We start from the raw sequence: 72,089 nt of genomic DNA, 5'->3' as shown, positions 1-72,089 counted from the left end.
GGAAAAGACTCTTCACCCAGAAGGTTGTTGGGCACTGGAACAGGCTCCTCAGGGAAATAGTCACAGCACCAAGCCTGGATGAGTTCAAGAAGCATCTGGACTACATTCTCAGGCACATGGTGTGACTCTTGGGGATGGTCCTATGCCAGTCTAGGGGTTGGAGTCAATGATCCTTGTGGATTCCTTCCAACTCAGCATATTCTGTGATTCTGCAATCAGCCAAAACTTCCTGACTTTGCACAGGGGCACAGTGGGTTTACACTGAAAGATCTCCAAATTAATGCTTTATATTTCCTGTGGCAGGAACTTGATGAACCTTTTGACATGGAAAACAGATCCTGGACCTCACTGAAAACAGTCATAGCATTTTAGGAACAAAACTGTAATCAAGGCAGTTCCTGCTACTTGGAAAGGACCTCATGGAAGTATCATACCTGTCCAAGCTCAGACAGGTCTATTGAACATTGAGCTCCCTGTTACGGCTCCTAAATTATGATGTTGAGGAAAAAAAAACCAAACCAAACCAACAAAGAAAACCCCAAGCAACCAAGCAAACAAAACATCCCTTCACTCCAAATAATTGGTAAGTCGGTCAGAAGTCTTCAAATATCAGTTTGCCAGGCACATGCTACTTTGTCAACATATGTGAATTTTCCTCAGTACTGTGCTCCAATTTTCTCACATACTATGTAAGATGTATCAGTGCTCACTGTTCTCTATTTACCACATTAACAAAGGTCTTTCCAGACTTTGATCCAAAGAGTGGAGGCTAAGCAGCAATTCTGTTTATGCACTGAACCAGTTTCTAGGTCTGCCACCACTGTCTCAAGTAAGGCTAGTTGAGGGAAAATGTGCTCAACATCATGTCTTACCTGATGCCAATACCACTTCCTAGAGGAAAAGGACCAGATCCACTTATGTAGTTATTTTAGAAGATAGATGGTGTGCCAGTCTGTCTTAATAGTCAAAGCAATTTTACTTTGCCTGCTGACAGCTTCACAGCTAATTTCAGAAAATGTGTGCTGTTAGATGATTTATTCTTGCATGTGACTGAATAATTTAATCTTTCATTTAAAAGAGTTTTAGATTGTTAATAGGGAATATATTTCCTATATCATCAGAAATAACACTTTTTTCCTTCTTCATATTTGGGCTTCAGCTTACAGTGAATTGTATTTCTTGATTACATCTTTTGTGTGTTGGCCTCTGTGAGACTTCACAGATGAAACTACTCTAGTTGTGAGGTAAGTCACGGTTCAATTACCAAAGAACTGTTTTACTAAAAAAATAAGAATTTCTTGTTATATAGCATTTTCTATTCAATAATAGTTAAAATACACATCAAAACAGCACAATCCTCTGTTATTTTTGTTCCTCTCATATTCAGTGCACAATTAGTAACACTTTCAGTGATGAATATTTTCTGCAGTCACAGACTTTTCTCATGCTGGCTGAGATTCTGTTGTCTTGCCTTGTGAGAGCCCTTGCAGGTGGTGTAGCAGCATGCAGTGCATAGCACCTACTTAGCTTTCTAAAGCACCTTTGTTCTTTCAAGGTTTTGCGTATTTTCCTCTGAAGCTACATCTTATATCCCTTGGGAAGCTGCTGCAGAAGTTTTTCCCTTGTAAAGTCCTTGTTGACCACTTCATTTCATAGTGTAGTCTCTAAAAGTATATGTTGCGCTATCTGTAACATTGAATCTGGCTCAGGTTAATCCAAATTTTTTATAACAGCCAAATCGGAATGTAGGCAGCATTTAAAGGAGGGGGGGAAACCCCAAAAAGCTCCCACTCCACTTCATTCTCTATCCCCTCCCATCTGCCCCCAGGAACACCAAAAAAAAAAAAACAATCCCCAAAATACAAACATGTAAGAAGATATGTAGGTACATGGTGCAACTATGCAGGGGTGGGTAGCAAGTGAGGATCGTGGGAAAATAAAGAGTGGTAGATGGCTTGGGTGAGGTAGTCCATATTCATTTATTGAATGAAAGTCCTTGCAGCTGAATAAGGTCTGCCCTTGAAAGTATTTTCATGACCAGTAAAATATGAAGAAAAACTATCTGTCTCTGCTATTCTGATACCTGCATTAACCTTCTAAAATGAGATTTTCAAAATACCATATTTCTAAATGAGAATAAGATGTAACAGCAAAAAAGACATCCTCTCTGAGAGGAAGAAATGTAATGCATAAGAATTTATGACTGCAAATAGAAAAACTCCCACATAGCACATATATTTGCATATCTAGCACAGGGAAGGTTAAAACCCAAAATACCACTGATGTTTTCTAAAAATCTGGGGAATTTTGCTCTTCAGTGTCTTTTAGGAACTCTTCACAACTATCAGAGATAAACAGCTTTATTGGCAGTACCGTGCAAACACAAATGCAACATAAACTGTGAAAATAGCTAATCCAAATGATACCTACTTCCCATTTTTGTCAAGTATCCAAACTCGCAAATTCCATAAAGACCAATGAGGCAGACAGCATTTAAGATTATGTTTTTTCTGTGTGTGCACATGTTTTCCTATTAAGTTCCAACAGACTTCCTCCAAATCTCAATTTTAAACTGTTTCTGTTAATGAATCGTAGGATAAAATTCCCCTATTGATCTTACAGCTATAAAGCAGCAAACCCAGTCTGGCACAGTGAATCATAACACTTAGCATCTGAAAAGATAACTCTAAAAAGAGAGACGTAAAATTTAGATTCACAGTAAGTAAAACTCCTGACATTTCCCCCTCCTTCTTCTCCAACTGCACCAAGTGTGAAATGATTTAAGGTCAAATCCTCAGCAGGCAAAGCAGTGTGCTCAGTGCAGCATGAAAACCACCATCCTTTTTACAGAAGCTATTTGCAGTGAAAAAATGAAAAATTTCAGGAAGCCCAGCTTTACTAGAGAAAGAACAGCTCATTATAAGAACATTCAGGGCTGAGTGGTGCTGTAATAAGGATGGTAACATTTGCTTTAACAGAAGCCATACCTTCCTGGATCAGTTCGTTATGTCCCTTACATTACTTCAAATGTCTTGTTCCTTACCTGCAAATATTACCATTCCTTTTCAACCAACTAAAAATTTACTTAAGAGACTAGTCCTTGCAACAAGTAAATACCTTAGGGAAAAAAAATTGCCAAAAGATGTCTCAAAAATGTGAAAATCATCTTTGTTCTGAGAGTTTGCAAAGGAACAATTTTACTAATTGACTTTTACTGTACTGTTGGTTAAGATGGTTTCACTGGCATTTTTTTTCCTTCTGAGCTCTGTGCCCTCTATTCTTACATGATTCATGGGATCTGTGTGGATGTGAAGAACATGCACAGCCCCTGGGTGAGTGCTTACCTACTCTAGCAGTACTTATGAAAGAAGCAATTAACTACGTCCATCAAGTTCCCTAGAGTCAGATGCAGAAGTCATCAATTTCTTTACGGCAGCAGCAAGAGGTGTTTTGAGCAGAGAAATAAATTATTCAGCTTTGTGACTTGGAAGTGAAACATGCTTCATGAGGAGCCAGGTCCATGCTTGAGATTTATACTCAATTTTTTTTCCTCTCTGAATTTTCTGAAACTTTGATAGTTGAGAACAAAATTCTGCTCCCCTCCTGATCCAATGTGAATTATTCATAATTGATTGGAGAGCTCTAGAGAGGACCCTGGGCATTTTTGCACCTCTGTCTATGACAAGAGCTGAGGAGAAGGGTTCTGGCTCTGACATTTCCTGGCAAAGATGACTAACATCTCCCCGATCCACCACCAGTTTGAAAAGCAGTGGAACAACTGATCTGTATCATTCCATGGCCTGCTGGCTTGCCACCTCAAAGAGGAACATTTGGATATTCAGCTGCTGTGCCCATTTGGTCCCTGATGCCCAGGAGAAGACTGACATACATACCCCAGCTTAGGACCTTCATTTACATTCTCCAAGAGACGTACACCATTTCTGACCTGTGGACTAGCGTTTCTGACTTGTACAAATAAATAAAGGAATGCTGAAGCCTAGCCCCTGCAAACCTGAGATACCCCTATTCCTCCAAGAAGGTGCCAGAATGATTCAAGGGATCTGCTTCTTCAAATCCTTCCTATGATCTGCAAACTATGGTAAGAATGAGCAGCAATAACATGCTCATTTCAATGGCTGCACAGGGAGTGACCCTGTTAGCAATTTAGTTTTGCAGCAATATGTAAGATAACTGGACTTAAGAGGCAGTGTAATTGAAATTTAAAAAAATGGTGTGATAGTTACACCATTAAATAAGGCCATATGATTTGGATTTATTTCATTTTTCCTAGAACATCTTTTCAAAGGTAATAGATGAATTTGCACATCCAGAAGTTTATTTTTCCTTATATGATCAGTGGATTCTGGTATTTTAATTTGACTGTCAGCTTTATAAGTGAGAATTCAGGGTATTTTAATAAAACATGACATTTTATCTAGGAGAAGTATTATTTTATTTTAAAGATTAACCTGAAACCTTTTTCTACTCTTTTATTTCCTGGAGGAATCAGAGTGTCAAACTCATTTGTAAAATAAGGGGACAGAGAGTCAAGCTCATTTGTAAAATGGTCCTGGGCAAAAGAGAAGGTTTAACTCAGTCTTCCCTTAACTTCACCAAGAGCTGAACCAAGCCCTGTCCTAGATGAGCCATGGAAGCAGACCCTCCTTGCATGTTTGTACCTCAAGCAGAAGCCTAGAGTGAACTTAATACAGAAGATTCAGTATCTTGAGTGCCACAGCAGTGACTCAAGCACAAAGATATTCTGGATATAGCTGGCGATATGTATAAACATACAACATAGAGTGTAAGTTAGAGACTGTTGTGCATAGCACCTACAGAGACTTGTCTTTCAGTGGATGCAGTTTATGTGGTTCAAGCAGTGATATTCATTAAATGTTCTGAAGATTATAAAGAGGCCAACATTTTTGCTGTTGCTTTATCTTGTTTTAACAAGAATAATTGCCTGTTAGAGTGTTGGAGTGGCAGCAGCACGCAAGGAAAGCCAACCTTGACTGCCTGAATAAGCACTTTCCCAGACTGTAGCAAAGTGGAAGCAAATCGTGTCTACAGTAAGAGTGCCTTCGGACATACCAACCACTATCAGACTTAGGAATTTGGCTGCTTCCTCCTTTTGTGTCAGGCTGCCCCTTTGGAAAAGATGGATGGTAATTAAGGCAAAATCTAAGCAGGAATAGTCCTGTGCTAAGTCAACACCACTCCACTCTGAAAACCCTGTAGCCATACAGCTGCAGTGCCAGCTCTGTGAGGTCAGGATGGATAACATCACCCGTGACCTCCATCTCGCAGCTGTGGTGTGCAGGTCATGCTGCAGAGACCTTGATTTCTATTTAGGGTCTCAGCTCCTGCCTTCTGTGTCTAAGAAGGGAAAGGAATGCAGCAAGTGCAGGAAAATGACTTATGCTGACATTATAGTAATGCTAATAAAATTTGAACGTGCATGTACAATTTTCAAAAGAACAGAGAGCCTTTGGAGGTCATAAATCCTTCATAGGTACTGGTAACTTCCTTCAGAAATACATAGTAATCACAGTACCTTTTCTATGGCTTCAAAGATATTATCTTAATGCTGCTAATTCTTTCATAATGATTTTTTTATTGACAAAGAGTTTGTCTAAGTAAGAATCAACACCGTATATTAGTAAACAATAATACTACTCAACTGCTAATTATAATACTGCATTGATTAACCTAACTTCTTGATTTGTTTTCCTGTTTATGTCTAGAATCTTGGCCTTTTACATCCTTTGTTATATTTTTTAAACAATTACTAAATCACATATGTGTATTTTTACCTGTAACATTTAAGGGATTAGAACTGCAGCAATTAACAGTCTACAGTGATGCCCCTTTCTCCCCTTCCCTTCCCCCAAGGAAAAAAACATCAGTTCCACATCATAAAACAGTAACTTGAAAAAAAAAACTTACAAAAAACAAATGACAGGTCAACCACAGACCAAATTAAGCACCTCAGAATGATCAGAACAGACAAACCAGTGACATTAGCTACCCCTAAAGCAGTCTTGGGAAAAGTCAGACCAGCCAACACTCCTTTGAAACACTTCATGCATATCAACACTCCACTCCCATAAGAAAAAGAACCAAACAAGCAGATAGCAACAAATCACTGAATGCTGGTCCTTCTAGAAGCAGCTTAATTACAACAACTTTTGATTAATGTCATAAATAGCACCACTGACAATAGCAATCACTGCTAGAGTATCTTGTGGGTATTTTACAGCAAGAATAAGCTTTCTAATATGAACCTCAGTGAGAGCCTGCTGCTGAAATCAATCTTCCTAGTTAAAAAAAATGTGAAGTCAGGTGTGAGAAGAGGAAAATAAAATGTTTACGATACCCTTGTGTTTCTCCTGGTGGAGAAATGCATTACAGACCCCAGTGGCAGGCAATTTCTGGCTGAGGATTTTTACTGGCAGACTGTACATTTATTGATTACCACCATGTGAAGCCCAACAAAAGATGTAATAGCAGAGTACTCAACAAGTAGCCTGGGGATCTATCTAGATTCTTAAAAATCTAGTACAGGAGTTTGGAAAGGATTTGTCAGGGTTGTTGGCTGCCTCTGGTGCTGTGGGACCCTACTCTACCATGGCAGCAATGCCAAGGCCTGGCCCTCTCTGCTCCTTCCTGGCTTGATGTATGGCTTCCCTCATATCCCAGCTTGCCTTCCCCAGGGGAGGAGCCCAGCTCTTGCTGCTCTGCTACAGAATTGTGTATGAGATGATGTTAAAACATCCGTTTTTAATGTCAAAGCACTTTCCCCAGCCAAACACGTTACATGGTAATGCATTACTTCTTGGCCCTTGGTTCAAGGCCAGACAGTACAGTTAATGCTCAGTGTGGGAAAAGGAGCAAGAATTTTTTTTCCCATTTTTTTCCACTCTGTTTTGTTCTATGAATGGAGCAATTATTGTCATGCTCCAGAGAAGACTCCCAGCTGTGGAAAGTCCCACTGGGGAAATTTTGAGTAAGAAACTGGCTCTAGAGTATTCTGCCAGAGGGTTGCTCTCAGCTCAGTGCACTGCAAAGACAGATAACTGACTCTCCATGGAAGACGCTACAGCACTGAGTGCACATGCTCTCAAATAACTGGCCCTCAGGAATCTCACCTCTCCCCATATCTCCAGTGGAAACATGATACCAGGCCTGGCCATGCCTCAAGGTATATCTCAAGGAAGTCCAAATACAGGAAGAAAAAAACATGGTGCTAAAATGTTAAGAAAGTCCTTACAATGTTTCAAAAAAATCCATTAAATGCTCAAGATGTGTTAGGTTTCCAACAGCAGTTAGTCACATCCAGGTGAAATAGAACTGCAGCTGTTAGAATATCAGGATTATGTGATTTACGAAATGGTTTCTGGGATATTCCAGCCTTGTGAGTGATATTGATGCAAAACAGCAGTGCTCAGAGGAATATATGATGTGCTTTCCTGAGGATTTCTTACCATGGATCCAACTCTTAATTAGGATGGTTTTGGTAGATTTTGCCCAAAGCCTCTGTCAAATTATCTCATTGATGCTCTCAACGATGATTGGAGATATTTAAAGGTGTATCACTAGGGTTAGGGTTAGGGTTAGGGATAGGGTTAGGGTTGGGGTTATGCACAAATACATCATCCAAATTTCTGGTGCTTGTATCTTTGGTATAGATTGCAAAGCCTTGTTTTAGCATTAGATAGATGTAATTTGCCATTCAACTCTTCACTCTAACCTGCACTGAGGTCCCTAACCCATCTGCCATGGACACCACTAAGAATTTCAAGCCACTCAACAAACTCTAGCAGTTCCCATCTCTTTCACAAACACAATTTGGCAGAATAAATGTTTTCTCCTTCTTCTCCAACTCTGTAATTCACACACATTCACGGACTTGCCTTCCCTCAAAGCCTCCTGATGCGAAGGCTGAATTTTGTACAGAAGCAACAGTCAAGGAAGAGTTATTGACCAAAGTGCAATTTTTCTCCAAGTTTTCCATGTCCCATAAGTCCATACTGAGGCTGTATGTCCTGTTCATTCAGTAAAGGACAGGGCTAGAGGCAGTGGGATACCAGCAAGGGGAGAGGAAAGGCAGGGGAGGGAAATGGCACAACTGGGCCTGATGTAATGAAAGGTCCTAGCTCCCACCTTTCCTTTCTGGTTCCTGATAAAGTTTTGAAACCTCTGAGGCAGCAGGAAAAATTAAGTCCAGCAGTACTTTTCAAGGGAAATACAATTAATGTGTTAAGATTATTGCACTAAATAACCTCTTTTGCTCCATCACCATAGTGCCTTTCCTGACTGCTGCTAAGAAGAACTGTAAACTCCGCAGGACACAGGCAGAAAAACACCACTGAGAGTTACTTGATGACTGGTTTTCTGCACAGAAGCTCTGCTGGAGTACTGTGCCTTTGGAGTAAAGGCGATGCACAGCTATCACACATTTAACCTTTTAGAGGCTCTGGAGAAGGAAGGGCTGCCCATAGGACATCCAAGCACTTTTCTGCATCCCAGGGATACTGAGGACATTTTCTGTTGGGTTTTATTTCTTGTTTGGCTTTTTTCACAAACTAAATTGCAGATTATTTTTAACTCCTTTATTTTGAGCTGATAGCACGAGCAGAGTTTACCTAACTTCGCCATCTAGTGACCGAGTCTGCACTACTTATTAACAGCAACACCCTGTGGTGGGTTGACCTTGGCTGAACACCACGTGCCCACCGCTCTATCACTCCCCATTCCAGGCTGGGCAATGGGGAGAGAATAAAATGGAAAACTACTCATAGATCGAGATAAGGCAGTTTACTGAAGCAAAGGCAAAAGTTTGCACATTCATAAGGAAAGTGAAAAAAAATGGTTTATTCCCTACTTCCCATCAGCAAGCAGTGCTTGGCTACTTCCCGGGAAGCAGGGCTTCAGCACATGTAATGGTTACTCCATAAGGCAAACATTGTAAATAACAAATTCATCCCCCACCTTCCTCCTCCTTTCCTTAGTTTTTGTATCTGAGCAGACATCACAAAGTATGGAATATCCCTTTGGTTAATTTGGGTCAGCTGGTGTAGTTGTGGCTCCTCCGAGGATCTTGTCCAACCCTAGCCCCCTAATGGGGAGGGAAGGAATGTTTCAGTGCTGATGCTGTGCCAGCACTGCTCAGCAGTAGCCAATACTCTGGTGTGTTATCAACACCCTTCATCTATCACTGCAAATCACAGCACTGTGAGGGCTGCTGTGGGGAAATGAACTCATCTTAGCCAGGCCTAATACACAACCCTAGAGGGTGAGACATTTAACAGGGAGAATATTGCATCAAATCTGTGTTAAGACAGGTTTGTTCCTGAGTTCACTCTGCAATTACATCACTGGCTTTTTTGGAATACTTGTCCTAGAACCAATATAGATTTTGAAAAATTAAAATAATTGAATGCCATGTCTAGCAAAGAAAGTTTCAAACTTTGTGTAGGAATTCTAAATGTTTAAATGTTTAAAGGGAACATTTCAAGAAGTGACTGTCTTCTTATGAAAAAACATATTCCACTCTGGTGAGACCCCACCTGGAGTGCTGCATCCAGGTCTTGGGTGCCCAGCACAGGAAGGACATTGACCTATTGGAGTTAGTCTGGAGGAGGGCCATCAAGTTGAGGGATGGGGCACCTCTCATACATGGAAAATGTGAGAGAATTGGGTTTGTTCAGACCAGAAAAGAGAAGGCTTAGGGGTGACTTAATTCTGGCCTTCGAGTACCTGAAGGGTGCCTACAAGGAAGATGGAGAGAAACATTTTACAAGAGTATTTAGGGACAGAACAAGGGGAAATGGCTTCAAACTGAAAGAGAGTAGGTTTAGATTAGATTTTAGGAAGAAATGTTTTATTGTGAAAGTGGTGAAGCACTGGAATAGGTTGCCCAGAGAAGTTCTGGATGCCCCATCCCTGGAAGTGTTCAAGGTCATGTTGGATGGGACTCTGAGCAACCTGGTCTAGTGGAAGGTCTCTCTGCCCATGGCAGGGGGTTGGAAGTGGATGAACGTGGTGGGTTGGAAGTGAGTGATCTTTAAGGTCCCTTCCAACCCAAGCCATTCTATGATTCTATGACAATGGCTTCCTTTGCACTACAGGTACCAAAAACATGGGGGTTTTGTGTTGATAATAATTTTTCATAGAAATGTTGGAAGAATCATGGAAGAAACTTCTTAAAAGTTCATTTGTAGACACTATCATTATAAACACCAGTCCTTTATAGGATGGTACATATCAGTTTTTCATATGACTGGCATCTGAGTTTTCCCCTGCAGCAATGAAAGTTTTTGACATGGCTTTCCAAATGAATGGTTTAGTGTATAAGAACTTTCAAAACAAAATCTCTCAAATCAGCTATTCTAAAAGAATTGACTTATTGTCCTAGTTCAGCAGGTGGGACTAGTTTATCACTGTGTGGGGGTGACCAAAGCAATGTATCCTACACCCTCCATTCATTTCCCAAAAACTGTTAACAATGGACCATTTGCAGCAGCTGCCCAGGGCACACTCAACCCCTCAGGGTGTGAGCTGGGTGTGAAAGACACCTGTGAGATAAGAGCTGTGATGGCTTCCCTCCAGGAAGTTGTTAGCACCTTCACACCCAGCCAGAGGGGGTGTGTCTGCTAATGGACCAGCAACAATTCCAAAATACCCCATGACTCACGGAGTGAGATCACCCACTGTGTAACTCCTGGGGGAGGTACTGGTTGCTCCCCACCTGAACCTGAGGGTACATAATCATGGAGTTGGAAGACCTTGGGGAACCACTCGTTGATCCAGAGGACCAGAAACTCGACAGGAGGAGACCACCACTTTCAACCAGACTGCGACCACCACTCTTCACCAAACTGCAACCATCAGCTGCACCAACAGGTGCACTTCTTTTTACTTTGGACTTTGGAGGAACTACGTGGGGTTCAGCACAGGGACTAACAAACCTCTTTGTGCTTGTGCCCCAGGATGCTGGGTCATACTTCTGGAGTTTGTGGGTCAAAGCCAATTTCTCTTTGTGCCATAAGATTTATTGTAATATTGTTATTAAATTGTAACTCTGACTTATAATTTCTTTTGTGTTGGGTTCATTTCTCCTGCCAGTTTACCTTTAAACCAGCACACTTATCATAGCTACTTACCACCTCATTCTCTGATGAAACACCAAAACAGATGGACTTTACAAGAAAAAAAAGAAATTCCAGAAAAAAGAACATGGAAGCAGGAGAAAAGCTGTCCTCAGATTCAGAAGTCCAACTGTGATTGACACAAACCTTAGTATTCAGTATACTTAATGAAGTTGTATTTTTACTTTAATATTTATATTTATTTAAACATTATTATTATTTTACTGTATATTTATTTAATCCCCATTATTTAGTATATTTATTTAGTATAAGGCACAATATCTTAGTCTTTCTGAGCTACAATGAACATTTTGCCACTTTGTTACATATTTCCATCAGAATTAAAGTAAAACATATGTGTGACCATGTAACCCAGTGACAAGGAATCCATCCACCCATCCACCCATAGGTCCATGCAAGAGTGAGTTAACCTCTCACTGGTTTCATGTTATGAATCCATTAACTGGAAGGGCTCAGAAAACCTAAATGACAGGTAGTGATACAGCTTTAAGGGCGAATAATGTAAACTCCCTATACAACTCTTGATGACTGGCAACAGTGACTACATGAATTCATCCATTTTTACTCTGCGGAAATTTGAGATTCAGAAGAGGAAGAAGGAGAGAAAAAAAGAGTAAGGAGCAGGTTGTATGCCTTGTACACACTACTGGGCACCACAGCATACTCAAGCAGTTACCAGGGAACCATTAGAGTACTGTAGGTCCACGTTTTAGTTTGCTTTATGATTACTGCTCACATGAGACCTGTTACTAAATCGATGAAATTTATTTGCTGCTAGCAGGAGGCAGAAAAGGGGCTTTGCCTATACCTTGAACTAAGACTCGAAAGCCCTTTGCTTTCTTACAGAATAGGGTATCAAAAGCTTTCTGTAAGACAAGAGATTTTTTAGGAGTTAACTTCTGTGGACCCAAAAAATGCTTGAAATAAAATCCTTTTACCAAAGATGGAGACCACTTTTCAATGGAACTGTTGATTAATGACCTGTTTCAATCAATTATTGAAGCCATTCTTGTCTAAACTGCATAAAGATAGAAAAAGTCTTATTAAAAGAGCTCTCTGTGTTTCTTAGCAACGGATTGTTTTGTTTGTCAGAGTGAAAAGCATTTCCATAGGACCTCTTATGGAGCTTAGCAGGAAGGTAATACACACAAAAGTCATTTGACTTGGCAGTATGAGCTAAATGGTTGCAGAGCAATGAATGATAACACTACATTTTCATATTTATATACTATTTATATTATTTGTATAGTACTTTTTAAAAATAGTAGTACTTTTAGATTTTCCGCAACAGAAACCTAAGAACTTACAGCACCCTTGGAAAGGCAATCCAGTGCTTTACCAAAATAAAATGGTCACAACAGACCTAGAGCTGAGAGGGGCCAGCCTTCCCCCAGGCTGCAAGATACTCTTTGCTTTTTAATTACAGGAGATTCTGGGAGACTACAGGAAACAAATGTATGCTTACTCCAAATACTGCAAATGCAAGAGTTCACTGCACTTCCCATGCTAATGATATGGTAATTTCATGGTATAGTATGGCAATGAACACAGCATGTGGTCCCGGCTATAAGCACTGTGTAATCACAGACTCAACTATACACATGGCCAAAGCAGCAAATCTTTGAAAATGGAACATTAATTCATATAATATATATTCCAGATAAGTCACTTTCAGATATTGGAATACAAATATTCACATTACTACAAGGCTTAATGGTCTCCCACATTTATCAGTAGCTCATTCCAAGGGTGCAGGGCTTTGAAAGAACTCAAACCTTTCTTTACAGATGGGTACTCAACACCAGATGGTCCTTAGGTCTCCCCCAACAATGGACCTTAACGAAGACACGTCACACATTAAGAACACAAACAGCCAAAACTTTCCAATTTTTTAAGCTGTGGCTGGAGATGTTCACCAAACACAACCTCTGCTGAAGACTTCCTCTCATCTGAGTTTAGAAACTTGCTTGTTAGTTCAGCTAGGCAGTTCTAGCAATAAAAAGCCCAAAACCACAAGCAGTTTTTCTGGTCACTGAAATTTTGGGGTCAGATCTGTTGTTGAGGTGACTTTGCCTCAGCTGAGTCACTCAAGGGAGACACTGCTCTCTTGCACCACCAGGGAGTCTCTTCCACTAATAACAGCTGAGCTCTCAAAGCTTTTTGTAATCTTAAACCCATCAGCAGGTTTTTCAAAGGAGATGTCAGACTCCCTGGATTCCAGCAAACCCTTCTGTGTCATTTTGTCTGTGTTCACACAGTGCGAGAGTGCAGCCCAAGAGGAACGGTGACAGAGGACATTGTGGTGTGACACACGGAGCTGCAATTCCTCAGCAGAGCTCTGGCTCAATGGATTTTCGGCTCCTAGGACAAAATGAAAATAGACAGAAATGCATTTGAGGCCAATCCCTATGTTTCCCTCATCATTTTGGTGGTTTTTTCCCCTTATTAAATAAATCTTATTTCAGAGGCACTACCAACATCACTAGTGGCCTTGGCCTTGGCCAGAGGTGGGTCTGTCTTGGAGCTTCATTGGACATGGGGGAAGGTTCTGGTAGCTTTTCACAGAAGTCACCCGTGTAGCACCCCCTGCCTACCAAAACCTTGCCACACAAGCACAATACAGATAAATAAACTCTATATGTGAAACATTATCACAAAACTTGTGAAAACTCATCTAACTTGTGCACTAGGGCTGATTTTCTATAAACACGATTCAAAATTCAATTTTTTAAAATGTAGGTTTTTTTCACTATGCCAAAGAAGATGGTGATGCTTTGTCCCCCAGAGAAACTAAAATATAATTTGGGTATTATTTAAATTAATAACAAATTACATAACTAGTAGAAGCCATTTTATGTTACAGTTTGGGAAGGAAGCAGGAAATACTGAGACCTCGGGGGAAATGCAAATCGCAAAATGTAATTAGTCATATTAGTTTCCGGCCAAAAGATTAGATTCCATATCTATACACTTATTAAAAGTTGCAGTAAGTGATAGCAAATGGCAAAGATTTGCTAATTCTAACCAACAGAGAGCAATAAAGATGTTTGGCTGTTGCACACTCTATATCAAGCAGTGCATTTTCCGAAGTGCTGAGGATGTTTTGGGATGGGACTCAGGAGATGAAGCATCTTTTGAAAATCCAGGATCCATTCTTGAGCCACACTGTTCTCCAGTATTAGTCTGATTTGTGATATCTGATATGTATGTGTGATCAAGTCATGGCAAGAAAACAGGAGCCCTGCCCTAAAAAAGATAAAGGCACTATTGTTCAAATTTGGCTTCTTTCAGTGGGGACACAGAACACTCTACCCTGACCTCTGTTTATACTCAGTGCCACTGATGGCTTCTTCAATATTTTCTTTTCAACTGAATGTAAGAAACCATTGCAGAAGTAAATCTTGCTGGTGACTCACAGATAGCTTTCAGATATCTCCCATTAGTGACTGTACCAAAGTGCAGCCTTGGCTCCCACTCAGAATTGTTATCCTGAAGTGAAGCTTTCACACCTGCACCTCAGCAGGCTGCAGCAGCCAACACATGCTCACAGTTTAGCTGCATGGGGCAGCTGGGATTTTTCTTCTGTTGCTGGAAGATCTTTCAGACTAAGTGTAGAGCTACTGAAACCCCTGCAGCCACCAGCAGAGATGTGGTGGTCCTGGACACACCTTGAAGATGTTTCTAGGGTCTGTTTTCCTAAGCAGGGTGAAGAGAGCTGGGAGAGTTTATGACAAAGCTGGAAAACAGCTTACAGTCACAGAAGTTTTTCAGAATTAACTTCTTTCTGAATTTTCTACTAATAGATTTCTCAATTTTCACATATCCTAGTAGATTAAGACCTAGTCTTAAGTAAATGATTTCCCCTGTAAAAAAGACCAGGAAGAGAAACTCCCTGTATGAGTACTGATAGACATGACATGCACAGCAAAAGATCTTCAGTTTATCCTTATTCATAGACTACAGATCCACTTATCTGCTCAGCCTTTGTCAAACCTGGATGGTACTGTTTTAGAGACTTTTTTATTTGTTTGGAAACGCAGATGTTTATCATTATAACAGCTTCATTTTAGTTCCTATGTCTGCAGATACTTCTTTTACAGACTTTTTTTGAACTAAAGCAAATGCACTGAATTCAAAGGTAATCTGTGTAATTGTAATTACTGTTTTTAGTTGTACTATGAAGAAACACACTCAGTGTCACCAATATTAAAAACATACATTTGAGCCTCAGTTGGAAGGAAATCAAATGCAAATATACTGATGGTGTTTTAAGTATCTCAGGGCTAAATATCAAAATGTATAAGACTAGATCAGGGACTCAGAAACTGAGGCATTTTTTCATCTTTATTTTTTAGAAATACGACTTTAAAAAAAAACAGTCTTAATAAATGCAAAATAAAGAGTGTCTGTCTAGAATTTCTTGAAAAGTTCTCATACAGAATAATCAGATCGCATTTATCTATTTGAAGAAAATAACATACCCATGTAAGCAGAAGTTTGGGGGTGGGAGGTGGTGGCATCAGTGTTACAGATTTTCCAAACACATTACCCAGAACAGCTATCCTTGCTAAATAACTCTCCAGCTTTTCCATTTACTTGGACCAAAATCCATAGTTGTAGTCACTCACACATAGTTGTAAGACCCTCTTTCCCCAGCCTCTGGGTTAAAGTGTACTATTTTGAGCTAACTCTGCTACAGCATTTCAAGAAGAAAGGTTATTTTTCTACCTCTTTTAGCAGTTTATTTTAAGGTGTAAATTCAAATTTTTGGCACTAAATCAAATCCTTCTGCAGAAGAGCTGTTTCTATTCTCCACAGGGCTCTTAAATATAGAAGTAATAGACTTCATTCTCCACAAATTTGTAATTTTTCCATTATTCTATTACTATAATTTTCCACTATGCTCTTGACAGCCTTGTTGGCTCTGCCTTACCAGAAGCAAAGGGTTTATTCAATTGTTTTGTCTTGATAACATTTTCACCACAACAGAGGTGGCAGCCTTCAGTGCACACAGTTTGCTTTGCAGCAGAAAGAGACAGAGCAGTAGCCACAGCTGCACTGTGAACACATATATAGTTCACAGCTCTGTATTTCATGGGAAGAATAAATCTAATAACTGCAGTAAATATAATAATGGCAATGATGTGTGCAGTGACATTTTACAATGCAGGAAGGTTTTCAAACCAATTTCAACTCCAAGCATCCCTGTGTGACAAAAATTGCCCCTGAATGTTCCCTATCCGAAACACCCTATGAAGATGATCAAGGACCTTATCTTTTTTAACAGACTGCAAACTTAGTGCAACAAATCCCTCTATCAGAACATCTCTTTGGACAACAAGATGCTGCTTAATGGCAGTTCGACTTCATAAGATCAGAAAAGAGAAAGTAGTAAGAAATACATCAATATAAAGCAATGTACTAGGCAAATGCACAGTTCAACAAATACGCTCTCCTAGTTTTAGGTGCTTCATTTTTCCTTAGTGCCTTACCACAAAGACTGAACTGCAGTGGTTCTTCAGCTAATCCCAATTGGAGCAAGGTGCTGGGGAAGTGAAGACAGAGCTGCACAGGATTCAGGCTGTGTCCAGCAATATTTCCTGAGCCATGTAAGTTATTCTTATGGTGTCAGCTTAGGACGTTGGGGAAGCAAAACATTTAGAAATGGGATATCATGTCAAACTTACCATCATAATTGTTTGGGAGGAGAGAGCCAAGTGCTCTGCTTCCCCGTTTAGCCAAAAATGAACCTGCCATTTCAGATTTTAAAACCAATTAATCATGGCTCTAATCAGTTTTGATCAGTAAGCAAATGTTTCATTCTGTTCCATTCTTTCCATTACTTTATTAAAAGCAGGAGGCAGATTTTTAAGGAGTGGGTTTTTTGTCGGATGTTTGGTTTCTAGAGCTATTGCTTTCCAGAGACAGCTGTCCTAAAGGTCAACTTGTGCTGGCAAAGGCAAGCACAGCAAAACTCCCAGACAGTGAACTGCAACATCTGTCCTGAGGAGGCAGCTCGTCTCCTCACAGAGCAGAGGATCACTCTACCATTATTTCTCCCACCTTTTCAGTCTTAGAGAAAGCTTCAAACTGCAGTCCTATGAGGAGATCTATCATCAGAAAGCATTTTAGAGAGATTACAGGTGAGACCAGACTGTGTTAGCCTTAGAAAACTTGATTGCAATAATGCCAAGGTCATGGGTTCAATTCCCTATGTGGGCCACTGACTTGAGCTGGACTCGATGATCCTTGTGGGTCCCTTTCAACTCAGAATAGTCTGTGATTCTGTGATCTCCCAGCAAGGCAGTTGGAAAGATATTTGCTGAACTTTCTACAACCAGGATCTCACAGCTAGTTTTGTGCAAGAAGAAGGTTTTAATGTGTTTTCTTGCCCCTGCACATGCACAGGATTCAGAGCAGCTGGTAGGATTAAACACTTACCATTCCTTTCCTGCTGCACCAGCAATATTTGCCATCTGTATGTGAGCAGACTTAGCTTTACAGCATTCAGTGTTATAATTCTCCCTGGGGGCTGAGAGATGACTGAAATACTAGCATTTATAAAATAAGCGCTTTCCAAATCCCTATATCAGGAAAGAGTCACTTAAGCGAACCAGAAAAAAATGGGAAAGATACCATTTTACAAACTCTGAACTTGTAACCAAAATAGAAAAATAGATCATACAATTATGCCACAAATGCGTCCTTCTGTTCTTTTTAATCAGTATTTCAGTGGGACAAAAGGCTCAAAACTGTGCTAAAAAGTCCCAGAAGAACCCCAAATCCACTCTAGACTCAGTTTATACCCATACTGATGAGAGGTTGCCTGAGCAATTAGTGCAGGTCCTTATTAAGCAGACAGCTGCTTTGTAGGTCCTGCAACAGTGAAAGCCTGTTAGCCCACCTCAAACACCAGGTGTCATTGGAAATAGCTGCATGGAGAAACCAACAGCTCCACAGAAACATGTTTGCAGTGGGAATAGAAGTACTCAATTTCACTTGCATTTATAGCATGACACCACTCTTCCCCAACTCTTAGGGCCTTGAAATAACTGTGCAAAGCTGTAGGGTAGTTAGTAACACTTCTGGAAGAATTAATGCTGTCAGAACCTCTCAACAGGTTCATCTGTCCTTTTCTTGATCTTCTTCCTGCTTTAAAAAGGCTTATGACAAACAGAGGATGATACTCTTTTGCTTACTGAGGGATTCTATGTATTGAAGCTGCAACTAAATTATCTGGGAGGCTTTTCAGAAATCTTCAACACTGCAGCAAAATTTAGCGTGAATTAACTTCCAGCTGGGAAAATAATAGGTAGAAGTTTTGTTCTTTTATATTTGTGAGAGCAAGTACGTGGCTATTTCTATGTCAAATGGTACCACTTTCTTTTCAGTGTATAAATAATTGATGATAACTTGTTGTAGGGCAAGGTGGTAATGATTTTGCAACTCAGTCCTGTACCTGTAAGGTTATATGCCTAATCTTTCAGCCTCGTTCATGTCTTTAGTCTTAATCCTTCAAGCTAGAAGATCAGAAAAATTACTATAGTGAGAATTTTTAGCTGAAATCTTCTTTCCAGGTTGCTGCAATATTTGCAGCACCTAATGTTAGAAAGAAAAACAAAAGCTTGGGTTTCAAATTCCATGGTCTGTTGTGGTCTGTTTAAATTACTACACATGAAACCCTATGCAGCCACTGTGAATTACACTGGAAATGAGCAAAATCAGTGATTGCCTTGCCCAGAATTTTAAAGTAATGCCTGTAACAGTTTTACAATGTTTTGGCTCAGTCATGCTTAAAATGAAATTATGTACCCGATGCTCACGCAGCTCTGGCCCAGCAGCCCTCTTGCACAGAGCCCTTTTGGGAACATTGTGATAATCTCAGGAGCATGCTACTTTTCCAAGAGAAAAAGAGCATCATTCTGGGTCCTTGACACCAAAGAAATTTTAGTTCCCTGAGGGTCCTACAGGACAAGTTACCCATTGCTCTCAGGTGGGGCTTGGGCAGTTTAGGACCTGGGCAGGGATCCGGCAGGTCTAACAGCTTACAGCTGAGCAAGGGGGTAGGCAGGACTCTGCACTGAGCTGTCGTGTTCCTCAAGGAGAAGAAGCCATAGAAGTGTATTTACTTGTTGCACTTTGGGGATTTATGATGGATGTGTGCTTTTAAAGCTCTGTCAGGTAAGGGAATACCATTTTTATGTGACTTTTTTTTTTTTTAGGTAGCTTTGACAATCCTTATGTTATGCTATTATACTTTAAGCATCCTTGATTCCTGTAATGACTGGGGTTTTACTGGTGGTCTAGTTCCTACCTGTGTTGCATACCAGCAAGTCAGTTCTTACAGCCATTGCCAGCAAAGAGCATTTTAACTGATGTTCTTGTTCATGATATGGTCAAGCTGGGGGTTAAATTCTGGTTGCAGAAGTTTTGTTGAGGAAAGTGATGGGGAAATGGAGAAAAATAGCTTGTTTCTAGCTGAGTGGTTTGAGCCCAAAGTACTGTTAGTTTACTTGCTATGTAAAATGAGAAATATGAATGCAATTGAGAGGGCTGGAATTAACCATACTCTGGTTTTTGGTTTTATGATTATACTTTTTAAGCTGTTTTCCCCAGCTATTAGGCTTGCACCTGAAAGGTTGTGCTCTGGTGTGGGAGGTAGCTTTGTGGAGAAATGAGTCTGAAATGTTGTCCCAGAATATCCCCTCTGTCTAAATCCAGGATTTTTTTCAGTAGGCACAGAGAACACTACTGATGGGAAGAAGAGAAGACAAGAAAATGGTCTACTCTAATTTTTTGCCTAACTAGGGGAAATATTAAGGAGAAAGAAAGTGCCTGTGCAAATGGGGGGAAGTAGGGAATGAAACAATTCATATATTTACATTCTGAGATGAGGAAATGAATGATATTCCCCAACACCCTAGCTGATAGTAACACAGTGGTAGCTGATTAGAAGAGGAAGCATTTATGTTAATGATCTTATTTTGTGATTCAATTTTCTTTCAGCTTCTACCATCTGTTTTAAAATACACATTTCTGTTAGAACGCTAATAAGTACATGCTGCATGCTAGTCACCAGTAGCTCTTGCTGATTTAAGTGCAAACTGTGTTTTGCCTGAATCTGGTCTGCTAGATCTGGTGCCTGTTTGAATTACAGTTTCTGGGAAATGCTGGAGAGGGCAATGTTTATAGCAAGGTATATTAGCATGTCTCTTCTTCTTTATTTGGAAATGATCTGTCAGACTGAGGCTGTTTGGAATTGTGTTTTGGACCACGGGACTCAGTTACAGCAGGCAAATGTCTGGCTTTCTTTATTAGCTGCTGCATGGTAGTTTTCATGATTAAAGATGGCACTGTTTGGGCATTTCCTTCAGTTTATAAATAAAATTTATCTGACTATAACTAAACACAAGTCTTACAAAATGGGAAGCTTTTGTTGACGCATGTGAAGTTTCTTCCCAAACAAGGAAGAAAGTCAGTGGTTTTGAACACTTTTATGAAGCTCTTATCAAAAGGGCAATAGTAAATGCTTTGCATTCAGGTTTTGTATGACACTTTTAATATCTAGGACCTCAAATGACTATGGCAGGAAAACTAGTTTGACAGTGGAAGTTTTCAGCAACATCACACCCCTTCTCTCAAACCTGAGTGTTTAGGTTCTCATTTAAGATTATTCTGCTTCCCAGTGAAAGAGCCTGTGTGAATGTGTGTGCAGCTATTCAAACTGATTGTATGGAATAGGCAGAGAAAAGGAACAAATGTGGGGTCCTCAACTCAGCCACTCTATGAAGACTTTTATTTATTTTTTTCTTTATTTTTATGACCATGTAGATCACCACTACTTTCCTCTAGAGTCCAAGAGAAGCAAAGAACACAGTCAAATGCTGAATTTGGTTGCTTTCCGGAAATCTGTATGACTCACCTCTGCAAAAATTAGCTAAGCTTAATTTGTAACTTGTTGCTCAGTAAACACAAAAAACCCTAAAGGACCAATCAGACACCAAGGAAGTGTGTTGATTTCATTTTCTTGAAGGCAAAACTTGAATATTAATACCATTTACTCATCTTTCTGATAATGTCACAAGATTAACTGTGGATGAGCAAGCTGGAGTATTTTGTTACTTCTCCCTGGCCTCACCTCAGCCTCACTGCTGCTGAGCAATGTGTGAGAAATACAAACCCTAAACAGGAGTTTGCTGCAGGTTGGACTCCCACTAGACAGTATCTTTTTGTTTTATAGAAGATGCTGACCAGTGTAAAAATGGAGTTAATCTTGCCAGTTAAGTTCTGTCTTAGTGCCATAATATAGTCATTATTAGTTTACCAAATTTAACAAACTTCAATAAATATATAGTTTTCAGGTTGAGGTCTTTATTTTAGATGTTTTCATGTGCAGTCTTTCTTTCATTGAAGATGACTGTAGAGATGATATTTTTTTCATCTGAAATGAAACCTGCACTAGCCAGGACAGTTATAACAGTTTTTGTGCTACTGAAAAATAGACACATCTTTCCTAAATATGGATTGTTTTCCCAAATAGAATGACTCCTAACTCAGTTTTAACTTATCTGAATTCATAGTTGGCTATTAACACTAAGCAGCTAAAGAATCCCCCTGGATTTGCATTTTTATATCTTTTTACTAAAAAAATCCATCATGACTAAATTCATTTTGAGTGTACTAATAAAACTTCATCAGAAAAACTGTCTTTAATTCTGAATGTTAGAAATCACATACAAGTTTTACATCTTAGAAAAGCTTATATTCAAAGAGGATTAGATGAGTTCTTCTAATTTTTACTCCATTTCCTCCGCTTTACTAATGAACTATAAATACTCATTTGAATTATGTCACGTTCACCATGCCCCTTATCCCAAGAGTATCTGGGTGTCTGGGCCCATGTGGATGGCCATCAACATCATTCTCCAGCATCACTCCTGCTTTCTCTGCCACCTGCTTCAGCCAGAGCTGTTCTGTTATCTCATGTGCTGTTTGGTTATATGCAAGCAGTGTTTCCTCCCAGCTGGCCTCCAGCACATTGCAGTTCCTTTGATGCCTGCACTGGCAAAGGATGGTGTAGCTGTAGCAGATTTCACAGGACACGGAGCCTGTCGAGGCATCCCTGTACTTCGGTTTCTACTTTGTGTATTCCACCGGGCCTTACATGTGTGCAAGTAACTGTGTGGCTCAGGAGGCATTATATAACAACAATAAGTAAGATAAAAATTGCAGGTGTTTATGTCTTGCTGTAGTTTATGCTGACAGTCACAGGTTGGGAGGAGGGAATACATACACACAGAAGAAGAATCTGGGATTTTAACACCAGTACTGAGGGAGTCATGCGATGTAACTACAGCTAAAATTTGTCCACTTGAGGTATCATCAGTCCCCACCATTTGATAATACAGAATGTCGGTGAAATGGGTAAGACTTCTGCCTCATAACCAGGGTTTTGCAAATAATTACTAAAAATGTTGCTATGAGGTGAGACTTGAAATAGATGTGAGTGGGAAAGCAGAACAAGGGGGTATTACATTGGGGGTATCTAGAGCAGATAGGAGGGTGGTGGTGTGAAATTGCTACTGCTGCTTCTGCGATACATTCATGCAGGGAACAGGAGTATGGAAACAAGCTGAAAAGCATAATTCAGGTAACTCTATCCAAGTAGTTTTATTGCTTTTTACAGCACTGCAGTGCTGTGCTGCGCCAATAAATGAGATTGATAGCAACTCCACTGGAGCAAAGGTGCCTCAGCAATTATCCAGGACAGCTTGTCAGTTTTCCTGGGCCCACCAGGAACTGGCTATGAGCCACATGTGACAGCTTTGGAGCAGCAAATAAATACTCCAGACCCTCGTGGCCTTCTGGCTGTACAAAGGCACATCCAGTCATAGAGTGGAGAAGCCAAAGAAGTCATGAAAGCAGAGGATGATGGAAGATATTTGCACTGAAGAGCAGCTAACCTGATATACCATTACCCCTAGTCTCCTCTTGAGGTTTTCCCTAAGAAAGTGGGAGCCACTGCATGAGATGAGATGAGATGAGATGAGATGAGATGAGATGAGATGAGATGAGATGAGATAGAATTGTTTGAGCAGACCTGGTGGTGGCCAACCACACCTTCTTGGGAACAGACTGAAGGTAGTCATGGGTTTGGTAGGTCTGAAGCAGTGCCTTTGTTGACTAAGGCAGGTTGAGCCTGGGAACTTCTCTGTGTTTGTGAGTCTCTGCTGGTAGATTTGACAGATGGCTCTGATCAGACAACTTGTAAAGACAAATAGAGATGGTCTTGGAAAGGTGGGAGGAAAACTAAATGGACAAAAAATACCCAGCAAGTCCTGTGTTCATCAAGCCATGCAATTTATAACTTTTTAATAATTATCTGAAAGTAAACATCAAAGCTTGCAGTAACCCTCAAAATAATGCACTTATCACAATATCATGAACTCCTAAGACACTTTAAATCACAATAATGTACAGAATGCTTGATAAAAATTTATTATCTCCTGATTTTTGAGATGCCAGAGTTCCCCAAGACATATTTACAAGGTTCCTTTGTAACTAGTGTCAGTAGGAAAACATTACTTAATAGGTTAGAGAGAGTTAGCTCCAGCAGTCAGAGCTAAAAGTAAACCCCATTGCAAAAAGTTTCAACAAATTCATGAAAGCTGATAGTGTTGCAGTTTGAATCAGAGATGAATGTACCAGAAAATAGAAAGGCTACATTTTTCTTTTAGTAAAGTGGAAGGGGTAAGATTACTTTCTGTGAATTTCAGTGAATAAACAGCTATGTAACTTGGGGAGTGGTCTCAGGAAGAGCACGAGTAAAACTGGCCATAAGTAAACCTTGGTTTAAAAATGTGAGAAAGTCTTATCTCAGAAGAGCTAATCATATAGTAACTATGGTGGTCCTCTTCTAAGAGGAAGGTGACTTGGATCATGAAGAGAACAGAATTGGATGTTTCACTTCCTCTATGAGCATCTTTAGAGGTTTCCTGATCTTCCTAAAAAGAGGAACCTCTACTGTGGCAGCTCCCTGGTAGTGCTTATTTGAAAACAGCAAAGAGCTGCTAAATCAAGTCCAAAATGCTTTGACTGTGTCTCATTTTATCTCCATAGTAAAAGACTGACATTTTTTCTGAGATGCAAACCAAAAATATACAACACTTAACTATGTATCTAGTCAAAGACATAATTATGTACGTTAGATTGAGTTTTTTGTTAGCATTTCCAAGTTCATGCTGGGATCCTGGCCAGGCATGGTTTCAGAAGATGTAAAAAGGACCAAAAGGGAAAGAAATGGTTTTCATTCTAGCTTGTGGCTCTGCTGTTGCTCTGTGTTCAAATCATTAAACACTTCACAGTTTTCCTTTTTTTTTCCCACTGGTCATCTCAAACAAATATTATTTGATACACCCTCTGAAAGAAGAAACTGGATTTGAGTCATGCCCTGTAAATGAAGACTTGTACTATAATTTGCTACAAATTATAGTGTAATAAAATGCAATTAATATGGTGATGTGACTCAAAAGTGACCTCTCCAAGCCTCCAACACTCAGGCTTGCTCTCAAAAATTTACTGCTCTGAAAAGCTAACGAGTGTGCTGAACATACTAAAATGAAAAATATGGGCTGATTTCTCCTCACCCCAAGTTGTCACCAAGCTTTAATAAGTTATTATAAAAAATGGAACAGGTCTCCAGACCTGCAGGGCTGAGGTACACTGCTCGCTGGCATGTCAGCCTACTGCAGGGACACCCTTCCAGCTTTCTACATTATGTCCTTCACTGGAAAATTCCACAGAGTCTTCCACACAAACACCAGCAATACCATGTTACCAACTCCTCACCCCCTGGAGCAGTTAGGTACGGATGGAATTTGTACCTTTTTGGATACATTAGGAGGAGCACACAGTTGTGTATGGTGTCTTAATTTTAAACATTTTGAGACTTATTTCAATTCAAGCCAGATTAAGGTTAAAGCAAAACATTCTATTTATGTAATTCATACAGAGTTTAGAAAGGTTTTTGAAGCTGGAGGACAGAAAGGAAAGAAAATTGCATGCACTCAAGATGTTACATGAGACAATCCCACATAGGTTGCCGGAATTCCTGCTGTGCTGAACAACCTTTGTGCTTCAGAAGCAACCTCAGGAGGTATGCCTGAATGGAGGGGCAAGGGGATGCCTGATAGTTTCCCATCCCTCTGGTCCATGGCTTCATGGCACAGTAGGATGCAAAATGTCCTTCAGTCTTCATGCCTTCCTACTTTCACAAACATTTTATTTCCCAACTTGGTTACCTTTTGGAAATGCAGGTGATGTTGGGCATTCTATGTGTAAATAATATGAATTTGACTTAGCATTCTTGTATACACTGGCTTGATGATGTTCCCTCACTGGATCAAAAGGCTGTAACTTAATCCTATTCCTAATGTAGCCAATATCTGAAAAATTATTGCTGCTGAAGATGAGTACTTTTAAAGTTTTACTTATTGTTTTGTTACTTAGTTCTGAACTCATGGTGACTAATGATAAAAGTCATCCTGTATTTTTAAATAGGCTCCAATAGGTCTCTCCTAATAATTTTCTTCATGAAGTAAGAAGGGGGGATGTTTAAAACATTGTTTCTTTCCTTTTTTGAGGGGGAGGGAGGGGGGAACCCACCAAAGACCATATTTCTAATCCAATGCCAATAATTAAATTTCCACATTGAAATACTAGCTCACTAAAGTCAATGCCAGCAATTTTGTTGCTGAACTTCCTTTACACTCATTTTTCTGCTGAAAGAAAGTTGAATTGGTCAGAAACATGAGTGTGTCGCCTGTAGGGAATTCAGTTTAGTTCAATGAAATTCTTCCCTGAGACAGAACAAGTCTCTCTCTTGCTGCCTGTTTTGAACCCATTATTTAGTCTATTTTAATTGTATAAATGATCTGAGATTATGCAAATGAGATACCAGAGAAATGCCTCCACAGTGGCAATATTAGGATGCTTCCACCATTTAACATGGCTGTCACAACTAGGATGAATCCATCATTTTTCAGTTCCCTTAATGAGTTAGAGGGGACTTGGGGAGAAGCAGAGAAATACCACATAATTGACACTGCCACAGAAAATAATTTTAATCCTTATTTCATGTTGCATGCATCTCATGAGTAAATTCCTCTGTGCTATGGCAGTGGCTTACTTCTTCCACAACTAGATGTACTTCAAGCATCAGGAGAATGGATTGAGAATTGGGGAAAGGAAAAGTAGCAGGGGTAGGCTTTGTCCCTCACAGTACAGCTTGGATAGGTCTTTGATAATCCATTTACAGCAGACTACAAATGTAGGAGGGGAGGTAAATTATTAAGGGCCCAGAGCTAGGACTTGCCAAGATTATCTGTGTGTAAAGGCTGAATTTGCAGTACCTGTGCTAAAACCTATCAATCAAATCCTTCCAGCTTGTGTAAGTATTCTTGATGAAATCTGAGAGGGAGGAGATGCACAAGATGGTGCTGATGCTGTAGGACTGCCCCTTGGGAGTTGTTTCCCTCTTCTGATGGGCACAAGCTGGCATTCTGAACACAAAGGTGCTCTGCAGCACCTACACATGCTTTGTTTGTCACATCCCAGGCTATTGCAACCTTAGAGCTCATCCATCTAAGCCAGTTAGGTCTGATAATTAGAATGGCTTTTTTTTTCTCCTGGATCAGATGAATCTCTTAGCCATAGTGTTAGAATTATTACTTTTTATGTTAATCTCTTAAAACCTCATTTTCTGTGCCCACATGTTGAGACCCCTGTTCAAAACAACAGGAGTGTAACAAGTTGCTTTTGCTGGAGAGAAGCAAGGGAGTTATTCAAAATGTAGCCAGAACTGATAGGGTCTTAGTGCCTTGAAAGGCAGTCCTAATTTCTTTTAAAACTGGAAGTTAGCCAAATTCCTACTTTCTGAGCATGCTGAAATTCACTGCAGAGCTGGGAAGTTTTGCATATTTACACCCCTCTGTTTCTCCTGGGGTTCCCACTAAGGCAGGTATTTCTGTGGAACTGCCCTTGCCTGCCTTGGAGACCTGGCAATGGCAGCACCCCCAGTCCCTGCTTGGGAGACCAGCACCCTTCTCTTGTGACCTGGGTTTCAACTACATGGGTTAGGATATTGCTGGCACTGTTCTGTCTCTCAGCTTTCTCAGCTAAACTTGTCTTCAACAACAGAAAAAAAATTCTTCAGCCAAGCTTTGCTTCTTTCCCCTTTGCCTGGACATTTCAGGATATGGAAATACAAGCATATGTCTGAGGTTTAGTAGGTGTGCAAATCTTTCAAAGCCAGCTGTTATTTTAAACATTTGAAACTGAGTTTTGGCTTTGGAGGTGTTCTACTGAGTGCAGGCTCTGGTCGATCACAGACAAACAAAGACAAGGCAGACTTGAGACTGATCTTGTCGTCCTTCTGTGATAGATATTTACTTGTAAAAACTGATTAGTTGCAGAGGCTTTGTTCAGTGAAAATCTATTCCAAAAAGTTATCACAGTGTCTTTTATTATGACAGTATAAGTACTTTGTGAAAAAAATATTAAATTAGCTCATAATGAGAATCTGTTTCTTGAAAGCCTCTAAAATTCTTCACTTAGTATCAAGTATTGTAAAGTTGGAGATAAAAAATATCCAGCATTAAAAAAATCAGACTTCCATTTCATAAACTTGCAAGTGAATTGAATAATCAGAGACTTCATTGTGTCTGTAATTTAAATTACCATTTGCCATCTTCTCATCACTGGCAGATATGAATAATGATGTTATATATTGCTCTCAGTCTGGTACCTTGTACATACAAGGATTCTTTATGATACTATGTTTTATTTCTCACATAACTGCTGCTTTTAGTGCTATTACTGGGCTCAGGTCCCTTCAAAGCCTAACTTGAGCTACTGAATTTTCTTCCCTGATTTCCATCAGTATTTAATCTGACAGGGATAGTGCAGTCATATCAGAAATTCAGTTTAATGGTAACAAGTTTTTGAAAGCTGTGCTGGTTAAAAAAACGTAAAAGATGGGCTTCTCCCTTGTCAGGCTTGCACTCACATTCTTCCCAGCTGAGGTGTAACGTGCCTTTCCAGCGCAAGTCAGCATGCGCTGTGAACCTTTTAATTCCAAAAAAATCCAGTAGAAATTTCTGAAAGCATGTAACACACAACTCACAAGCATGCCTCTGCTTTTTTTCCCCCTTATGTTATAGTTTCATTGCTCAAGACTTTAATATCTGATTCGGATGGGACTTGGTTAAGAACTAGCCTTAGTGCTTCAGTGGGCTATGAAAGAAATCAGTGCCTTCATTCTGCTTTCAAAAATTTTGATGTTTATCTATCAGAAAATAAATTTTTCAGTGTGAAAGCTCCTGCTTCACCAGTAACATTAATATTCTCTGAATTAAATAGTTGTAAAATTTATCTCTTTGTCCCTTATTGAATTAGTGCTTAGCCAAATATTCATGTTTAGCTTTCATAATCTTTTCTCCAACTCTTGTCCCTCTAGAACCACAATCCCTTTGACATTTTTCTGACTCTATGTGAATGTCTTTGTTTTGGATCATTTTTCCGCAGAGGTAAGTTTTTCATATTTTCAAGCCACAACACATTACTGTCTGGCCTGGAACTGGAAGTTTTTCTCATTGACGGCTGGAGCACTTAGAGGTTGAGGACACTTTGTAGTTCTAATAATATATTTATTTTCTCATATAGGTCAGGACTTTAGACATGTGTATTGGCAAATACATGTACCAAATATTTACTTCTGGTTTGGGTTGGTGTTTGCTTTAAATGTCACTTGTTTACAGCCTTTTTGGTTCTCCACCACTAACTTAGCAGAACAACAAGAGAGGCCAATTTACCCTGATGACTGGCAAGGGCTTTGCAGGCCCTCTGTGTTATCTCATTCAGCAGGGGATCTGGAATTATTCCAACTCCTGGACACCCTGCCTTTCCTGAAGTCAGATATTTGAAACTTCTCTCTTCCTTTCTCTGAATTCTGTGGTGCATCAGGAACTGTATTTAACCAGCTCTTGGCATCCTAATGTAACAGCGCTGGGCACTGGGGAGCATCAGGCATGTCCAAAAAGACTGGAAACTAAAAATGAATGAAAATGTAGAGCCAAAAAAGGCATGTCCTAATGTGTATTGACTTCCCAATTTGTGAATTAAAAACAAAGTCCAACTCTGACTAACTGGACATGCAGGAAAGTATGTGACAAAGCACAGATATAGAGAGTGCTGCTGCACTGGCCCAGGCTCAGCAAGAGGCTGGCAGAGACATTAACAATGTGATGGGGACAGTTCAGGCAGGTAAAGCTCTGCAGGATGGAAAGGAAATCACGATTAAGGTCCCCCTCTTCCATAACCAGGAAAGATCTTGCTCTGTGGTCAGAACTCTGAATCTCCTTTTGAAAAATTTCAATTGACTACCAATTCCAGCAACAAAGTTCACAACACTAAAACTAAATACTCATTTCTTTCTGTAAAAATTCTGTGATGATGAATGGTCCTTCATAAAACTAGCTCTCTTGAGGAGGGATTTCTGTTGTACAGTGAGAGCTTTTTGGTTAGAGCAGTTAACATGGCCATTGTGGAAAGGAGCATCCTGGGTTAGGGGATGCAGCCTCAGAGTGTTAGCAGTGAACTGGGCTTGCACAGTCTGAGCCTTTCTGTTTGAAATCTTATTTTAGAAAGCTGTCCTTCACCTTGGGGATTTTTACCCAATATTCCTGTGCCACCTGGAGACTTAACTATGAACTTTCATATACTTCTTCTGTACTTTGCTTCTAATTTCTTGCAATACTCTACTTCATTTTTAGCTGAGATTTTGGCTGCCTCGGCCTGAATTTCTTTTATATATCCTCCACTTCCTGCATCTCCCAGAACTGACCAGATAATGAACACTGAAAGCTCACTGGGTGCTTAGTCAATTGCATTTGCACACTTAAAATGATTCTACAAAGATATTGTACTACCACAGTACCAGTTTAAAACAAATTACTATAAAATACATGCAATGATCACATGGGACCATTTTTCCACTGAGTAGCTATCTTCTTGCCAAAGAATTAGAGAAGTGGCAGATGCATCAAATTCTCCCTTTGTAAAACATTATCTGTAAAAGATTACTCATGATGAAAAGAATTGAGATTATATTTGATACTTAGCAGAAGTTTGTAACATAAGCTTCCAACAGCCCTCTGTTGCAGGCTCTGTTAAGGATATGAGAAAACATAACCAGTGACAGACACTGCTGAGCTGGCCAAAGCCCATGTGCTAGTGATGCTGAATTCATATTCAAAGTGATATTCTGGTACCTTATCTTAAAAGCCCCCTTAAAGAGGGACATAGTTGATTTGGAAATAGTCTGGAAACACATGAGAGAATATTTTGATGCAAAACGGCATAACTAAGAGAAGTCAGCATTGGTTTAAGTAAAAGATTCAGAATAGATTTGGTTGACGACTGTTCTTGTTTTTGGGGTTTCTTTTTAAAGAAAAAACAATGTGAGCTGATAAGGAAAAAAATACTAAATAGTTTTCACTTAAATACAGTAGTTGATTGAAGCCTATTGCAGCAAAATAATTGATGACCAAGGTCAGGCTGCATGGGGCACTGAGCAACCTGATTGAGTTGAAGATGTTCCTGCTCAGTGCAAGGGGGGGTTGGCTAGATAACCTCTGAAAGGTCCCTTCCAACCCCAAATATTCAATGAATCTATAACACAGAAAAATATTTGAGGTGGGAGAAATGCCAAGCAAGACCCACAGAATGATGAAGCAGCAATGACGTGAGGAGAATTTCTAGAAAGCTAATGAGGAAGGCAGTACAGCATGAGATACAGCCTGCTGAACCAATATGGAAATTAGGCCAAAAGAGCAAACATGCAATATAGTGAAAAAGCTGAGCATAGTTCAATTTCAGGAGCTGTAATATATCTGAGTCTTATCTACACTTACTTAGATTGTTTGGGTAGGATATTCTCATTCACAGTCAAACATCTGCTTATCCGAGCATTATGAAGCCTAACAATCCAATATGTTTTCAAAAGTTATGAAACAGTTATCCATGTAATGCAATTAAAAATGCCTACTGGTACTCAGATCTTTATCCCTACATTATTCACATTCTCTGCTACTCCTTCCATGCAGCGGTAATTCTATTGCTTTTTAATTTTCTTTAAATGAACTGCTAAATGGCCAAGAGTATGAGTAAATTTCATTTAAAGCAGAATTTTTAAAATGTTTCCCAAAAATCCTTCAGAAAGTTTTTAACAAGATAATGACATGAAGTTTCCTTGAGTTACATTGGTTCTCCTCTCCAGACAGTATATATGTTTTTCCTTGGTTAGATGCCTCTCCTATCTCTAAAGACTTCTGTTTGACACTAGGATGCGAATACAAAAAATAGGCATCTCTCTACTCTGACTGGAGGAAAAAAAAGGCTTTTAAATGACTACTGGTTCACTTGTAATAATGAGGCTGTTAAAACCCTGGGAGTTGTGTGATCAGGTTGTCCTCTGCACTGAGGGATACAGCTCTATGAAATTTTCTGGCATCTTGGAAGTTCAACATTTATTCACTTCTTCCTGAAGCAGACAAGCTGTAGAACTACTACAGAGTGAGGAAGTGATGTGGAAGGCTTAGCACAAAAGTAATGCTGAAATATACAAGTTGTTTTTTTTCAGTTTTCTTCCAGTAATATTCTCCCTATCTCAGCAAATTGCTGAAAATATAAGGAAGAATAACTTAGAAAAAGTGAAATCATACCTATACAGGAGAGTGGTTTCTTTCCATTATGAAATACTGGTATATTATGCAAGTGAAATAGGTTTAACAAGTACAAATCCACAAAGACTTTTCTGGCAAAGAACTCTAGGGTAGGACAGTAAAAGTTCAGCAGACTCTCTACTGCAGCACGAATCTTCTGCTAGCCTTTTGACCAGCCCTAAAAGCAGCTATGTCTACTTGATTTTATTGGGATTGGAAATAGGGGTGAAGAAAACTGAACTTCCCAAAGACTGTGGTGTTAGTCCATTAGGTAGCTCTGTACAGAAAAGCTAGACTTGAGAGTTCACCAAATGGCTGCCCTAACAAGTACAGTATGGCTTAAAAATAATGCACTAAAACCTAAACATCTCCTTTGATTCCATGAAGAATTTGACCTTCAGTTTTCTACAAGAAGACAGAAAATAAATTTTGCACTTAGACCTTGTTGTATGGTCCTCCAAATCTGTGTCATGCTGAACTAATTTCTTGTTCTTTGCAATGAACCCAAGCTCTTGGCTATTGAAGCTCCTGAGGCACCTCCTCAGTCAGATCCACTTTGTTTCTCAGAAATGTATTCATTCATTTCTCAGGCTGCTTGCCCGAGCCCAGATACATCTTCCCAATAGATGTTATTCTGCCTTAATTATCTAAAGGTGCCAATTTTAAATTATGTACCTACAAAAAATACAGTCCTTGTCATGACAAAAAAAAGGGAGAGTAGGGTAGAGTCTCTTCCCTCATCAGCCTGAATCCAGTCCACTACTCGTCTTCCCTAGGAATGTGCTGCAAATATTAAATTCTGCTTGTGAAAAGGTACTAGGAAATGGGAAGAATTGTTGTTCCCTTCCTCTGCTGTTTAATCTGTAGAGAAAGGGAGACCTCAGGATTTGGGACAGAAGGGCCCTACTGCTGCAGGGGCCAGTATGTGTCGGCATGAATTTGGTTTTCATAGACTAGTGAATAGTTCCCTCTGGAGGAGACTGTAAGTCAATACCAACCACAGGCCCTGTCTGTGTAGAAAAAACATTCAGGGCCTGAACGGGATCTTTTGGAAGATATTAAGTCTTCTTATTCTACTTAAAACTTCACCCATCTTCAAGCAGGACATAAGATTTTCTTCTGATTCCCGTGAGCAGTTATTTGCATTTTAGAAGGCTAAAAATTCCATGTGGTCTGACATTAAATGCTTCTCCATGTAGTTAGCATGTGTATCTTTGGAAAACACCTGCCTCTAGCTGGGTCCTACACACCTGGTACCATTACTGATACCAGCTGCCATCCTGGTGTCTCGAGTGCTGCATTCATGGCAGCACAGGCTCTGCCTCCTGAGACGGTTCAGGGTGTTATTACTGATGCAGCCTGTGATGTAGTGAGCAGGGTAAACTGGCTTACTCTGTCTCTTAAACTGAACATTTAGACACAGACAAGTTGGAACAATTTCTTGTAATGGTGGCTCATTCTTAGTATGGTGAACTATGAGCAGTAGAGAAAGGAGCTCTGAATGACTACTTTAAACCTTCCCTTTTCCTGCCTGTTTTGAGGCCTATTATGACTCTAACTGCAGGAAAATTATATTTAAGACTGCCAGATCATTACCTGTTTTCTTTCCTCTGATTGTCCACCAAGTTGAACACTAAATAGCGTGAAGAGATGCTGAACTGGTCATTCTTTGTTAAACATGGCAACTGTGCTAAGAAATTCACTGGAAGAGAAGACTCAGGACAGCTGACTTCTTGGGGATTACTTTACCTCGAGTGTGCATTAACCACACATCATCTCCCATGTGACTTGCTCTTGGTTCCCCCCACCTCATCTACCATTTTTCCCCATGAAAAAAGCGGGGTTGGAAGACAGAGGCTTTTGCCTATAAATATGTTTGCTCCACAGCATTGGCTTTCATATCTGTCAGCAACCACACGATAGTAATATTAAAAAAATTTTTTAAAAAGAGGCAGCAAGACAAAAGAGGTAACTAAGAAGAAGGACCTCCTTTTCTTATTTAGGGCAAGTTTATAATGTAGTGGGTTTAGTACAAAGTAACTAAACTTTGCTTCACTGAAGTCGGTGACCTCTAATTTCAGAGGGACTTCTAGCTTCTACACCAATTACAGAACAGGATGGTACACCAATTTACTTTTTATCAGTTATGCAACAGTAATGTAAAAAACATGCAACACCATGTCCTCTCTCAGTCATAACCTTTTTAGAAGAAATACATGGCATTTATTTTTCAAGGGTTAATAAGCTCCAGTGAGAATTTTATAAATATGAAAAATATGTTTGCAGTTTGCACACTGATTAGAGATTTCTAATTATGTGTTCTAAATAAACTTCAAAAACCCTGAATTACACTGAGTGCTACTGCTGCTTCAGTTGCTTACTCCTTACACCTTTGCTCTTATCTGCAAAACAAAGACCAATTCTGCATGAGGGTTCTATTTGGCTGACATGAAACCAGTATTCATTACACTGAAAACACTGGATAATCGTTTTTACAGGCACACATGTTGAGAATGCTGAAAATAATTGCTAAGATCCAGGCTAATGTTAATAATGATGGCAGTTGTAGCTTGTAGCAAAATTGGGTTGTTGGTTTTTGTTGGGTTTTTTTGCACCAGACGGCTTCAAAGACTGAAGCAGTTGGAAATCTGATCAAGAATGATGTTATACATCTGAAAAATACAACCCCATGGCTTTCTACAGTACTGGTCAGTGAATGCTGCGTGAACAAAAGGAGGTACCTTAGTTCATAGCCCTCCTACTGGCATTCACTTTAATGTTATGTAACCTTTGTGCACCTTGTCCCACAGCTCCCTTAATTAGCTGACAATACCAATTCTGCCTAGGTAAATTGTCTGAGATTTCCATTACAAATTGAAAAAAAAATCTGAACCTTAAAATACTTGAAAAATAAAAATTAAGCTTATTTCAGCACTCTGTAGCCTAGAATTCTCAGGCTAAAAGGTACAAATACTCCTAAATTATCACCCCCTTATCTTAACAGCATGATACTGACTGTACGATTCTATCTCGAACACTGGTATTTCTCCTGGTCTTAAAAGCCACTTAGTTTAAACAAGGAGTAAATGAGTCCTCTCTTCTTTCCTCCCAACTGAGTTTCTTAGGAAATCCTAACAGTTTAAGAACTTTCAAATGTGACAGAAGCTACTAACCAACTTCCTTCTTAATTCTTCTTCTTAATTAACTTCTAACTTTTTTTTCTTTCAAGGCTTTGCTAAGCCAATTCAATACCCTTCCTCTTGTTCAGAAAAGCACTGGAGCCTCTAGCCAAAGCTTGCTGCTAGAGAAAGCAAGGTGAACTCTGCAAAGCAAGATCCTGATGGTACAATGTGTAAAATAGTAATTTATTTTTCTTTTATGCACACCAAATATGAACAGCATAAATTTAATATAAATGTTAATTCAAGTACAGAAGTGAAACACATTATTTCAACATTAAAAATTGCAACGTTTAAAACAATTATTATGTAGCTATTATCAAATGCAAATAAAATTAAACTGTTATAACTGCACCTAAATTAACAGCAAAAAGGACAATTTAATATAGTGATGAAATAAACTGAACGAAAATATGTAGTGGACCACAATAGTTGATTGCTTTTCAGAAAAATTATTCAACTTTAAATCTTTCCATTGCATTGTTTTGTCTACATAATACTCCTTTTGGACAAACATTTTTCTGACATATCAGCTTACAAATGGTACTTGCACAGGTGAGGCCCTTAGATGCTTTAATGTATGCCATTTGGCCCACTCCTTGACAAGAAACTGAAACTACATATAAAATTCCAAAAATAAGGATGGTCAAAATCATTTGTTTCAGATTTTTAAAAAGGAAAAAAGGATGTTATTTTTTTGTCATTCAATAAATAAAGCACTTGACTGAGATATGCTAAATAGTCACAATAAAAAGAAAGATGGCTCAAAGTGAATTACATATATCTGATTTTACAAATTAAAAACTATTTTCAGTTTAATGCTAAACAATATTTTTTAAGAAGAACATGGCCTGATTAGAAAGTGAGCAAGCTACTGTTCAATGTGGCTGCCACAGGCAAGCACAAGTGCCGGTTTCAAGGGATAGCCTGGGTAAAAGTAAGGCCTCTGAATACAAAAGCACACATGTGCCAACAGAGAGATGCTAACAACAGGAAATGCAACCTAGTGAGCTGTACTTAAAAGTACATGCAATTTGTATGTATCAAGATATTTCTGACCTTTGTCTCCAAGAATTAAGTATTGAACCTCAGTGTTATGACTACAGCAAATGTATCTCATGTAGCTTGATATGAAGTCCTTCAAAATACCACTCCTCCATTGACATAATGCTATACCAGAAGCAAAGATTTTCTTGGACATGTAGTTCCTATGAAATTTTGCATCAAACTAGGAAATAAATTTGAGTGTGGTATCTAAGTTTCATATCATGTATGTTTATGTATGAAAGGCGAGGTTGCCAGGATGGTGTGTTTTTGTTTTGTTGAAATTTTTTAATGTTCGCTTAAGATTTATTACTTACAACAGAAGATGTAAAAATTCCTTGTGAAACTTTAAATACAAGAGTAGGAATTGGGGCAAATTATTTCAACACTAAATATAAGATACTGGTGTATAAACTACTCCAGGTAATAAAAATCTTTTAAACAAATTATCTTTTAAAGCCCGAATTTAATCAAACTAACCAAAACAATTTAACATTCAATTTCACTAATTTTCATATCGAAATGCTTAATACACACACATGCACTTTGAAGAATTATTCATCGATAAGCATGGAATTTCCAGTAATTATGTCATCTGTGTAGAATTCTTTTTTCTTTCACGACAAGATCCAAAGCAATAAATTCCAAACTTTTCTTCTTCAGGGAAATTCAAGCTGAATAGGGTGCACAGTTGGCTGTAGAAAAAGAGGCAGAAGGATGATGAAAGAAACTTTTGACTTCAGCAAATACAGTGCACTACCCATTTCAAGATGGACTTAACTATTAAGGAACTCAAGATAATGGTACAATAAAAGCATTCACAGTCTTATGCCAATGCAGCGCTCTTCCCTTATTCCACAGCACTAACTCAATTAATAAACCGTTTAGTCAACAGTTCAAAGGTTTTGGGTTTTTTTCCTAAGAGCCTTATACTTTTTCAAAGAAACATTCTTTGGTACTGAACCTAAGTATTCTCCTCTTGTATATATCACCATCGTGGCTCGGCTTCGTGAACGAAGATTTGGGAAGGGCACTCCCCACGCTTTCTGCAAACATGCTGGGGGCTAAAGAGGCCGATGCGGGACAGGCACATCCGGTTGCAAAAGGCACAATCATATATACACTTTTGACCAAACTTTATAATAATGACCCTTTGTTTCACCTTCACTAAACACAAAGCATTAATGCGGACAAGAGTTACCTGTATCATACGTATCATAGTAGCAGTCTTTCATATTGCATATTTAACACTTTAAATCAGTGTTCTAGCAACTCAGTACCAAGTTCTGCCTGATGTAACTGTGTAAACAAAACACATATTCACTGCGTTCCATCCTTTTTTGAAGTGACTGATACTACTGAAGGCAGACTTATTCTTCTCCAAGCTCTTTTACAGAGGTCAAGATTTGCAAATTCATGTACCCTTGTCCATAAGCATCAGCATCAGAAAAACAACTAAATCTTCAGGAAAAATTCTGTGTGCCTCAGATCCAAACCTTTCAGCAGTACAGTTAACACTGAGCACAGATTTAATTTCAAACTGCCTCATAACTTTTAAAAACCATTCTCACAACACTCAAAAGTAGTAACCCTAATTTTAAAAATGGAAGAGGCCACAGTAGTGACATAAATACACATTTAAATTCATCCACAATAGCATATTCAAAAAAAAAAGTCAGAGAAGGAGACATTAGTCTTTTCCATGACACTGACTACCAAAAGAAATAGTCCGAGTACCCAGAGTAGTAACAGCCTGCACTTCTGAGCAGAAATTTAAACCCAAGCTGAAACAGCAAATAATTGAGAAATTACTGAAAAATTATTCAGAGTCATTTTCAGAGTAAAAACCATAGCTTTTTTTGGGGATGCACAATCAACAAGAACATCAGACTGGGTGATCCATCAGCAGGTTTACTGCAGTAGAGCTATGGTTTCCTTTGAAAAAAGGAACTGAACAGAGAATCTCTACAAGCCTTCTTAGAGCTGTGTATGGGAGAAAAAAAATAACTTCTCTAGCAAACAGGGCAAACACTGCAGCTAAGAAAATATCTTTGAAGGGGTAAAAACCTGAAATAAACAATCCTGGGAGGTTTACTCACCTTTACTATCCCACCATGCTGCATTCAGGGACAGCAAAGTTATATATGCTTGCTCGGGGGCTGTGATAAAAACCATTATGTGTAAGTCATCTGATAAACATTTAAGACTTCCAAATTCGTACTGTTAAGAAACTTCTTATACTAGATTCTGAGCCTTTTTAAAAATCACTAAAAAACCCCAAACCCACCAAATCACCACTTATCATGTGCATTTGCTAAACAAAGCCAGCTATTTCTGTATTTTTTTCAAACATCTTACAATTTGTACCAGGCTATTGATTGTTCCAACAGCAATATAATTGATTTTGATATAGCAAAAAATCCCTACAGCAAAACATTAAAGTAAAACATTTCACTCAAACTTTAATGTCCAAAATCTAGGGCTGCAGTCTACAGACACATTTGTTCTGAGCTACAGAGGCTGAGTACAGACTCCTGAACTAGTTTATGTAAGTTTTAGCCTTGACTTGTAAATTGCTACTGCATGCAGTATTTATGAAGTTTAAACAAGTGAATTCATGACAGTAAGATACAATGCTTGCTCCACCCATTTACTACCATTTCCTTATAAATTCTCTATGGTGAACTGGAATGAAACTGTTATTTATGTGCTATAGTTAGTTATTAAAAGGCTTTTTCTCGAGGTTTAGTGGAGATTCAGAGATTTATTAGTATATTTTTCTTTTAAATACTTACTATTAAACACTTCCAAACACTCCCTTCTACCTAAAGATTAATTCCACAAATTGTGTCTCAAGTGAGACATCACATGAAATAGCATGTGTGAAAAAACAAGGATACCCTATAGCGGAATACCCATTTAAAACCTTGCAGAACCCTGCAATCAAAGAAACTTTACCAAAACTTCTTCCATTCTTTCTCATCACCCCCCCCTAAGTCAAACTCAGTAGCTAGAGAACTCCCCAGGACTCAGCCTTTGCTACAGAGGGTGTTATCTTAAGGACTAGAAATAGGTTCTGATACCTTCCAGTATTTCCTTAAAGCAGTGAAATTCCATCAGTAGCAAGTGAAAACAAAACATGCAAACAAAAGGTAATTTTCAAAAGAATTTTCTGCTTTTCCAGGCTTCACAAGTTTACTCTTACTGAAGAAAGAGAGGTGGAAGTTCTCCTGCCATTCAGAGCACATCTACAGAACTTCGAAGTACAGGCAGAAAAGCACTTGCAGTCCCCTATGGGTGAGCCAGCTTGATTCTATAGCTACAAACCTACATTACTGATGCAAAGGGCCTGAGTGGTACCCAACACTTCCTGTTGTGGGACTGACTCTGCACTAACACTCCTTCTGGACCAGATGTGGAACACACAGTGTGTGCTAATTACACGGCTACACAGTCTCCAGACTGGAGCTGCCTCACATTTCATCAGCCTCCAGGACAGGCAATAGTACAAGGTCTTACATGTTTTTCTAACTGGATGCCACATTTAACAGCCAAGCACCATTCTGCAAATGACACTAAGGTGGTGTGTAACTTCTAAAGGCCCAGACTTGTTTCTGTAGAAATGAGATTCAAATTAATGAAAGAAGTATTAAATTCTAGGGATATTCAGGGTTTTTTTCTCATCTGCTCCCCTCTCCCTCTGCCCCAGCCCGTGCCAATATTCACCTTCTGCAACTCCAGTATGTAGCTCTGCTCTCTTACAAATGGACACCCACACATGTTAACTTCCCTACATTTAAGCAAGCCTGACACTTCTCACTCCCTTGATCTGGTAATTATTTATCTAGCAAGATTAAAATACAGCTTATTCATCTTTCAGTGAAAACACAGTTTTCTGTATTTTCCAAGAAGCACGGTTTTCAAAGTATTCAGATGACACCAAGTGGTTAATTTTTGTACTGCTCTCTTCTCAGGACTGCTGTATAACAGCACTGTACATACTGTGTAAAAACCAAGCATTCTGTTATGTGACAGGAAATACAGAAAGACATATCACAAAAGCCAGAATGCCTTGAGACTATTAATCATAGCAAAAATTTTTAAAAATTTTAAAATTCTATCAAAGCAGCCCTTTCTCATTTACTTACCTCTTAGTCTGCTTATATGCTTTAAAAAAAGAAAAAAACCACAACAAAACCAACCTGTACACATTATCAAATATTAAGTGGCCAAAAAATTAGGTTCCTGTAAGAGAAGTTACTTACCAGAAAGAATTACTCCCTATGTCATCTTTGGACACTCATGAAGAAACACACTCAAGACTTTTCCCTACTACTTACCAGAAAAAAACAAACCAAACAAAAAAACCCTCCAAAACCCAAAGAAAAACCACAACACAAGCATCAGTGCAGCTTCATTCAACATGTCAAACCATGCAAGACACTTCAGCAAGGAGGGATCCTCTGTCACATCTAGCAACCCTTTTGTAGCTGTTTCTTTCAACATAATATATACATATTTTAAGTTGAAACAAACTTCTGTAGATTACATAGGGAAAATAAGTTGTATTTTAGACTCCTTAGGTATATGTTTCAGTATCACAAAAATGCCAACTTGCAAATGGGGGGTTTGATCAATATGGAAGATGTGTATCTTTCAAAAGTCAGCCTTGTATGTTTGCTTCAAAAAAGGGCTCTGTGTGCTCTTTGCAAGGCCAAATCTTCACAAACAAGAATTCACAGAGGCCATAAAAGAAGGGAAAAAAAGAGTATAGTTCAAAGATAACAAGACTGTATTATTAGCACTAGGCCATTATGTAGACAGCTGTCAAAAACCAATCGTGGCATTTGGAAATTTGCTAAAATAACAGTTCACATTAATTGTGATTGTATGGCACACTGAAGTGCTAAAAAGTTTTAAAATACCATTAATATAAATCCACCTTAAAATCTTTACCCTATAGCACTTGTAATTATATTTGAAGAGATAAAAATCTCAATGCATACCTTATTCATTTTTTTTAAATTGTATGCAGTCAGGATTTGCCCACAGCTGTGAATAATCATTCTTAATCTAATTTAAAACTGTTCTGGAGAGTACAGGACAGAAAATATTACCTTCAGATAACACTACCTGTAAGACAAACTAGGCAGGCATGTATGGTCAAGCATAAAACCTGAAATTGTCTTCATTTTTCCTTTGAGGAGAGCTCACACAATTATTTTAAGTTCAGCACCCTTCTTACCTTTTACGTTCAGGATTGCACAGGTTACATAAAGGTGTGGCCCCTAATTTTCATTGCGAGAAAATCAGGGAAACAGACACTCGACCAGCAAAATGCTGCTCACATTGTGTACAGAATCAGGCATAGATACTTAGTCATTTTATTATTCAAAATAACCTCTCATCACTTTGACTATCTGAATGCACAACCTTCTGGAGGTGGTCTACAAATGCACAACAAATATCACTGCTAAAGTGTAGACAATGTATAAAGCTTTGCCCTTTGGAGGTTCTTCTTCCTCCAAGCTCTTTTGGGCATACCAAATCAAAACCAAGGAGAAGCAAGGACATAAGCAAAAAGAAAAAGCTTATTTACATCTTAGTCATGCATTGCAGAAAAAAACCCCAAATAAACCAACAAGCAAAAAACCCACACACAAAAACCCCACAAAACAAAAAAATGGGGGCATCATAGTCAAGCCTGAAATAAGTGTCCTACAAACTCATCCAACAGAGAAATCTCACCACAGCCCACATATCACGACACTTCCAGAACAAGTGTTGTAGCGGTATGAGGAAGAGAAGAATGGCAACATTCTTTTAACAGTTTGCTATCAGAAATAGCTTTTCCAATTCATCAAAACTAAAACAGGTGAGGAAAAAAAACCCCAAACTAAAAAACCCCAAACCACAGAAATGGGAGGGAGAGTAAAGGGGAAATAAAGGGGAACAGTGAAGTCTTTCCCAAACTACCTCTCAGGAACAGCAGTGAAGCAGTCATCAATAACACAGGGCTTCACATACCCTTTCAGTTACTATTTCTGCTTCCATTCCACTGAAAAATTTTGTTTCACTGGCCCAAAATTATTAGGTAAATGCATTTTAATAAGCATTTTTTTGTCTGTTTTCCTTTCTCTTCCTTGCATTCCTACAGTAGATTCAAATTTTAAATCCCGTGAATGCAGTCCTGGGCCCTGTATGCATGCAAAGCTCATGGGAAAACCATTATTCACTGTATTGTGTGATCTCATTATGCTTCTATCCAGAGTTGCACTATACGGGATCACCAACTCTGATGCCTCAGACAATGCAGGGAAATAATAGTAATTGAAGTCAAACCTGTTTGAATTTCCTTGCTATTGTAAGAAACTCAGAAAGAACTTATCTACCACCACTGAAAAACTAAAACACTTAAACCCCAAAAGCTTTTGCCTTGCTCCAATTCAGAAGTAAAAAACAGTAATAATAAAAATTATCCAACCAACTTCCGACACACTGAGACACAGGAACTGGTTCATATTACCTGAACGTGCCTATCATCTTCAACTTAGTTCTTCACTGAAAGAATTCAAAAGAAGAAAGAGGAAAGTGGGGAAGGGGAACAGAGAAGATAGAGAAGGTCTAAAACAAGTGGAGATGGGCAGAGAAGAGCAGAGGAGAAGTATAGAATGGCAAATGAAAAGAACTGGGAAGGTCAAAGAAAGGCAGAGAAGGAAAAAGGGCAGAGCATGGCACGGACTCACAAAGATTGGAAGAGATGGGCAAAAAAGAAGGGTAGAGAAGGAAAAGGAAAGGTAGAAGAGAAACAAAGGACAGAGAAGACGGGTAAAGGAGAAGAGTGAAGACAGATGGGCAAGAGAGTGGAATGAGGGCCAAAAGGGAAGACAGGCAAAGAAGAAAGTCAAAGGGAGAAAGAGAAGGGTCAAGAAAGGCAGAAAAGGTTGAAGAAGGGGAGAGAAGGTCAAAAAATGGACTGAGAAGATGGGAGATAGAAGGATAAAGAAGGCGAAGTGGAAACAGAATGAGAAGAGTAAAGAAGTCCGAAGTATGGGAAGAACATGACAGAGGATGAAGCAAGGCCAGGCCAAGGCCCTAGCAGAGTATTTATAGAATCACAGACTATTCTGAGTTGGAAAGGACCCACAAGGATCATCAAGTCCAACTCTTAAGTCAATGGCCCACATAGGGGATTGAACCCATGACCTTGGCATTATTACAACCAAGTTTTAACCAACTGAGCTAATCTCAGGGTAGAGACCAGTGGAAAGGAGCAGAGAAGAAGGGCAGAGATCAAGCAGAAACGAGCAGAGAAATCAAATCAAAAGGGCAGATACTGGCAGGGACAGGCAGAGAAGTGCGAACACTGGTGGTTGGAGAGGGGACAGAGAATGGGAGAGAAGAGCAGAAGAGCAGTAAACATCAAAGAAGGGCAGAGAACTTGAAGGATGGGGATAGGCTACGTAGATCTAACCAAGTCAAGAAGGGCAGAGAAAAAGGGCAAAGGAGAAAGGCAGAGACTGGCAATCTCAGGCAGAGAAGGTCAAAGAATAACAAGGATAAGAAGTGGGGACAAGGAAAGGGGAACAGAGAAGGGGCAAGAAGAGGGTGGACTGGGAAGGGGCAAAGGGAATGGAAAAGGGGTAAAAAAGGGGAGATATTGAAAGGGATATAGGGAAAAGGCAAAGAAGGAGGAACAGGTAAGGGACAAAAAAGTGCAGATGGCAAAGGGAAGGGGGCCAAGGGGCAAAAAAGAGGGGATAGGCAAGGGGGGACAGGGGAGGGGCCATCAAGGAGGGGCAGAGCAAGGAAATCAAACCTCTGATTCTCGGATTCATTAGAAACCTCTTTTTGTAATTACAGAAGGATATATTGTTGAAAAAAGACTAGTGAACATTCATATCATGATACAGCATTTACTGATCTAGTCATGCTGTAAGAAATCACACAACAAATACACAGGAACATTACTCAGTGGATTGGATCAAAGAAATTATGTGATGGCTCATAATACTTGTAAACATTATAAAGATCGGTCTTATTTCATCGTCAAATATTACAGAATGAAAAGGCCAGGAAAAGAACTAAGAATAAGAGAAACTGTTCAAAAGAACAAGCAGAATACACAAGGCTTTGAGAGTATGACTTATCAAACCATTATGATATGGCTCTGTAAAAGCCCTTAAATCTGAGTAACAGATAAAATTCTGATTTGAGCATGAAGTTTGATCAGATGACAACGACAATTACTAATGAAACACCCTGGCACTAGAAATTAGTTTTGCTTTCCCAATGGTGTGTGTTGCATGTCCTGAAAAATGATGGCCAGGAACTATATAGCCAAAGTTTTATATGTTGTATTATTTATGTATTTTACTTTATAGAACAATACTATCAGAACTGCAGTGATCTGTGTTCTTAATTATGAAAAGAACAGATCTTAACATAGCTTTTTATAGTACAAAACACTTTCTTTTCTAATAGTTGCATACTAATTTTAAAAAATATTATGTATATATATATCTAAATGAAGATGCTAAAATACAGACTTTCAAATAAATTTTCAGCATCATAATCATCACACAGATTACTTAAGTTACTTACATGTCATCTAGTTTTTCCTTATGCATCATTATGGTAGATAAATGTAAGCAAAAAGGATCCTGGCACTGCACTGTTTAGATGTTTACACAGTGTTTCTTCAGTACTCTCACCTGATGGTCCGGACTCAACTGATCCCAGAACCAATTCTTCTGTAGACTAGATTATACTTTATATAAAAATACACACACGCACCACGATATATATACACAAAAAACAACTTCAAAGTAACTTTTCTAGCTTTGGTTCTTCAGAACTAATCAAAGTGTTAATGCTTACCTAGATGTAAAAGTGTGAACTGTGCTGCCAATTCCTTTGCATCTTCTACTGTTGTACAGAGTTTTTCCGGCATGAAATAACTCTGAGAATCATCTGCAATACTAGAAATAAGCACCCGGTACACCAAGAGTATTTTCCCATCCTGACTTGTAGTTGAATACAAGCAGTACTCTGGTGGTGCCCAGCTATTTTTGTGACAAAAATAATCCAGATGCATTACTGCAGAACTGAAGTGATTCAGCTTTAAAGAATACATGCTAATTGGAGTAAGCTTTATTCCTGGAAAAAAGGAGTATGTACTTCTTTCAACTTCAGGGGAGCCTGGACTGTGCTGACCGTTAAGACGAGCTGAAAGACTTGCTGGTTTCCCCAAGGATTTTTGAGCACCATCTTCTTTGTTAGGAAACCCTAACAGATTTTCAGAACTCGGATTTATCTGACCACTAAAGTGTTGCTTCCAAGAATTTTCCTTGTTAACTGGCTTTGCCAGTGTGACCTCAATACTGGCTCCATCAATGCATTTTCCATTCATTACAGACATAGCAGCAACTGCATCTTCTCGGTGGAAAAAGTGAACAAAAGCATAGTCTCTCAACTTCTTCACACGTTCAACTACTCCTGGCTTGAACTTGTTGAATTCAGCTTTAATTTTGTCTTCTGTAGTAGATATCATTAAATTTCTCACATACAATACTTTAACTCTCTGCATAGTTTCCTCATCAACTACTTTCTCAGGATCTGCCCAGTCTACTTGAATAGTGTGACCCCAGGGCTGGAACGTTCCTGCAGCAAACAAGCATTATGTAAATAAGAAACATTCTTATCAACTACCTCTACAAAAAGCAAACATGATGCATACCACATGAAACTGGGGTTTGTTGCCTTCATCTGCTTAAACAACTTGAAATTGATAATGGGGCTCTGCAAAAATGCTGTGTTCTATCTGTACCCTTTGGGCTCATTAATAGCCACAAGATGCCAAAACACACTTTGTGACCTACATATTCACATATAAAGAGACCAAAAGCAATGCATTTCACTAGCTAGCAAATGCAGCCTCTTCAGTTATATTAGTACTTTAAACAATATGATCAACACCTGGAAAAAGTCATCTTAAATATCTATCACTAGCACAAGCCTTACTCCATCTTACAGCAGATGCCAGAACCTAAACTAAAAAGAAAAAACAAACAAAAAACCCCAAACCAAAATAAAAAAAAAAAAAACCACAAAACCCCACCACAAACCACAAACCCACTTTGTCAACCCATCATTTTGCATATCACTAGCTGATTTTACGTATTTCTTCCATTACTTTGCATACATATATACACGCATATATTATATATGTAATTATATGTTTTACATTATTGTGTTTTATTATTGTATATTGAATATCATACGTTTGCACAGATATATATATAATGTACATACTATATAATTCTTCCTACCACTGTCAGCAATTAACATAAAACTTGCCTGCATCTTAGACTCAATAAATACAGGGAGTTTTAGAATTTATTTTGTCAAGGGCAATTGCTGTATTAGCTGTTTCAATGACTTTCCTTCTTCAACTATATTATTTCATTTCCTCCCTATTTACTTTCTCTTCCTTTCTCTTCTAGAATTTCCCTTTTTTAACTGTATCTTTATCTAATCCCTCCTTTTTAAGTACATTCAATCTCTTGTACTTTCCCTTCCTCAAAATGCATAAAGGTGAAAAGAAAAGTCATCTTCTACTTGCTAAACTCTTATTTTCTAGTAAAATATTTAAGAGCTATTTTCCAATATTCTTAAAATATGAAACATCAATAACATCACTCATGACACCCAAAGAAAATAAGGGACACATTCAAGCGCTACACTTTCTAAGGTCAGGTTTAATTTGCGTGCAGGGCCAAGCACATGTCAATACAAACTGGATGTGTGCCCACCCAAAAGCAGATTGGTGTAAATTACAGTAGCTCGTGTTTATAAAACTCATGTCTGTTTTTTCATTGTCAGAATTGCTTCAATTTCAGCTTCTTAAAAAAAAAAAGTACAAAATCCCCAGAAGTGATTAGCCAAAAAGCACTACTTCAGTTTTGTAAAAACACCTTAAAGAATGGAAAACAGGGATGATCCACCACCTGGCCCCCCACAATATGAAATGGATACTCCCCACAAAAACTCAGTTGAGTAACAAACTGTTTTACCTGGGATTAGTCGTCTTCGAGCCATGGCAGCTGCTCTGTGAGATTCATATTCTACAAAGGCAAAGCCACGATTTTTAGTTTTGTCTGTGGCATTTGGATAAACAATGACATCCACCACTCCTTCTGTAACTTTTTTCATTTCATTCAGTATTTCTTCTTTCTTCTTATCTTTAGGAATTGCTCCAATAAATAGTCTGCAGTTGTCCAAGCTTACGCAGACACCAATAAACTTTCCTGGACGAATTTCGTAATTATTAAGAATCTTGATGGCCAGCTGGGCTTCCTCTTTAGTTGTGTACATCACAAAAGCATAGCCTCGATTTTCCCCACTGAATTCCATCATCAGCCTGAGCTCATAGATCTTCCCAGCTCTCTCGAAGACAGGAACTAGTTCATCTTCATACATATCACGAGGAATCTTACCCACAAAAACTTCACATCCACGAGGGGGTGGAGGACCTTTCCAACCTTAAAACAAATTGTCCAACAGCAATCTTAGCACACATGCCAAACAGGCACACTTCCTCCACACCCAGTTTGAAGGTGGGAGTTAGTTATTTTCAGTCTCAACTGAAAACTAGCACGTTTTCATCCATTATTTCTTATTTTTGTTATGTTTAAATAAAAAAGGCCAGAAGCCCACAATTCGTATTTCTTTTAATCCCATCTTTGGGTTGTTTTTTTTTTTCCAGTGAAGTCTGTATGACAACACAGTGAGCCTGACATTATTTAAAGCACCAACAAGTTTGCTAAGAGTCTACCCTTCTATCATTTTTTGTCTCTTACAATTTTGTCAGTAATTAACAAAACCAACAGAGACAACTGAGAAAGAACATCAGCTCTATTTTCTATTACAACATTTGAGTTGCACAATGTTTCTCTGCACTTCTTGCCTTTATTTTTAGAAATTTTGGTCAGGGTCCCAAATGCAGCACTGATTGTCCTTCAAAAAAATAAACATTTTGCTTCCACCTTCGTCACAAAGGTAGGATATGGAGTCATCCTTTCCTCAAAAGGCAAAAAGAATGAATACTTACCCTCTAAAAACAGATCACAGTTTTCACAGGCTGGTTTGGATAGTAGGAAAAAAGGAAATAAATAAAAAATTTCACAGAACAAGTCAGTCTCTGGCTGACATCTGAAAGTTTAAGCCAGGGACATTCATACATTCTTTCACATCTCTGTCACATGTGCTGAAATGTGTGTTCAACAGATAATGCAAAAACACATTTGTGCATTTAAAAATATGGAGCTATGGCCTGCAAAATAACAGCACTCCATTTTCCCAAAATAATGAAAAAATAATCTTTAAAAAGTTTGTTTGATTTTGCTTCTCCTTTTAAATTGGACAAATCAGGTGGAAGGTTCGAAGGCAGACAAATCATGACTAAGAGCTTTTTCTAAAGGTTTTGACAGGAAAGGCTTTCTGCAGGAGAAAAAGCAAGGAGTACAAAGACGGTAGAAAAAAAAGTGACACAAAATTTACTAAGTACTAGTAAGGAAAGGCAAAGCATAAGGAGGCAAGGTGAAAAAAATAATTACTGCTGACAAGTTAAAACAAGAAGGTAATTAAATAACTTACTTTGGCTTGAAATTCAGAATACACTGTATTTAGATGATTTTGTAATTAACACTTTTTCCTTCATTTAAGTATTGTCAAAGAGCCTCTAATTTACTTGTGGAAAAAAAATTAAACAGAATTGGGAATTTTTTGCCTTCTCACAGAAAAATTTTGCATGTATAAATTTTACATACACTGTGCACTAAGAACTACACAGGGAAGCTACTGAGGCATTAGGATTGTCAGGTATTTGGAGCCCCACTGCCATGACTTACCCAGGAAAATGCTCATCTCTGTTCCACAAAGCATTCAACATCTCTATCACTTTCAGTTTTATAAACATTTATAACCACTTCAGCTGAGGTCTGATCAGACACAGTAACTAACACCATTTGCAGGCTATGCTGCCATCATTCCCACAAAAAAAGCCTAAACCAACTGCACACCGTTTAGGAGCTCCAAACACAAAAGCAACTCCACACCTCAGTCAGGAAAAAAGAGAGGAAAAGCTACGCTTGATTGCATAGGCAAGTAAGGAAATTAAATTACAATCTTCATTCATTAACCAGACAAGCTTTTACCATCATTCTCAGCTTGGCGGCAGTCAGTAAAATCCACCTACTACACAAAAAGCCCCCCTTCTAATTTTAAAGCTGCATCCTAACTTAGCACTGCAGCCAAGGGGAAGCAAGCTACGACTCCTGACTTCAAGAACTGGTCTGTGCCTCATTTGCCAATGAGTGACATGTATTGAGCAGAGCAAACATGGAAAGTGAACCAAAAGCAATTTTCAAGTAGTTGACTGGAGAGTTTCCTTGACTGGGCACCTGATTCATCACTCCATGACAGAATACAAGACTCCTATTTTTGCAGCAGTTCAAGTAACCAAATTTCAACCAACACTACAGTTACAACCCTCCCACTGTTGGTGATATCCATGCCATCTTAAACTTCCATGTAATTCCCATGGTTTACACACCTAATGGCATCATTATGTCTGCAGCCATCTAAGCAGTCGACCTTAAGAAAACAGTGAAAAATCACTTTTCACTCTTTTTTCTTTTAAATACACTACAGATACATTTTCCACAAGCAGCATAAACTGAACATGAACTGTGCTGCTGCCAGGTGGAATAAAACCTTTAATTTTTTAGGATAATTTTCAGCACTATTTGCTGAAAACAGAACTGACTCTGAGACTTACCCTTTGGCAGCAACACAAGCTGTAGGAACCACATCTTAAACAAGCAAAATTCATAGTGAAAATCCTAATTTACAAAATTATTGTAGTTCCTTACAAGCTGTCTCAAACATTCAAGTCTCATCTGGGTTAGACTCAGTTACATTAATTCGGGGCAATTTCCAGCCTAAACAAGTATGAAAATACATGATTTTAAGGAGAGATACATAACTAACATCTATGAACAGATTTATTGAAGACGTACCTTGTCAAACATATCTAGTTTCAGAAAAGATTAACAGATTAACAAAAGTAGCTTCACTAAACAAATACATCTAATATTATCTAATGTTCTAATTAAAAATCATAATTACAATGTAACAATTGTATAAATTATTTAAGAACAGGCTGAAGCCTCAGGAAGCAGCCAGTGATGCCCTGCTGTTCTTTTTCCCATCCCATTTTCAAAATAGTTTCACAGGGGTTCCTTTGGCTATTTTACACAGGCTAAGGAACAGTATATACAAAAATTTTAGGCAGGAAAAACTTCCAGACAGAAATAATTTTGATGCAACCATATCTTAAACTACACAGAACAATGAATAACACAGTTCATGCTTATGAGCATGACTTATAAAGACATGGGTTCATAGGCCACAAGTAAGAATGAACTGAAAGAGCAGCACAAAGAATCTTCCTTCTTTCTGCTGAAGTACATAATTTGATTCAAAATGAACAGTCACTGTATTCCATGTCATACAGTCAGGATCAACAGCAATAGCGAAATCCTTGTACATTGCTGATGTCAACGTGGACACTGCAAAAATTATTCAAAATAGAAGAAATGCTTCACCACCAACTGTGAAAACAAAACAAGTTAGATTATCTTCACTGGTGTTCTTTCAGGGAACAGATGTTTTCTAAAAAAAACAAAAGTGCTTTGGCCAATGCCATTGGTAAGGGGTAAGACAAGACATAAACCAGGTTATGCTTCCAACACCAGCTTGTTTTTCCCTTCTGTGCCACTAAACATTTTCAAGCATGTGCTCAATCACATGGAACATGCTCAGCATCTTCAGCTCCACATTTGTTCTGCTTCTTGTCAACTTGAGCTGCTTTTAAAGCTGTGACTTTTTAAATCTACCAAGAACAAACATTCAACATGGTCTAGCTCAAGAGATTTTAAACTGCTGCAAACTGTAAAGCACATGAGGACCCTGTACCTGTTGTGTTGCACCGTTTTCTTCAGCTTCTACTACTGGTCACTGTGTCAAGATACACAACATGAGGTTACACAAATTTTCAGTCCGATTCAGTACAGCTCCCCTAATAGAAAGGAAACTTCATAATCTCAAAAGAAATGCTTACCTGGTGGAGGACCACCAAATTTCCTTTGCCCATTCTGTTGAACCATGCTGTATCCCGTCTTCTCCATCAGGGCAAGTAACGCAGCCCCATTCTGGGCACCACTTCGCATTGTGCCACACCCATTGGCTGCAGGTTTATTGTCCTCCTCCATCTCTGCAACAGCTTCAACAGAACATGCCAGATATTCCATTTCAGCTAATGCTGAATTGGTAAATGCACACAGAAGCTACTAAAACACAGAACAACCGAGGCTAATTTGCTTAATTACTGTTACTTTGTTTAGCATAATGCTTCAATCCTACATCCTACCACCATAATCTTGGGTATTTGCTTTCAGACTGTTCTGTAGCTGTGACAGTCTTGAACTTTAACCAACATCTATAAATTCTATTTTCAAACTCTTACAAATGGTAATACAGCTATCACAATATATGTATCATAGCAACTTTTTAAGAATGCTGCCATTCAAGTAGAAGAATGAATTCTTTCTTAAACCACATAGTGCAGCTTTATAAGAGATAGGCTACTTGAAGTGACAAGTTCCATTTTCTTTTTAATACATTTCATAAAAATATCTATTATTTCAAAACTCTCTTTTAAGAAATATTGAAGAAACACACTAAATACATGCCCTATTAATATAAAAACTCAAAGAGTTAATGAGCAAAAGTAATTAATACCAATATAAAATTAGGTCAAACTCTCTGGCAAAATCAAGGATTTGGAACAATCCCACCTCTGGGATCCCTATTTTTTCATGGCTTTATCCATTTTCACAATTTAAAAAAACTAATCAAGTTTATCAATATGGTTGCTGCTGCTCTATCCACTATTTCTCTGGCATGCCAAGACCTCACACAACAGCTTTAGGTTTCTGTCATCCAGGTGATGGGAAACAATCACACCATTTGGTAATTACCAATTTTACTAGTCAAGCACCTAAAAAAAAACAACTTTCAAGTCAGATTTTTTTTTCACTGCCTCTTTTTCCTTCCCCAATTTATATATTATTTTCCCAAGATTTTCTGCCTTAAGCTCCACGATACTTAGACAAGCAACCTTCTCCAACACTTCAATCCTTTGTCCAACTATCACGCTGCTCCTTCTCCAAAAGAAATGCTGCCTTAAAAACTCATCACCAGAATTATAAGGTTCAACTGTTTGTTCTTCAATGTCCCTTATATTTTCAGCTTGTTCTGTCTTCAGGTTCAGCCTCCAACAAATAATGTCCTGAGACATGAGCAGTTTCTGTGTTCCAAAGAACTACATTTAAAATCATTTAAACACAAATGTTTCTTGCCAACACACTATTATTTGCTGAGCAATGAGGGTTTCTAAAAGTATCTTGAAAGCAGATAATAAAGAAAACTAAATCAAAGAGAGTAAAGATTGCATAAGCATTCACATGTCTGTCCCTTTATTAGACTTCCACTACTCAACTTCCAAAGAAACCAATTATCTCCAGCACAGCAGTAAAATCAAACTTGTTGCACTGAACACAACACTGCCCAGAGAAAGGGGGATTCAAAACCAGTTTACACCTGCATCCTTTTTCTACAATCTGAAGCTGAAGCCACCTTCTTTTCAGCTTGTCACTTCTGGTGCTTTTGTAATAACTTACTAGTTTGAGCTCAATTATCCAAATGAACCAAACTATCTACACAGATTATTTATTTTACTTGATAGGTATTGAACTCCCTACCACTAGCAGAAACAAGAACTAGTAAAAATAAAGCCAAATAAACCACTGAAAATAAGTATTAGTAGCTAATATACCAAATGTTATCCCACCCATCTTTACACATATTAAAGGTAGCTGAATGATTGCTGGTCACCCTAAGCCAGCTTTTGCCTCCAGACACAAAACATTAACCACGTCCATGGTTCCTATTTCTCTTATCCTTCACCTACACATTTCACTGAAAACTACCCCTGTATCTCAAATTAAAATGATTTTGCATGAATTTAAGTTTTTAAAATACTATACACTAGATTTACAGAGTGATGAACTGTTCCCCTGCCCCATTTATGCATGTTATGCAATGATATCACTGCCCACAGGTGGCCTTCCCCTCTCTTGCTCTCCAGCTTGGCCATTCAAATGTGCTTAAGTCAAAGTAATAACCGTTCTCCAGTGTGTTCTTTCCACAACAACCTTCATATGACATTACAGCAGATTCCACAAATACATTAATTAGAATGACAATAAACAGAACTGTGATTTTTCCCATTATTAGACAAAAAGACTTTTGGTGGAAATATATCTATTTTGTCTTTTCTATAAAGCTGGCATTCATTTTGGGGCAGGACTATATGCAAACAACCACTCTGGAGAAGTTTATGACATCTGTCACCAGACATTAAAAAATCCAAACCACGAACAAGTCCTGCCTCCACCAAAATGAGATTCCAAAAGAAAGCAGGGTAGAGTACAAAAAATATCACCAGCAGGAAACAACAGTAATGAGTCTTATCTGCTGCTAGAAATGTCCCATCTCCTTTCAATAAGTGAATTAGACTTTTGTCACAGCCTACCAGCTACACAGGGATTCCATAATTAGGAAATCTTTCAGGAGCTTCAGGCCTAAGAAGGTATGGAAATAATAATGGAGCTGGAGCAAGAGAGGGGCAAATTGATATTCCCTTTGTCTCGGTGAGTTCGAACACCTGGACAAGAACGTCGTTATCCATAAGCACAGCAGGGGAACACCAGACTGGAATCATGGAGGCTGATGCCCACAGGGGCCAGGAGGCCCATGGAGGAAACGAGCCGACCTCGGGCGGGGCCCAGGGCACGAATGCCACGCATGTGGGGCAGTGAGGGAAGAGAAGAAACCCGACAACTCCGGAATCACCCAGCGCTCCCGCCGCCGACTCGCACGTCAAGGCCCCTCCTCCCTCACCGCGCTGCCTCCGTCCTTCCCCACAGCACGGCAAGGACCCGAACCCACCGCTATCCCCAGGGAGACGAGGCCACGGCATAACTCTTTATCGTCCAGTCAGGAGCTGTACGCCACACAGGGCCGCTCAGGACGGCGGAAACACTTAAGGAACCGCCTCCTCCCTTTCCCCGGGCGGCGCCGGCAGCCCCCGCACCCAGCGCCTCATGCACCCGGACAGCGCCCGCAGCTTTCCCTCGCTCGGGCCCGATCAGCCAATCAGCAGGCGCGGGGGGCGGGCATGGGCGCAATTGACAGGCGACGCCAGCCAATCGCGGCGAGGCAAGTGTGCCCGGCACGCGGCGCTCCTTTAAAGGCTGCGACGGTTGGGTGGGGGGGCACGGGCGGCGCGTGCGCTGCGGCCGCCGGAGCCGTTGGGGCGGTGCGCGCTGAACCCGCCCCGCCCGCAGGAACCGCCCCCGCAGCCGCCCCCGCACCTGCACCCGCTCCTCCCGCCCCAGCCGCCCCCGCACAGCCTCCGCAGCCGCCCCCGCTCCTCCCGCCCCAGCCGCCCCCGCTCCTCCCGCCCCAGCCGCCCCCGCACAGCCTCCGCAGCCGCCCCCGCACCTGCACCCGCTCCTCCCGCCCCCGCACAGCCTCCGCAGCCGCCCCCGCTCCTCCCGCCCCAGCCGCCCCCGCACAGCCTCCGCAGCCGCCCCCGCACCTGCACCCGCTCCTCCCGCCCCCGCACAGCCTCCGCAGCCACTCCCGCCCCAGCCGCCCCCGCACAGCCCCCGCAGCCGCCCCCGCACCCGCTCCTACCGCCCCCGCACAGCCCCCGCAGCCGCCCCCGCACCTGCACCCGCTCCTACCGCCCCCGCACAGCCCCCGCAGTCGCCCCCGCTCCTCCCGCCCCCGCTCCTCTCGCCCCCGCGGCCCCCGCTCTTCGTCCCGAGTTCCCGCTCCATTCCAAAAGGAGTGGCAGCTGTGAACGTTGCTATTTGCTTTTTGGAACCTGGCTGGTAACTTTTCATGGCCTTTCGATTATATCTGCTCTTAGAGAGTGTATTTGGGCCTTGGATGTTGCCTGGTGCACACCTGTGCTCCAGTGTTGTGCAGGTCCATGTTGATCAGTAATACCTAAGTGAAATACCACAGAATCAATTAGGTTGTAAAAGACCTCCTAGATCATCAAGTCCAATTATGACCGTACACCACTATGTAAACTAGAACTTGGAATTAGGTGCCACATCCAGTCTCCTTAAACACATCCAGGAGCAGTGATTACACCACCCTTCTGGGCAGCCCATTTCAATGTCTAATCACCTTTCCTGTGAAGAAAACCTTGCTAATGTCCAACCTAGACCTCCCCTGGCGAAACCTAGGGAATGACCTGAAGTTGCATCAGAGGAGGTTTAGGTTGGATAGTAGAAAGAGATTCTTCCCCCAGAGAGTGGTTGGGCTCTGAACAGGCTCCCTGGGAAAGTGGTCACGGCACCAAACCTGACCAAGTTCAAGAAACATTTGGATGATACTCTCAGGAACATGATGTGACTCTTGGATGTGATCTTGTGTGGAACCGGGACTCGGACTCAATAATCCTTATAGGTCCCTTCCACCACAGCATATTCTGTGATTCTCTCTCCTCTTGTCCTATTGGTGTTTGCCTGGGAGAAGATGTGTCTGTTTTCAATCCTTGCTGCCTTAGGTAATATTTCAGTCTCTTGAAAATGAACCCCATGAGCTTCACAGACACTCGCCAGGCCAGTTGGGTTAGAGGGGCTGCACTTCTGGCCCTGCTCCTGAACTCCCATTGCAACTCCTTAGGACTCATGTGAGTAGGCACACATCAAACATGCCAAGGCCAATAGGCAGTGTGGGATTAGTTTGCGAGTTCTTCAAGTTGTTTTCAAAATCTTGTGGCCTGTTTTCCCCATCTGACAAATGAAAGTCTTTCAAAATCAATATGCTTTCACCAAAGACTTCTCCCCCTCCCTTTTCCTAAGATTTACAGGCTCAAGTGCACTTGATAATAAGGCAGAGAAATTTTAACTTCAGGACATGCAAATTCATCTTTATTATGAATATGTTCCAGAGCTTTTAGCAATCTAGTTTTAAATATGTACTGCCACAGGATCGCCACAACATCATATTTGACATTTACCCATTCAAGTTTGCTTATTTTTCAAAGATAAATGCATGTTGTGCTTTTATTAATAGTAGCATGATACACTCACCATGTAATTTACAAATGGTGGTGTCTCAATTTAAAAGTTCTGAATGGCCAACATACCAAAGTTCTTGCCTTCAAGATTGCATTTCACCACCTTTTCATTGCAGGTGTCTGCTTCTCCGTGCACACACCCCACACATCTGAATCAGGCATGAAGCTTCTCACAGGAATTAATTTGGGGTATATTACATCAAATTAAGTTTGTGACATTTTGACTGCAGCTGTGTGTCCCTGTTACCTTGGAGACTGCTCACTGCCTAGCAGAAAACTCCACATGTCTCAGTTGTTATTGCTGGTGGGAAATACTGAAAGAATGCAGGCAACCTCTTATGTTAAAAACAAAACAAAACAAAAAACCAACAAAAACAAAACACCCAAACCCTCAGCTCATCAGCATTTTCTTTGTATTCTGTGTAAGTGATATCTCTACTGAATATGTTACCATGTATAGCCATTTATAGAGTATAAATGAGTCTGCTTCATGGTCTCAAGGAAAACACTGATTTGCAATCAGGTTTTTCACTTTATGGCATGAATAAAAGAGAATATCAAAATAATCAAAAAGTATTCAATATTCGTTATCTCTTCTTAAGCATCAAAGGCAGACAGAGGAACTAAAGACTCATTTGTTTTTCTTGCTGACCTCTGCCTTTCTAGAAGAAATTAATGATCCTTTTCTTTCTCTGCTCCCCATGTGGTAATTTGGCATCAGAGTTCTCAGTACACCCTTGCCCACAGGTGCTGCTGCTTTTCTTCTCTGACAGTCTAACTGCTCAATATAATTAGGTTTTACTAAGGACAACTGTTTCTAACCTGTATTTTTCTTGGGTTTTTCTGTGACGCGTAATAAAGTCTGAGGTGAATACTTTGTTGGGTTTTTTCTAGTAAGACAAGATTTAGAGGGGAATGCAATTTTTTTAATTAAATCAAGCAGTATATCAGATAATTTCATGTCCTCAGAAGAGATTTGATACACCTGGAAGCTTTAATTCACTTATTTTTAATGAACTTTTACTAAAGGATAGGAAAGAAGACTGGACCCAAAACAATGTTTTGCTATTTATCACAGTGTTTAGTTTTTTATTGTTTTATTGAATCAGTAGTTTAGCTTATAGCTGTTTAATTTTCAAACCTGATAAACAGAAACTCATTTTAGGATTATTTTACAGCATAATTTACCAAAAAGCGTTTGGCACCAGGTCTGGTTAGAAAATTACTGTAAACTGAAAATAATATACTGTTTGACCTAAAACTTTCTATAGTTCTTATTAATGCTGAGTTAGTTTCCTCACTAATATCTAGTTGAAACTCTCACAAATCTAAAGAATAAGGAATGCCAAGATTATGGCACATATTCCTTTGGCTAGATTTGAAAATGTGAAAGAGGTCTTTTTCTTACACATTTTATTTTATAGCACCGCACCAGACAGAGCTTTTCCTTCTAAGCTATTTTAGGTAGCTGTAACACAGAAATCCTTGATGTTTAACTTCTGTTTTATTGGAATGCTAGCAAGCCCCAGCATATATATTCCTGAAGTGGGCTATTACTACAGTTGTAATATACTTTAACAGAAGCATTAGCTTTTTTTTGTCAGTGTAAATTTCAGTATGGCCTGGAGCAGGAAAGGGGGTATGTAGTATTTCTGTGCACTCTGACAGGCTTGATATGTAGGTAGTAGAAATACTTTAAAAGGAAGCAGACATTCTTTGAAGTTTAGACAAAGGTCTCTGTAGAAAAGCTAGACATAATATGATTGTAAATCTAATTATAGTAAGCTGTCTGGAAGGACTTCATTTCAGTCAATAAGTCTATTTTATTTTGGGTTTCATTTTATCAAGTATTGCAATGCTTGTTTGTTAGGAGGTCCTACCCTCCTAGTGCCTAAAGGGTCTTTTTTCTTCAAAGCTGCAGTTTGCTCTCATTCAGCTTTCTGCCTTAAAAGAGTTGAAATCTTTTTTAATTATAAAATTACATGATCTGATATTTCTAGAAAAAGTAACACTACCAGAGGTGAATGTCAAGAAACAGAAGTGAGAAAAGGACAGGAAGGAGGGAAGGGCCAAGGAAGATGGAGAATCCTGTCCTACAGCACTGTGGTCTTTTGATGCTCCACCATTACAGAATGCTTTCCAGTCCACTGTAGGCAGATGTTTTAAATGCTTTCTGAAACAGAGGCATGTCCTTCTCACCTCTGTACAGCAGGATTTAGAGGATTGGTGAGAAAATGGTTACTGCCCCAACAACCTTGGAACCAGAGTTCTCTTTACAGAAGGATGTGGAGCATAAAGAGCTGCAAAGCAGCCTTCCTTCATCACACCACAGGTGTCTCAGTCCTCACTGGAAGGGTTGGAAAAATGAGAGACAGTCTCTGTGCAGTCACTGCTCAGTTTTTTGTTTCTCTGCAAATATTACCTAAAAATACTTGAATTTATGATCTTTTCCATGAAAGTCTTAGAGCATGTCTCAGCACTGGAACCAAGGAGACATCAGATGTCACACTGTATAGTCTTTGGTCATACCTGATCTGACCTAGATATTAAGTGGAAGTTTATCAGAGAGGATAAATACTTTTGTACCACATTAGCTTTTGAATATTTAATAATTCTGGAATTAAATTACGTTGTGTGCAACAGTGGAGAACAAGAGTTCATTTTACTTTTTCTAGATTTAAATACTTAAAATACCTTTTGAGAAGTTTGAAAAGTGGAGAGAGTCTACTCCTTCTTTAGGTTGCTCATATTTGGCTTTGAATTCCTGCTTATTTTGAGAATCCCAAAAGGCATCGATGTATCAGGCTTACATCCTCTTAATTTGTAATTCAGCTGCTGAAAGCTGCTAACTAACTTTTAAGTCACAAAACTCTGGACTGTCAATGCCAATTATAGTTAAACAACTTACAAGGCTTCAATGTAATTTTCTTTACATATTTTCCTGAGGCTTTATAGTGATTTGCTTGGACACACAATTAAGAAAGTCTGAAGCAATGTTACCTGTGGGTTTGTGTGTATATACTCCCATATTTTTATATATTTGCATCTTATACACACATAGAATCCTGTGATGTCTCTGAGGTTTCTTACAGTGTTCATTGCTACAGCTAACAGAATGGTTTTAAAATGCTTTTCTGTGTCGAGCTATTGTCTTTCTTGGAAAGTCGAGTGACACAACAAAAACTGCAATGAAAAACTAAACTACATTGTGGGCAACTATACACACACACATATACATATATATTTGTGCAAAATCAGTGTTATGCATCTTAGCTGTTCCTTCCTAATTTCTCCTTAGATGTTACAACAGTGACAGTAGGAATTCAAAATCAACATTTCTGAATCTACTGAACAGTTACGTGACTTGGTAACCATCTGACTTACTCATTCTTTAAATGCGAGTTCCATAGTTACCTTCTCAATTTGCTGGAGACGGTTCATTTTCCTGACTGTAAGAGAACCACTAGGTGGGAGTATCTTACAAGACGCTTGGTCAGCCTTGGCAGTTGTTATTTTGAAGGACTTCTGCTCCTCTCTTTCCCCGGCAGCCGGGAGATGCTGCAACTTTTCACACCATGAGGAGCTGGTGATCGATTTGGGATTTTTGACTCTCGTCTCCACACTGGATGCTGGGGAGACGCTGTCCACCTCACTGCACCTCCAGTCCAGGATGACGTGAACTGGGGCAAGCAAAGGCAAGAGCTTACTAGAATCATAGAATATCCTGAGTTGGAAGGGGCTCCCAAAGATCATTGAAGTCCAGCTCCTGCCCTTGCACAGGACAGTCCCAAGAATCACACCATGTGCCTGAGAGCATCATCCAAATGCTTCTTGAACTCTGTCAGGCTTGGTGCTGTGACCACTGCCCTGGGGGAGCCTGTTCCAGTGCCCAGCCACCCTCTGGGTGAAGAACATTTTCATAACATCCAGCCTAAACCTCCCCTGATGCAACTTCATGCCGCTCCCTCAGATCGTGTCACTTGTCACTCACGTAAGAGATCAGTGCCCACTTCTCTGCTTCTTGTCCTGAGGCAGTTGTAGACTGCACTGAGGTCTTCTGCCAGTCTCCTTTCCTCCAGGCTGAACTAACTGACCTCAGCCACTTCTCATACAACTTCTCCTCTAGACCCCTCACCATCTTCCTGGCCCTTTTTTGGACACTTTCTAATAATACTAGAAGTGTCACCCTTCCGAAAGCGTATCTGTTACCCAAACAAGGAGCACAAGGACTCTGCATAAGCTAGTTACATAGAAAGCCCCAAGGATCCAGGCTAAAATAGATTCAGAGGACTACCTTGCTAGCATAAAAGCTAATAATTAATTACTAGTAATAGTAATATTCAACTCAAAAGTGATAGAGAAGTTTTCAAAGCAAGACATTTCTTTTTTTGAGGCAATAGAGTCTCATATTCATCCTAAACTGAGGCATCAATAGAAGGCGTTTTAGCACAGATGAGTAAACTCTAAAGTAAAACTGACAACACTGGATGTATTCAACTCTAACGAAGTTCCAAGATGATATTGTTGGACTGAGAACTGTAATGTGTAATAAATTTCTGAGGTCAGTCATGGTACTAGAAAGATGGTGCCAAATGAGTCGCTTTCTAAAGACCAGAGTACAAATTTGTGGAAAATGCAAAAATTCTGACTTGCACATTAGGAGTATCTGAGCCATAAGACTGTAAGTGAAAAAAAAGAAATGCAGATGATTTTTCATAGATCCCTGTAGGACAAGAAGGGAAGGGACAGCTAATTGAAGGAAACTGATTTAAAATAAAGTGCTTTTTCACATGTCATGATTTATCTTGCCATAGAGCCTTTCCATGGTCAGACAGATAAGCTAAAAAAGGAGTAAAAAAGTTCGCATAGGGTAAAAATATTAAACAAGATTAAATGAATGCAAGCTTTAAAGCTGGAATTTTGTGAATTGTTTCTTATGTAAACTTTCGAGAACATATCAAGACTCCTTCCGTACCCCTACCCTGTCCACAAGTACCCTGCCATTGTTGTTCTTTGGTGGAGAATGATAGGGGGCTAAACTGACCTTCGGATATTGCCAAGTTTATTCCTGATTTTCTGTGGTGGTGAAAAATTTGGTCCTTGTCTATGAGCTCAAGGTGCTCAAAGGTAGTAAAGTTATTGGCAGTGCCTGGTTGTCTTGCTGCAGCTCCAGACTGAGTCCAGTTTTCCTCAAGATTAATGGGAGTAGTTTTGTTCACAGAAAAAGATCTCACAAGGCAGCTAAAGGGTGCAGTACCAGCAAGAAGGTGGTAGAAACAAAGGTGGCAACGCAGGAGCAAGGACCTGCAGGCAGCTGCTGGAATAGATTTGAAAAACGGGGAAAAAAGGGGGGGAGGGGGGGAAGTGCTGCAGTTTTATGACCTGTAGAATACTTCAAATCATAATTCTTTGTGAAGTTCAGTCATCAGGGGCTTCACTTCTGATCATCATTATTAAATTTTCACAGGTAAAAAAATTTGGGGAAGTCAGGGAATTGGTGGGAATACTTCATACTTAATCTTGCTCTCTATTAAGACAGTAACAAAGCTCCTTTTGATTTTAGCTGGGAGAAACATAACCCATTGATGCTGTTGTAATAAAGAAGCCTGGAGTACTACTTACTCAATGACAGATCTAACAGGACAACTTTTAACTATGCAGTCCTAATAAAGTGAATTTTTTTAAAGTAACTTCTCTTACTATTTTTTTAATTAGGATCAAATAGTTTTTGTATAGACATCTTGCTCACTTCCCATGTTCCCTGCCTGCTCAGTTATACAGTAAGGTTACAATTAATGTCATAAATCCACTGTCTTTCCCATAAGAACAGACTGTTGTTGCAAGCACAAATTTGTATTTAATTGCAGGATTGAGTACTATCTATTAGAGAACTTATAATGCAAACATTCTCCAAAATGCAAAATGCAAACTAGAAAGTTACTGAGGGAAAGTAACTTCTGTAACCGGTTTGGGTAGATATTTTAAGTTTGCTTGTAAAAATCTCTTTGCAAGTCATAAAAGCCTCATTATAATTTTGAAACATGTTTCTTGACTGTGCATCAGCTCTACTGCCTGGGCAACTCTCAATGCTTTAATAGTATTAGTTACTGGAACTGCTCAAAGACATCAGAAATAGAAACGCTCCGTTACTCACTGGAATTTCAGTTCATCGGCCAAGCAGAACTGCTGCTTTCTCCAGGCAAGTTTTTGAAAAGACATTATTCCCAGCCCAACGCCCTGTCTGTCAATAGATGATCAAGCTGTCATTCTAAAAATAGTTACTTGTACAATGGTGTGGTTCTTTCTTACACACAACGTGACCAAACCTACTTGCTGTCAGAAACTGGGAGTAATAACTAAAAGAATACAATAAGCTGTCTACCATGCAGTCATATGTGCTAAATGGCCAATGTACTGGATGAAGGAATGTTTTTACCTATTTGTCAAGGCCTTGTCCTAGCTTATTACACATTTGGATTTCCAGAGGAGCTGAGGTTTCTGTACATCCTGAGCTTGATGAAAAGCCGAGGAATAGGATGTGATAACATGACTGTGGATATCACAGCCTGTATCTTCACGTATACTTCAGGAATTGCAACCTGACATATTTGCCAGTCTGAGGTGATTTTCAGCCCTAAATGAGACCTTCAGGCTCCTCTTCCAAAGTTTGGGAAGAGATAGATACTGTGGAACCGACTCCTGAGATACCATCAGAGCTGGAACCTGTGTAAAGTCACCCATGAATAAAATGAGGCTTGGGATGGAATTTAAACAGTCTGGAGTGTATCTGCATGATTCAGATCTCTTGCTTCAGGTGAGTTGGCACGACTGCAATATTGGACAAGGTCATGAGGTATTTTCTGTTCAGACAGAGCTGGGATAGCAGGATGCTGAACCAAACAGCCGCCTTCCCCTAGGGCTAAATACACTGTTACACTTTTCGCAGCTATTGTTTCTGGTTCTGGAGTCAACTAAGTCATCCTTGGCTCTGGGCTACTTACATAGTGCATTACTAGCTCATTTAGACACTAAATGAAGTGCATGAAAGCAGGTGCCTCCCTTCTCCTGAACATTCACGTGGAGCTATCTACAATGCAGTCTGCACAGAAATGGCAGAAGTTACTCTGTTTAATATATAATTTTGCCAGTAAAGAGTGCAGGAGAGCCCTCCTCCTCTTCACATCCACATTTCTTCACTTTTGACTAAAGTAATTACTTTTTACCTACTGTGTAGCAGTAACTCCCTGCTGTACAGTAACTCCCTGTTTCTGTGCAGTACTACATGAAACATGCCTGTACTTTCTGCAAAACTGCAAGAAACATGGGTGCAAATATGAATTAAGTCTCAGACTATGCAGAAGCAGAAGATAAGGTGGCTTGGCAAGTTGAGAAGAATGTAACTCTTTATTTGCATGTATTCTTAATCATATAATATAGTATGCCTCCTTAACCTCACAGAAAACTCTGGTTTCACAGGCAGAGAAGATGCCTTCTGGGGAGGAACCAGGCACTTCATTTATTTGGTATGTCCATGCAAGAAACCCACAACCTTATGCAAATATTAACCAAGTCTTGGAGCTGGCCAGAAATCACAGAGATGATTAGTGCCCTGGTAATAGAAAAGGGAAAGAGTTAAAAAGGAGACACTGTAGGCAATAGTTCGAGAGGTACAGCAGGTATCAGCTTTGTAATAATGAAAACAACAGTGCAGCAAAGCAGCAGACCTTTGATCTAACCTGATAGTCTCTCCCTTATTTCTACCTTAAAGTTTTCCAAATGACTGCTGTTTGTGTTGTGTCAAAGTCATAAATGTCCTAATCTTGGCAGTTCCTGACTGAATCTGAGCATCTGGTTCCCATTCAGAACCTCTCTGGGACCCACAGACCATAAGAAGTGACACCCTTCTTTGGAGGGAGCAAATATGTGGACCCCAAACAAAGCCTGTCCTAACACAGAGTAACCAGAGAGCAATTTTCTCCTTCTGACAGAAAGTCACAGGTGTTGCCTGATAAAAAAAAAATTCAATAATCACTGTCCTACTCATGAGATTAAAAGGTGAAGGGTAGCCACCTCATAAAGGGTAGCCTTGTCCAAAGTCTAATAAATTCGTACAGGATGAACTGAGAATGTCCTAGGAACTGGTCTCCCAAATTCCCAGAAATGCTCTGTCACAGTTTTGCACTCTATAAAATGGTACTGCTGATTCCATTCAAAGTGCTGCTCAATCAGAAAGGGGCTCAAGCTTCTGGGTAACAAATGAGGACATCTACCTTAAAATTCTGGCCAGGTTAATCAGCTAAACAAGGCCACAGAATAGATTTGCACATTTGTATGTGGCCATCCATGTTTGCCAGAAAAACTGCTAGAAAACCTACCCTGTAGCAGCGAGGTAGTTTAGCTATACAGATAAGCCACAGGGTACCACCACATGGTCAAAAGATGGACCACAGCCAATTTTATTTACTAGGTTAGATTACAGCCTGTGGCATTGAGGGCACAGTTTTCAGTTTATGAGAAGACAAGTCAATCATTTTATATCTGTGGTAATGTGCAACCCCATCTCAAGTCTCCTGAACTCCAGCTGGGGACAGGAGAGCAAACACATCACTGTGCCCTGCATATCCAACTCAGTAGCATTTGAGTTTTCAGGCACACACCTCTGCATTCACTGATGGTTGTCCACCACACCTAATATGCCCTGCCCTTGCAAGTAAAATAAACCTCCCACACTTCCACTGCTCCATTCAGACCAAGGACCTACTTGTAGGTGTGCAGTTGTAGGGGACTGTGCAGCTGATTTGCTCCAAATTGCATAATCACAGAGCAGCCACCAACTGTTTTGCAGTTCAGATACACTATACCGAAGAGGCAACTACTGAAACAAAGACACAGGCTAAACAAAGTTCCCTTAAAAATGGGGAGAGTTACACAACATTTTACAGAAAGTTTTCTACCTGGTGAGACATAGAAACAGTAAACCTAAATCCCCAGTTTTGTGATAGACAGAACAGTGGAACTGCAATCAATGTAATTCTGATTTAAGCCACCTAAATATCTCCCCACTTGTCCCCCTTCTCCCACAATCTCTGCACACACATCACCATACCCTATATGTTCTCTTTACTTCAGAAGTGAAGGTACATCACAAAACACATAAGAATAAATTTTTTTAAGAAATCATGCCAAAAATAGCCTTCAAATACTTTTAATGATCTATTCCTACAGCAGAGATTGTTTATTCTACTAGCAAAATGCTCTGAAAGATTTCTGTAAGGCTGACAGAAGACTGCCATGGACTACAGCAGAGAGCCTCAAAACTATTTACCTTTTTTATCTGCAACTCCCATCAGGAATCCTGTTCATGACAGTTAAGTACTCAGATGAATCAGGTCCGAAGCTGTTACAAAGCATAATAAGCAAATGGCTCCTAGAGTAACCCGAGAACTTTTTTTAATATCAGTGGATAAAGGAGATGCCAACTGTCTAACACAGTTCTGTATCATTCAGTGGTGTGTGACGCTTTATTTAATGTAAGAACATGCAATAAATAATACGGCACCATATCATTTCTAGAGATCACAGTTCTAATGTTTCTTGTTGCTGCAGTTTGCTTTCTAAAACCTGTCTGGATGATGTCAAGTCACACACCAGTTTAATTCCCTCTTCCCCACCCCCTCAGACTTTAGCAAGTATTGCTATGATTTTGTTTTCATTAAAAGCCTCAATGGTATTTATATGTAGCATTTTCCTTCAGCACAGGAGGACACAAAAGTGAAATCAAGCAGCAGATGACTGTTCACCACAAAATATGTAATCATGCATGTTCCAAGTGAAAATAAATGCAATCAAAAACAGAAAGTGCACTGTTCTAATGCCTTCACTTAGCAACTTACCTTTTTTTTCTTTTAAAAACAGGTTTTGTAAAAACATTTTGAGCCTTGTGAATGCTCACTTTATTTTTGTTTTCTTTGGAAAGCCTGAAGTGAGACATCTATCCTTTAAACTGGATGTCTTCACTACTTGCCTTTCCCAGTGGCACACGGGTGATGGTTATACTGCTCCATTACGTATTCTGGTTTAACCACACAGCTTGTCAAAACAGACTCACCACTAAAATGAGCTGCAGCTCTAGATTTACACTCCCCATCACCATCACTTACAGTTACTGATGAACAATTTCACGTCTAATCACACACATTTCCCCAACAGCTGAACTACTCCACAGTTTCCTGTTTTTCTTATTATACATAACTCCTTCATTTCAGTTGCATCACAGTTGAGCTCAAGTCTGAAATGCAATGCTCCAGCTAGGGCAAGTGCTTATTTTTACTCAAGTAATTACAGAATAAAGTTGATACTGACATTTACCAAAATATTTCAGAGCACGAACACCACCCACTGAGCTGGACATGAGAATTCATGCCTGCTAGTCATGTTTTTCCCCTTAGAATATAACTGATTCGACTCATGCCTGACTTTAGCAAAACTTCGAGGTCTTTGCTGGAATTCTAGTTGGTAGGAAAAATGCCTAAACGTGCAGCTGATTTTCTGTTCCTATGCCCATATTATTACTTGTCTTTGATGAAAGGATACAGCAAGACATACTAGACCATTTAAAAGCATTTCATAAGTTTAAAACGTTACATGTTGAAGGAAAGTTCTCTATTAATACAGCTGGAAACGTGCTTTCATGTCACTCATAGACACCTAAGAAAATCCCAGTTTAGTCAGTCTGGATGGTTCTTGCCCAACAGCATTGGCAGTGGAGGAGCACTGGTGCTTTGATACTGAAATTGAGAGCACGAACTCTGCCTTCCAACAGTCCCACTTGTGGTTTGGTTTGGTTTCTGGTCATGACCCCGTTGTTTATTGTCTATGTGAATTGTAAGAATTACTGGAATTTTTACAAATCCCAGTTAAATAAAGGGCAAAAGAAAAGCCCACCTGTAATCAGACACCATGTAACTGCATGTTAATGGCCTGTTCAGTGCCCTACTGGGATATCTTAAGAGTAATGCTGTAGCACTACATTAAATTTCAAGAGGCTAATAGACTTTTTAACTGAATAAAATCTATTTATAGAATTACAGTAATGACTACAGTTCATACCTTATGCACAGCAAGTAAAAAACACACTGGAGTTTATGTAAATATTACTAACACACACACGATGAAAAAGTAGTTCATGTTAATTAAAAAAATCTTAATTTCAAAAGTTTACCAGAAACAGTTACACTGAGCATTGTAATCTTTGAAAGCAGAACAGAAGTTGTTTACAAGGATCCAGCAGTCATTGATATCCAGCTGCTTGGAGCTGGGCTGCAGTTTGAACACATACTGAAAGCTGGGCTGAAATCCCCTCTCAGTTGATGGCAGCAACAGTCATGCTGCCATTTCCTTCAAGCTGGAATTTCACCCCCATCTTTACATTCTTCGTCGGTTAGAGTGGAGCATCCAGAAGACAATGATTAGAGTAGCCAAGTAGACTCACAGTTCAAAAATCCAATCTTCAAGCAGCACAGTTAAAATGAGTCTCTCTAAAAATTTGGGAAGTGGCCATTTCAGTAACAGAGCTGATTGACAGGACACTGCACACCACTAATAGAAACACGTAAATCTGAAGTTTGGTCCTTGCTGAAGACACCAACACATTGGCCTTTGACTAGAACGGCAGGCAAGCACCATGTGGGAACAAGTAAGTGCATGTATGCACATAAGGCATTCCAGCAGCCAGACAATTTCTCTGCATACATAAAAGACCTTTCTAGGAAATAAAAACAGCAAAGGGTTTTAGCACTTAACAGCTGGCTACATGAACTTGATTTCAAGTCCAACTTTACACATTCTTCATAAACTGAAAGGCCACAACATTGAAGATGAAACATTTTCAGCACTAAGTGCTGACTTGCAAGTGAATACTCATAAGAAATGAGTATAGAAAGACACATTGTCTTTTACAAAGAGCCATCTTGTTTTAAGACCATACACAAAATCACAATACAGCCACCACAGAAACTGCTCCAATGATCCCTCACAATTTATGGCACCCACACAGGTTGCATTGCTGAGGGAAGGTAGAAATTAAATTGGTGTCTGACGTCCTCCTCCCTGCCACATTCCCTGGAACACTGGAAATGTCCAACATCTGTACATCACTAGCTGTCATAAAGCAAGTTACTTTCTTTCTGTATCTCTTAAATCCCTCTATCACCATTTTCATTATCCATACTAGCCAGTAATAGTGACAAGGAAATTGATGAGGAATTGCCATCTTTTCTTACCACTAACCCAATTAAAAGTTGTTCAATCCAGTAGCATGCAGTTACACAATTAATACAAATGACAGATTTGTGAACATTTCCCAGAAGGGAAATTACTTTAGGCAGTCTGGCCAGATGTGCTCCTGCAGCACCCAGCTAGGAGTTGCTTTTTCTTCTTTGCTATCAAAGAGTCAATTTACTTACTTGCATCTCCACTAAAGAGTATTTTAGGAACAGAGGCAGTAATTTTTGAATGTATACTGTATCTGTAAAAGGAAGAGGTAAGCAGTTTGTTTCCATCACTTAATGGAACTCCATCATCCACTTTTGTTAATAGTTACGGCAGCCAGGTATGCAGCTAAGAAACTGAAGAACAGGAAGGATGTTGTCAGAATCACTTCTGGCTGAAGACAAGGAGCAGAACTGCATCGCAACCCTACTTTTTAATGATTTAAAGGTGTGTTAAAATATACCAAGATTTTCAGGAAATCTGTTACTTGGCTTACACAGTAAGCTATGTCTTGTGCACTGTGTTCTAGACAAAATTGTATCTTAAAATGGTGCACAAGGTTAGGAAACTTTACATGACACTGATGAGTAATCTGTGCTTTCATAAATACAGTAGTGTTCATCCTATATACAGACGCTGGCTGCAAGCCTCCATGAAGGCTGTTAGCCAGCCATCCACAGAAAGAAGGGAATAAAGATCGTGGGGAGTGTGGTGGAGGGCGCCAAACCTAGGCAGACTATTGATGCTAGTCCCACAAGCACTGAAGCAAGCACGCTTCTCTGGTCCCGAATAATCATCTTCAGAGTCTCACAGAACTAGGAAAGAAAAAAAGAAAGAAGAAAAGGTCAAAAGATGAGAGTTAAAGAGGAAACCTTTGTCTGGAGAGCTGACGATGCCACTCTCTCGGGACAGAGCAGCAGTGGCTGTCCCAGCTCTCACCCGCGCCCTCCGCAGCCGAGCACGGGAGGAAGAGTCGGGCTGGCACCGCATCACCCCCATCAGCCCCGGTACTGCCTGCGGCTCCGGCTCGAACCAGTAACTTCAGAGCATTTTAGAAGAGTAGCAAGTGCCTTACGAATTTAGCTTCGCCTTCCTCGCCACTGGAAGGCGGCGGGGCCAGGCTCGGCGCCGTCCCGAACCGCTCCGCGCCGGCGGCACAGCCCTCACGGGCACAGCGGCGTCAGCTCCGGCCGGGCCAACTCCGGCACCCCCGCCCCGGGGCCGCGGCTGACCCAGTTTCGGGGAGCGGAGCGCCGGGAAGGGCAGCGCCGCCCCCGCCTCTCCCTGCCGTACCTTGTCGGTCTGCAAGCTGACCGGGGCTCCGTATCGGCAGTAGGTGACGAAGTGCTCGCAGTTGTTCCAGAGCAGGCTGTAGGCCGTGGCGCCCACCAGCTTCTCCGCCCGGCGGGCCGCCTCCTCGCTGCCCAGCACCTGGTCCTCGAAGAGCCGGTCCATGTGGTTGACCAGGATGCTGCCACCGTAGGCGAAATCCTCCACCGTGTCCACGCGGACGCTGGCCGTCCTGGCGATGACGCCCAGGATGAGCCTCTTGTTGGTCACCACCTGCTGGATCTGCCGGCGGTCGCCGGTGAGGGCGGGCAGGATGTCGGGCATCAAGTGAGCCACGCGGTTCTCACCCAGGTAGATGCCGAAGTGGATGAAGAGGGTGCGGGGCACCTCCAGGAGGTCGCCCCGCTTGAAGCAGCTGGTGTCGTAGTAGCCGGGGGCCGGCGGCGTCGTCTCCCCGCCGGAGCCCGCGAGCAAGGGCCGAACATGGACGAGAAGCATCAGTTTCTCCAGCAGCAGCGAGGCCGCCTGCGGCACCGGGTTCTTCATGGTCGGCGGGGGAAGACCTCCGTGCCTTCGAGCAGCCTGAGGCGCCCGGCTCCGCTTTTCTAGGCACCCGGCGGGGCGGGGCGGGCACCCGGGCCGGCCTACCCGGCCAGCGCCTCCCCCCGCCCGGACACCGGTCGGCCTTTAATGGGGGAGCCCACCCGGCGCTCCCGGCCTGGCCGCGGCGGGGCCGCGACCCGCGGGGGTGCCCGGTGCCCACAGCCCGCACCCAGGGCCCGGGAGCGCCTGCAGCGCCCGCCCCGCCTACCCCGGCGCTGCCCAGGTGGAAGTGCAAGGAAAAGTGCGTGCAAAGCCCTTCGTCCGCCCTAGGGAGAACAGGGAACAGAGCGCCCGGCTCGGAGCCGCAGTCGCTTCGTTCACTTTCCCCCGCCGCTGGGACCCGAGAGGGTGCGGGCGCTGCCAGGCCCGGAGCAGGGGCTGGCTCGGGGCTCACGGGGCAGGGGAGAGGGGAGCAGAGCGTCTTTCTTCCCCGAAAGAAAACAGGTCTCCGCGTGAGAGCGGGAAGTCACATTTATGAATTAACTTGCCCCAAAGGTCCCGCCAGCTAAGAGAGAGTGAATCGGCGGAGCGGCATTCCCGTGCGTTCAGTTCCATGCTAATCCGTTATGCAAATGGGTAAATCCTGGCAACGGAGCCCACAAAAGAGCAGCCCTGGCAGGTCAACAATGCCGCCCCGGCCCAGACTCGGAAGTTTCAGTACCGAGCAGGTTCCCACCCCCTCAGGGACGGCAGGATGATGGATGAGACAGGCATTCGTCTTACCTGGAAGATGACAGGGCCCGGAGAGTGGCAGGGCAGGGGGGCCGACCGCCACCGCGGCTGCAGACTTTCCCCGAGTCCCCGCCGTCGGGGACCTTTGTTCGTGCCGCAGCCGCTCCGGCTGCAGGGAGGGAGCTTTCGGCTCCGCGAGAAACGCAGAGGGGCCGCGGGAGTAAGGGATATGCGTGTAAGAATGCTGGAAAAAGTTGTTGGAGCATCTTCCCTTAAACTCAGGCAAACACCGCAACCACAGGATGCCAAGCAAGAACCAAGGAAGGGAGAACTGCTGGTGTGCAACATCTTGGCGGCTCTCCACAGGAAAACTGCGTTTAAACAGTAGGCTATTTTTCTCTCCTCAGTCACTTTAAATCCGAGAGCCTGTGGATCACTAATGAGATTCCCTAGACCACCCTCGAGCTGTGGAACCCCTTTGGTCACACCAGCAAAAAAACAGAAAAATGTTCACCATCCCTTTTCTTTCCACGAGCAAATGGCTCTGGTATGACTAAAAACGCAAAGGGGATGCAAAGCACGCAGCAGGTGAGAGCCTTCTACCACCACAGATACTGAACCAAGGTTCAGGATCTTGTGCCCAGGAAAGCTGAAACTTATCAATGACCCAACACAAGTCTTCCACTTCCTCAGTGAAGAAAACGCTTCAGGGGAGTGGATTACCTCACTGTTTGTCAACAAAAATGATAGCTGGTGCCCTTCAGTTTTCTTCTACGTGGAACAGAGAGCAGTT

At 40.4% G+C, this 72,089-nt stretch overlaps 2 protein-coding genes across 2 annotated transcripts; both read right to left on the bottom strand.

Moving 5' to 3' along the window:
• Positions 1–36,813: 36,813 nt before the first annotated feature.
• On the bottom strand, positions 36,814–54,395 carry RBM46 (RNA binding motif protein 46). The gene is made up of 6 exons (XM_071555156.1): positions 54,310–54,395; positions 51,359–51,520; positions 47,250–47,717; positions 45,055–45,837; positions 38,274–38,333; positions 36,814–36,869 (listed from the first exon to the last, which is right to left on the bottom strand). The coding sequence occupies exons 1-6, from the start codon at positions 54,338–54,340 to the stop codon at positions 36,844–36,846; spliced, it is 1,530 nt and encodes a 509-aa protein (XP_071411257.1). The 5' UTR covers positions 54,341–54,395; the 3' UTR covers positions 36,814–36,843.
• A 13,117-nt stretch (positions 54,396–67,512) lies between these two features.
• On the bottom strand, positions 67,513–70,585 carry LRAT (lecithin retinol acyltransferase). Its single transcript, XM_071555155.1, has 2 exons — positions 70,025–70,585; positions 67,513–69,546 (listed from the first exon to the last, which is right to left on the bottom strand). Exons 1-2 carry the CDS (start codon positions 70,565–70,567, stop codon positions 69,394–69,396), a joined length of 696 nt encoding a protein of 231 aa, XP_071411256.1. The 5' UTR covers positions 70,568–70,585; the 3' UTR covers positions 67,513–69,393.
• Positions 70,586–72,089: the final 1,504 nt, after the last annotated feature.

Source organism: Pithys albifrons, chromosome 5 (assembly GCF_047495875.1).
Source record: "Pithys albifrons albifrons isolate INPA30051 chromosome 5, PitAlb_v1, whole genome shotgun sequence".
Lineage (NCBI taxonomy): Eukaryota > Metazoa > Chordata > Aves > Passeriformes > Thamnophilidae > Pithys > Pithys albifrons.
This window is presented reverse-complemented; position numbering and strand designations above follow the sequence as displayed.

Coding starts and splice junctions, on each gene's coding strand:
- RBM46 (XM_071555156.1), bottom strand. CDS start 54,340: ATGCCGTGGCCTCGTCTCCCTGGGGATAGCG. Junction 45,838..47,249: donor TCGAAGACGACTAATCCCAG/GTAAAACAGTTT, acceptor TGTTTGCTGCAG/GAACGTTCCAGCCCTGGGGT. Junction 36,870..38,273: donor AGCATGGTGGGATAGTAAAG/GTGAGTAAACCT, acceptor CTTTTTCTACAG/CCAACTGTGCACCCTATTCA.
- LRAT (XM_071555155.1), bottom strand. CDS start 70,567: ATGAAGAACCCGGTGCCGCAGGCGGCCTCGCTGCTGCTGGAGAAACTG. Junction 69,547..70,024: donor TCAGCTTGCAGACCGACAAG/GTACGGCAGGGA, acceptor TTTCTTTCCTAG/TTCTGTGAGACTCTGAAGAT.